At 39.3% G+C, this 69,684-nt stretch overlaps 4 protein-coding genes across 9 annotated transcripts; all 4 read left to right on the forward strand.

Moving 5' to 3' along the window:
• Positions 1-7,059: 7,059 nt before the first annotated feature.
• Positions 7,060-12,076, forward strand: ndufa10 (NADH:ubiquinone oxidoreductase subunit A10). Its single transcript, XM_028436113.1, has 10 exons — positions 7,060-7,200; positions 8,044-8,212; positions 8,273-8,485; positions 10,539-10,625; positions 10,711-10,832; positions 10,910-10,989; positions 11,299-11,353; positions 11,449-11,534; positions 11,676-11,784; positions 11,901-12,076. The coding sequence occupies exons 1-10, from the start codon at positions 7,129-7,131 to the stop codon at positions 11,967-11,969; spliced, it is 1,062 nt and encodes a 353-aa protein (XP_028291914.1). The 5' UTR covers positions 7,060-7,128; the 3' UTR covers positions 11,970-12,076.
• Positions 12,077-17,907: 5,831 nt separating this feature from the next.
• Positions 17,908-23,666, forward strand: tnfaip6 (tumor necrosis factor, alpha-induced protein 6). Its single transcript, XM_028436652.1, has 6 exons — positions 17,908-18,032; positions 20,465-20,602; positions 20,691-20,852; positions 22,259-22,487; positions 23,346-23,386; positions 23,462-23,666. The coding sequence occupies exons 1-6, from the start codon at positions 17,936-17,938 to the stop codon at positions 23,575-23,577; spliced, it is 783 nt and encodes a 260-aa protein (XP_028292453.1). The 5' UTR covers positions 17,908-17,935; the 3' UTR covers positions 23,578-23,666.
• Positions 23,667-24,660: 994 nt separating this feature from the next.
• On the forward strand, positions 24,661-52,832 carry rif1 (replication timing regulatory factor 1). Of its 3 annotated transcripts, none has more exons than XM_028436347.1 (35): positions 24,661-24,844; positions 27,650-27,792; positions 27,885-27,963; positions 28,036-28,132; positions 28,205-28,335; positions 31,257-31,351; positions 31,809-31,998; positions 33,328-33,420; positions 33,496-33,634; positions 33,698-33,849; positions 35,120-35,234; positions 37,408-37,548; positions 38,896-39,006; positions 40,016-40,078; positions 41,584-41,687; positions 42,454-42,540; positions 42,706-42,779; positions 42,848-43,028; positions 43,458-43,565; positions 43,635-43,784; positions 43,853-43,952; positions 44,445-44,716; positions 45,343-45,545; positions 45,616-45,736; positions 47,065-47,178; positions 47,247-47,386; positions 47,467-47,556; positions 47,628-47,688; positions 48,269-50,734; positions 50,865-50,987; positions 51,231-51,317; positions 51,399-51,514; positions 51,586-51,736; positions 52,206-52,314; positions 52,436-52,832. In XM_028436347.1, exons 2-35 carry the CDS (start codon positions 27,677-27,679, stop codon positions 52,723-52,725), a joined length of 6,669 nt encoding a protein of 2,222 aa, XP_028292148.1. In that variant the 5' UTR covers positions 24,661-24,844; positions 27,650-27,676; the 3' UTR covers positions 52,726-52,832. The 3 variants fall into 3 exon arrangements, with proteins under 3 accessions (XP_028292148.1, XP_028292147.1, XP_028292149.1); XM_028436346.1 differs by having other exon boundaries at positions 27,661-27,792; XM_028436348.1 differs by having other exon boundaries at positions 27,661-27,792; positions 45,616-45,709.
• Positions 52,833-54,129: 1,297 nt separating this feature from the next.
• LOC114455348 (collagen alpha-1(X) chain-like) lies at positions 54,130-58,087 on the forward strand. Of its 4 annotated transcripts, none has more exons than XM_028436535.1 (14): positions 54,130-54,515; positions 54,785-54,889; positions 55,887-55,990; positions 56,105-56,260; positions 56,386-56,457; positions 56,617-56,682; positions 56,751-56,777; positions 56,871-56,915; positions 56,984-57,019; positions 57,095-57,175; positions 57,249-57,345; positions 57,422-57,513; positions 57,575-57,694; positions 57,761-58,087. In XM_028436535.1, exons 2-14 carry the CDS (start codon positions 54,817-54,819, stop codon positions 57,773-57,775), a joined length of 984 nt encoding a protein of 327 aa, XP_028292336.1. In that variant the 5' UTR covers positions 54,130-54,515; positions 54,785-54,816; the 3' UTR covers positions 57,776-58,087. The 4 variants fall into 4 exon arrangements, with proteins under 4 accessions (XP_028292336.1, XP_028292338.1, XP_028292335.1 ...); XM_028436537.1 differs by lacking the exon at positions 57,761-58,087 and having other exon boundaries at positions 56,105-56,146; positions 56,234-56,260; positions 57,575-57,740; XM_028436534.1 differs by lacking the exon at positions 57,761-58,087 and having other exon boundaries at positions 57,575-57,740.
• The last annotated feature ends 11,597 nt before the right edge of the window (positions 58,088-69,684 follow it).

Genomic DNA, 69,684 nt, shown 5'->3' on the forward strand with positions numbered 1-69,684 from the left:
ACTAGTGTAACATTATCTAAACTAACTAGTGTAAACATTATCTAAACTAGTGTAACATTATCTAAACTAAACTAGTGTACATTATCTAAACTAGTGTAACATTATCTAAACTAAACCAGTGTACATTATCTAAACTAAAACTAGTGTAACATTATCTAAACTAGTGTAACATTATCTAAACTAGTGTAACATTATCTAAACTAAAACCAGTGTAACATTATCTAACTAGTGTAACATTAATCTAAACTAAACTAGTGGTAACATTATCTAAACTAGTGTAACATTATCTAAACTAGTGGAACATTATCTAAACTAGTGTAACATTATCTAAAACTAGTGTAACATTATCTAAACTAAACCAGTGTAACATTATCTAAACTAAACCAGTGTAACATTATCTGAACTAGTGTAACATTATCTAAACTAAACCAGTGTAACATTATCTAAACTAGTGTAACATTATCTAAACTAAACTAGTGTAACATTATCTAAACTAAACTAGTGTAACATTATCTAAACTAGTGTAACATTATCTAAACTAGTGTAACATTATCTAAACTAAACTAGTGTAACATTATCTAAACTAGTGTAACATTATCTAAACTAGTGTAACATTATCTAAACTAAACTAGTGTAACATTATCTAAACTAAACTAGTGTAACATTATCTAAACTAAACTAGTGTAACATTATCTAAACTAAACTAGTGTAACATTATCTGAACTAGTGTAACATTATCTAAACTAAACCAGTGTAACATTATCTAAACTAGTGTAACATTATCTAAACTAAACCAGTGTAACATTATCTAAACTAGTGTAACATTATCTAAACTAAACCAGTGTAACATTATCTAAACTAGTGTAACATTATCTAAACTAAACCAGTGTAACATTATCTAAACTAGTGTAACATTATCTAAACTAAACTAGTGTAACATTATCTGAACTAGTGTAACATTATCTAAACTAAACTACTGTAACATTATCTAAACTAAACTAGTGTACATTATCTAAACTAGTGTAACATTATCTGAACTAGTGTAACATTATCTAAACTAGTGTAACATTATCTAACTAAACCAGTGTAACATTATCTAAACTAAACCAGTGTAACATTATCTAAACTAGTGTAACATTATCTAAACTAAACTAGTGTAACATTATCTAAACTAGTGTAACATTATCTAAACTAAACCAGTGTAACATTATCTAAACTAAACTAGTGTAACATTATCTAAACTAAACTACTGTAACATTATCTAAACTAAACTACTGTAACATTATCTAAACTAAACCAGTGTAACATTATCTAAACTAAACTAGTGTAACATTATCTAAACTAGTGTAACATTATCTAAACTAAACTAGTGTAACATTATCTAAACTAAACTAGTGTAACATTATCTAAACTAAACTAGTGTAACATTATCTAAACTAGTGTAACATTATCTAAACTAAACCAGTGTAACATTATCTAAACTAGTGTAACATTATCTAAACTAGTGTAACATTATCTAAACTAGTGTAACATTATCTAAACTAGTGTAACATTATCTAAACTAGTGTAACATTATCTAAACTAAACCAGTGTAACATTATCTAAACTAGTGTAACATTATCTAAACTAAACTAGTGTAACATTATCTAAACTAGTGTAACATTATCTAAACTAGTGTAACATTATCTAAACTAGTGTAACATTATCTAAACTAAACTAGTGTAACATTATCTAAACTAGTGTAACATTATCTAAACTAAACTAGTGTAACATTATCTAAACTAGTGTAACATTATCTAAACTAAACCAGTGTAACATTATCTAAACTAAACTAGTGTAACATTATCTAAACTAGTGTAACATTATCTAAACTAGTGTAACATTATCTAAACTAAACCAGTGTAACATTATCTAAACTAGTGTAACATTATCTAAACTAAACTAGTGTAACATTATCTAAACTAGTGTAACATTATCTAAACTAGTGTAACATTATCTAAACTAAACCAGTGTAACATTATCTAAACTAGTGTAACATTATCTAAACTAAACTAGTGTAACATTATCTAAACTAGTGTAACATTATCTAAACTAGTGTAACATTATCTGAACTAGTGTAACATTATCTAAACTAAACTAGTGTAACATTATCTAAACTAGTGTAACATTATCTAAACTAGTGTAACATTATCTAAACTAGTGTAACATTATCTAAACTAAACCAGTGTAACATTATCTAAACTAGTGTAACATTATCTAAACTAAACTAGTGTAACATTATCTAAACTAGTGTAACATTATCTAAACTAGTGTAACATTATCTAAACTAAACCAGTGTAAGGTAAGGAGGAAAAAGAAATTAACTCGGTTCAAAGTAATGTTAAAACTAGAGTCAGACGACATAGAGCTGTATTCAGTCCATTTGAATTAACTATAGAGTTAAAAAGTAAAGTGGGAGATATAGAAATGCTAAGGTTTGTGAGGAATGGGAGTTTACTGATTGTGAGAATGAAGAGTGTGTGTGGAACTAAAGGTGTTGGATAGGTTTGTATTTAGAGAGAACTGAGTATGAAGAGGACTAATATCTGGGGTTGGATATGAGGAGATATGGACACCCTGGAAAAGGAGATGAGGAGTGAAAAGAATAAAGAGGCTGTTCAGAAATGAAGAAGGAATGAGGGTAGAAAGTAGGTCGATATTGATTGATTTTGAAGTAGTGATGCTACCTCAGAAAATAATGATTGCATACATGAGCTTTCCTGTGAGGGTTTATGTAAGTTCATAAACATGAAGTAGTTGTTGTGGGAGGAAGTAAAGGACATGTTGGAGAGGGACAGCAAAACTAGTGGTGGGAAGGTGTAGAGTCTAGTGGGGAGGGATTATTTTATTTGATTTTTTATAGTTAACAAAACACACATCACAGCATAAACACATATACTGTATACATATATACATACATTTTACAAAGAGAAAACATCAGTCAAAAGGTTATGTTCAGTTGTTCAATAATAGAAAGAGTTCTTGCAGCCTTCTTGGTGTTATATATGATAGTGTGTTATATAGTGTCCATGGTAACGGTGCAGTTCATTATTAAAAAAAAATTCTGTCTATTTCATGCAGTGGTTTTGAAATCTTGAATTCTGTATTGAGTGCTTTGATGCCCATAAAATAATTGATTTTAACCTGTTTAGTCAAAATGTGTGTAACCATAGGAAGAGAAATGGACTTAGTGGACATTCTTGTCTGATCCCCTCTTGATGAAAAATCTGGGTGTTTTTTTTATTTTATTATTATTTAATTGAGCTAATGCATCCATTATACAGAGCCCTAACAACTTTTAAAATCTGGGTCTAAAGCCAAACACCTCCAGGGTTCTAAACATAAATTGGTGGCTCACTGTATCACAGGATTTGTAGAAATCTATGAACAGTTTAAGAGTTCTTTATATTCAATCATATCAAGAATTAATTGGACATTATTCATTATATTTCTACCTTGCATAAAGCCTGACTGCTCTTCATCAATGACGCCTTGCAGCCCACTTTTAGGTTTCTTAGCAAAAATTGCTGAAAAAACACTTTGGTATCATTATTTAACAGGCTTATGAATCTCCAGTTTTCAACATTTAATTTGTCTTTATTTGGTTTGGGGATATGTTTAATTAGGCCTTGTTTGAGAGTTGGTGGTAGAGCTTCTGTATCAATGGTCTCTTTAAACACCTTAAGTAAAAAGGCTATGGACTTAAAAGCTTTGTAAAATTCCCCTGTTATACCATCATTGCCAGGTGATTTATTGTCTTTAAAGACATCAATGCATTCCTAGATTTCTAGGAGTTTAATATTATCGTCACAAATTACCTTAAAACTTTCATTAATTCTCATCTTCTCATTGGAGGTTTTCATTAAGTCTATTAATCTATTCATTTCCCCCTCCTCTACACGTACAGTTGACTGTAGAACTCAGCAACATATTTAACTATTTGTTTTGGGTTTTCACAATTTACATCATTCACTGTTATTTACATAAAGAGGAGCCTCCATAGTTCTTTTTTTAAGCTAATAAAGGATTTGGAGCATTTGTCTCCTGTTCTAACCACTTCACTCTTGATCTGATAAAGCTCCTCTGGCTCTCTTCATATAATCGATCAATCTGATTCTGTATTTCTGTTCATTCTATTGTTTCTCCTGATGTCAGAGGTTTTCCCTGAGAGGGTTATTAGTTTATCCAATATCTGACTCTTTTTTCTTTTTCTTTAGATTTACGTTGTGTGAATGACCTTTCCACGAGTCCAACATTATATTTCAGCAATTCCCAGTTTTTACTGTATGCTTTAGTCTCTTGAGCTATCTTTTGGCTCTGTGCTTCTCAAGGTTGATTTTTAGTAATAACTTTATGGTCTGTCAAAATTGCAGCATCTATTTCTACTTTATCCTTAATATCTGCTGATATTAGCCAGAAGTCTAATCTGGAATTCATGGATTTGTCTTTATTGCTCCAGGTATATTCTTTTGTTTGGGTGTTTTGTCCGTCAAATATCCATCAAATTCAACCTTTCAGCAATATAATACAGTTCATTCATTGTTCTTGATTTTGGGGGCCATCTGTTCATATTCTCCTCCATTACAGTATTAACATCTCCTCCTCAAATCATTTTTATATCTGAGAGAGTTGACCGTATCTTTTGTTCCACGATTTTATAAATATTAGAGTTTAACTCGTTGATTATTGGATGCATAGACATTGATTAATGTAATTTATGTGTGGTTATACTCCATTACTAAAATGATCTTCCTGCTCTGTGTATCAGATGTGTTTGATGATCTGTCCTCTGAATTTACCCATGCGTATTGTGACCCCTGCTGACCGATTAGTACCAAAAGAAAACCAAACATCTCAATCCCATTGACTGCATCTTTATTTTGACAAAAAAGAAAAAAGCTCTTTCTTCTGAGCTGCTCTGGAATCCTCCTTACATTTATAGACACAATAGAAAGCGACATCCCCAACCTTGAAAATGATGAAGTTAAGAACAATAAACTAACCTGCCTGCACTGTAATATTTTAATAATAAATGACGTATGTTCATCTAATCCTGTCCCATTGGAGATGATTTCCACATAAGAATCTCAACAACTAATACACAATACCTACACACATTCAGGAGAAGCTATTGGCCAGAACAGCCTCACTTTTCTTTAAAGGTGACTATTTTACCGTCTATGTAGACATAAAGTCCCCCTGAAACCTGCTCTTTCCTTCCTTTCTTGCCGCTTCAACCATCGGCTAAAGTCGTCAGTTCCTCAAACACCTTTATCTTCTTCTCCTGGAGAATGGTGGAACATCTGTTATTCCTCCAAATCCTGTCCTGGACAAAAACTGCACCAAGATACGTCGATTAAACCGTAAACATTCGGTACGCTACGTACATGTATGCCCGTGTCCAGAGCCGTATATAGAGAGGGCAGCGACAACGGAAGTAAAAAATATTTGACCGTCACGTGATTCATGTAAGACTGAATTTGTTCCCGGAAGTTATTGGTGGGCCATCAAATCCATTGATTCCTAGTGACATAACTGGGATTTTTGGTAATTTCTCATCAATAACTGCATTGATTGACAATATATATACAGTACACAGTCATATGTATGTGTATGTACAATATGTTTTATATATATATATATATATATATATATATATATATATATATATATATATATATATATATATATATATATTTATTTATTTTTTCCTAACGTAAATTACGTATTAATAATTAGTGTAAACAGCTTACCTGCTTTTTTGACATAGTTAAAGCCAACATTAATTTGGCAAAAAATAAATGAAAAATTTGTTAATATGTTTTGTATACAGGATGTATTGCTTTGAATTTTCTTTAAAAAAAAAAAAAAAAAAAAAAAAAAAGGATATGTACCAAGATAAATTAATTAAATAAATGTCTAACAAAGTCAGAAACATTAATAACTTGTCGTACAGTTTGCTGTGCTGTATGGGGATGCTCCAATTGTTCTGAAAAAGGAGTGAAAATGTATGGCCACCCAATCGAACCAGAGAGGACAAAGAAATGATTAGCCACAGTCAGCGGGAGAGATCTAAAAAAAATTAATCAGGATTATAAAAATAAAAAAATCTGTGAGGCGATCATAGTCAAACACTTCATTTGCACTTTTTCCAAAAACAACACAATTGAAAAGCTTATTGTTTGATAAAAAAGAAGATATGTATCCTATGTGTGTAGATAACACTGTGTGAAGTAAACGCTGTGTATCTGCTTATGATCCCTTAATTTTCTAATAAGAATTTAAATTTTTTTTTCTCTTTTTTTGAACATGAAAACAACATCTCACAATGAAAATAATTTAATAATAATAGTAATAAAAATGAAAATACAAAAAATGAAAATATAAATGTACTATTTTAGCGGTGGATAATCTACTAACATGCCTTAATGCACACATTAATGGGTTTAGATACGCTGATAATAATAATGATAATAACGTCTTACTGTTCAAAAGTGCATCACAAACCGTCTAATCAACTCTAGCTCCATTGGTTACAATAGTAAACTGCACTATTATCTTATTATTGTTATTATTGTATTCTTATTTTATTTCATTATTATTATTATTATTATTATTATTATTATTACTATTATTATTATCTTGTTATTTTTATTTAGTTTGCACATATTAGTCTAACTACTCTTATATTTATGTTTATACTTCTTTTTTCATTTATTTTTCTTTATTTTCTTTATTGTAGTTGATTGTTATTATTTAATGTTATACTACCTGAGAGAGCACAGGTCACCAGAAGAAATTCCTCGTGTGTATTCATTCACCCCTGGCCAATAAAGTTGATTCTGATTCTGATTCTGATTCTGATTCTGATTCTGATTCTGATTCTGATTCTGATCACTTCCTGGAACTATTGAAGCTCCATGAGCCGCCATTGCTGTAAAAAAAACGAACCATTGGAGTGAACGGAGTTGTCGTTACTCTCTGTATATATGGCTCTGCCCGTGTCCAGGTGGTGTCGCTGTGAGCGGATGTCAGTCTGCCAGTCTGCAGTGACGTATTTCCGGTTGGCCGTGTGGAGGACAATCGGTCATGGCGCTCCGGTGGTTTCGGGTCTTTCTACGGCCCGGAGCGGCTTTGGGAGCGGGCACCGCGGTGCCGAAGGTGAGTCCTGGTCCAGGTCTTACTCATGGTCGGTCCGTGTCGATCCAAACAGGCCGAGCTAACTGTTAGCGCTAGCTTTTACCGACAGACACTGACGCTACAGACCGATGTTAACTGTCAGATTCAGAGAAAGGCAGCTTTTAATTATGTCTGTTAAATTTCATGATCGAGTTTTTGTCTCAAAAACGATTTAAAATAACAAAATAACCTTTAATTATTTTTCTTCTGTGCTGTTATTGACAGCTGACACGGTGAAAGGTCGCCCCCTGTGGTCACTGACACACAAACAAGTTATTACAATGTCTGATTTTCAGAATAAATTATATGAATTCATTAAAAAATTTAGAAGCTCTGTTTTTCATACCATTTCATAAAAACGTTATTAACATGAAACATGTTTGACTGTCACTATAAAAGGACAATAGTTCTCTCACAATATTAAATGCATGTGATTATGTTTCAGATTTGATCAAAGTGATGTTTTTTGTGCTAAATATGACATTGGTGCTAATAATGAACTAAAACAAAACCATAAATTCATTTTTCGTTTGATGTAAAATTGTATTTCTGCTAAGATGAGGAAATAATGTAGATTAGGAAATAGTAGAGTGATAAAGATTAAAGTAAGTTTACAACCAATATTTTTTCCCCTTCATGTGTTTTTTTACCAAATTGTTTGTCATGTGAAAGATTTACTAATATATTTAGTTAATGCTCCAGATAATGTTTAATAAAAGTTAAATTATTAGGTGTAAACTTTGTGTTGATCCTAGCTGCTCACAGACACTGTTAGTAATAATAATAATTATTATTATGAATGTGTGTGTGTGTGTGTGTCTTCAGGCTGGCTTCCACCGCAGCTCGGCGTGCTCTCTGCGTTACGGCTGGTGGGCGTACATGCTGGGCGAGCGCACCACGCCGCGCTTCACGCAGCACAGCCGCATCATCACCGTGGACGGGAACCTGGCGTCAGGGAAAGGAGCGCTGGCTCAGCGACTGGCTGAGAAACTAGGTGAGGTGACAGGAAGTGACACCCACACAGTGACTCTGAGCTGACTCCTCCTCTCCTCAGGGATGCTGTACCTACCTGAGGCCGACTGTTTCTACCTGGACAGGAGGAGCCAGCAGACGCCGCTGTCCTCGGACTTTAACGGCATGTGCAGCCTGGAGCGATTCTACACTGAGCCTAAAGCAGCCGACGGAAACAGTTACAGACTTCAGCTGTGGATGTACAACATGAGGCTGCTGCAGTACGCAGACGCTGTGGAACACCTGCTGTCCACAGGTTGGACACCTTTACACACACATGAACATGTGGAGACAGGACCATCTATAAGGGGGAATAAAGGAGAGATTCTTGGGGTCCATCCATAAAGTCAGTAAAATGATGATCCATTGTTCTATGAATCTGTGATAACCACATTTATTTATTCATCTGAATAATATCCACTGTTATCCAGGAACGTTTATTATTATTATTATAGTCATCTTAAAGATGGAAATCATGGTTTTAATCACTAATAAAATGGTGGAAAAGGAGGTGAAATGGGATTTTAAAAACCACAGAAATTGGTTAAAAGGTGTAAATTAAAGTGGATAAAAACAGACAGAAAAGGTGATAAAAATGGTTCAAAGTGTCAATATTGGAACAATGAGTTTAAACTGGTAAATAATGGACATGATAAATGGTGAATGTGGTTAAATCGGCAAAAAAATAATCATGAAATATGTAGGGCTGTAGTCAACCAAGGAAATGATTGGTCGACCAAGACTATGGCACACGTAGCGATTAGTCGACAAAAAAAAGGTGCTGTGCTGCAGCTGTCAGTGAACTGTCCTCTGATTGGAGCAGAGACAGAATCAAAACTTTTTCTTCACAAGAACATGGATTATCCTAATATTTGATACATAGATTATGTAAATAGATCCATCTCTAGCGCACGCTGCAGACGTGTGTGTGTTTGACGTGCACTTGTTTCCTCGTGCACTGATCTGATGATGACATTAACAGTTGTCTGTTAAGTGTTAATAAAAGCAGGTTTACCAATAAAACAAACATAAATATGTCATTTGTATGAGGAAAATATAGGTTTTAATAGTAGTTTCAGGTCAGGCTCTGATATAAATACCTAATGTCTGTCAGAGCTGTAGGTTTCACTTTGAGTTCAGGTCAAAGCTTGAATAAGGTTCATATCATAAATGGTCTGTGTTTAATCAGTAAAAACCAAAACAAAATATTTGTTTCTCTTTTTATTTCTCCACGTCCTCCATCTGATCATTCATTCTCAGGCTCTGCTGCACAAAACGCCACAATGTGTACGTGGGTCAGATTGGAACCATAAACCATTCACACTGGAGTCTGATACAGGTCATATTTTAAATGGTCATGTGAACAGATGAACAAAAAAATCAGAAATGAGCATTAAGGCGTTTTGGAGAAGATGAGCTCTGTGGGCGTGGATGGTAGGGACGTAGAGGAGTGGCTTCTCAGCCGGAAGGAGTCTGTGGTATCTGCCCTGGTTTAGGTTCACACACCAGTGACCCTGGAGAGTCATATGTGCTTTGGTGTTAAATGTAATCCTTCATTTCATTGAAACTGGATCGTCTTTGCACAGCAGGATGAGTGTGTGTTAGAGTCAGGTTGATGTTGACGTCTGCTATGAATGTGGACTGATCACATGTAGCGTTGTGTCATACACTTAAATGACAGCAGTGAGAGTGAACAGAAAAAAAGCCTGTTAACTTACAAAACATATCAGTAGACGACATTATTAAAATCACACAAATGTCACCCATTGTAATTCATTTTACTGTTTTGCAAATGAACAATTTTTAATGCTGAAGTTTCTGCATATTAAATAAGTCTGGTCGACCGCGACGACATTGACCAATTAGTCGACTAAACAACCTAGAAATCTGGTGAAAAGAGGTTAAAAGTGACAATAATGGTCAACATGTGTGACATTAGGTGTAAAAGTGGTCAAAGGGTTTATAAGTGCTGAACATGTCTGGAAAGTGGAAAAATGTGAAGAAAAGTCATTCAAATGTGATGTAGAAATGGAAAAAATTGGAGAAATGTAGCAAAAATATTTTACAGGGAGCAAAAATATGGTGAGAAAAAGTGATGAAAATATGTTAAAATATAGTGAGTTTGGTGAAGTTGTACAAAAAGGGAAAAAATAAACACAAATGGACTCAAATTGTTAAGAAAAAATTTTTCTTAGTTACTTGAAGGCATCTGGCGACCCCTCCTAGTGTCTCGTGACCCTAAATGGGGTCCTGACTGCCAGGGTTCAGAGGATAAGATGGTATAAAATAAGGTGTTGTGTCTCTTTAAGGTCAGGGAGTGATCCTGGAACGTTCTCCATTCAGTGACATGGTCTTCATGGAGGCCATGTCTAAAGAAGGCTACATTAGGAAGGAGTGTGAGTCTCACACACATGTATACACACACACACAGTGAAGCACAGTGGTGGCAGCATCATGCTGTGTGGGTTCTTTCATGTCCAGGTGTGCAGCACTACAATGAAATCAAAGGAATCAGTATCTGTGAGTTTCTTCCTCCTCACCTGGTCATCTACGTGGACCAGCCAGCAGAGGAGGTGCACAAGAAGCTGAAGCAGAGCACGCTGGTAACACACACACACACACACACACACACACACACACACTAACACAGTGTGCTCATATCTGTGTGTTTTGTCCTCAGTCATGCCTGCAGGCCGTGCCCCTGGCGTACCTGAAGAGCATTGAGGAGAGCTATAAGAAGTCCTTCCTTCCTCAGATCAGGTGAGTCAAAGTGCTGAGCATTGGCCACGCCCCCTCTGACCAGAGCTAGGTATCATGGCCAATTTCCTCAATTTCTTAGATTTCGATTAATAATGATGAATCGATTAATCACAATTGGATTTCGATTCAGTAGTGATTGATCAGTCTTTAAAATTTTACTTGGATATTAAAAGGATGGTTCCAAACCCTAAAACCATTTTTTTTCTGCTGAATCCATATATGATCAGGTATGTAGTAATGTAGTTATTGATCCTAGTCCCACTTTTAGTATTTACATATCAGTGAGATTTTTTTTGTCTCCTCCCTCAGTGAGACGTCAGAACTCCTGGCCTATGACGTGACTCAGGCTCAGGACGTGGAGAGGGTAGGAGGAGTAACTGTTGGCCACGCCTCCTGCCTGTGTCTGTACATACATACTGACTGTGTGTGTGTGTGTGTGTGTGCGTGTGTGTGTGTTAGGTTGCAGAGGACATAGAGTACCTGAAGTTTGACAAAGGGCCGTGGACGGAGCAGGACGACGTCAGTTACCATCACATGAGGATGCTGTGAGTATCTGTCTGTATCTGTGTGTCTGTATCTATGTGTCTGTAACTGTCTGTATCTGTGTGTCTGTATCTATGTGTCTGTAACTGTCTGTATCTGTGTGTCTGTATCTATGTGTCTGTAACTGTCTGTATCTGTGTCAGTGTGGAGGACAAACGTCATGTGGCGTCTCTGACCGTCATCCCTCGGTTCCTTCCTGAGATCACGGTGGGAGCTCATGAGTTTGATGAGAAGTATTTCCAGTTCAGAGCGGTACGTGTTCTCACATATTAGCCCCTCCCACAATCCCCCTCTGCAGGCAGCACGCTAACACCTGCAGGTTCTTTTATTTTGAAGGCGTCTAAATGTGGTGTTTGTGTGTTTTTCAGCTTCCTGGGAGGAAGTACGCACCAGGTTATAACTCAGATGTTGGAGACAAACTTATCTGGCTGAAGTGAATCTGATCTTAATGTATATAAAGAATGATTGTTAGTGACATAATGATTCTGATTGGTCCACAGCTCATCTGTAGCCCAACTAAATAAAGCTTTTTCTTCTGAAACAATATGAGCTGATTTTATTTTATTTTATTTTTTTGTTACATGTAATAAAAAGCAGCTCTTCTGATTGGCTGTAACTAAGCTCCACCCCTCCCATCCTTCAGGCTGTTACTATGTAACAAAGATGATGATAAGGTTGATAAATGGAGAGGATAGAGGGTGGAGTCAATCTGACTATATGCTGCTGCTTTTTCTTACTTTTTTTAAGTACAGACACAAACAAAATGCTTATTTCTCATTAATACAGATTATAAACAAAGGGTTTAATCAGTTTACTTACAATAAAACAACTGATTGGACTATTGAAAAATATCAAGTTTTTTTAATAAATGAAACACGTCTAGAGGCGTTTCTGTCATGAAGGAAAAAGTAAATAATTGACAAAGTTTAAACTCGTTCCTCCAGTGGGTAAAATTAGGCTTAGATTTTTATTTTTGAATATTTTATTTTCATTAGCTATTTTTACATGGAACAAACAAACAAAAATATAACAGGTTCGACATGCATTAATTCATAAATTTGGTCTTTTGGAAAGTGTAAATCAGAAGCTGAGCCACAGAAACATTAATTTATACATCACAACCATCAATATCCATGGCAACCGCAGAAAAAAGATCAGTTCTACAAATAATAAGATAAGACATTGTACAGGACAGAACAAGCACTTGTTCTAGATGTGTGGGAGGTTTCCATGGTTCCCAGTAGCTCTTTAACTTATCACTGGTAATTCTCAGAGAAGGTCAGACGCTCCCCAACGATCTTTCCTTTATAAAATAGACGGGGGTCCTTACTGAGACATTTTCTGGTCATTGCTTTTTTTGCATCGAGCCAATAGAATTTACATGAAGTATCTGTCTTGTTTCTTGATGCCTGTTGGTAAATTCCTTAAATACATAAGTTGATATCTGAGCCGAGAATTGATCTGATTTCTTTTTTCACGTTTTTCCAAATCACTGATGGTTGGATTCACTAAAGGATTATGGGTATTAAAATGAGTGCAAACATCACAAACTCTAAGGAATCAGGACTGTGTGTTTTCTGCGTGTCACAATGTGGCCTCAATCCATTTAGCACGTTTCCCTCTAATGAATATGGGAAGTAGGCGGAGCTCACAAGGGGAGCAAAAAAATGTGAGGAGGACATGCAAATAAATGAATGCAATTCATCAAATCTGGAACTGTTTACGGTGACTGTTTTAGGAGTCACCGTAAAAGCTGTGTGTGTAAAAGCTGCACGCTCATGGCGGTGTGTGTACAGTCTGGTGACGCTGTGGTGGAGAGAGGATGCTGTGCGCTATGGACGCGTCGCTCCAGTGATGCTTTGATCATCAAACTCTGGAAGGAGCATTAAGTGATCAGATGTGTAATTTACACAGTGATGGCACAATGTTCACATATGAGAGTGTGATGACTCAGCGCTACTCAGGAGGTCAGACCTGCTGGATGATGGTCAGTAGATCATCTTCAAATGTTGCTGATCCACTGATTGACAGACTGTGTAGCTGTATTAACTCAGATCAATAGTAGATCAATAGGACGGTTTCTGTCCTAATCTGACTGTTTTTCATGGACTGATCAGAACTAAGTTACAGGACCTGATGGAACACCCACATTAAATTAGGGAGAAAAAATAAAACAAAAATAAGAAAAAACATAATTCTTTGTTTATTTAGTTTTTCTACATTATTAAATGTTTGTGCAGCAGACAGAGACATCTATATGTCTCCAATTTAAAGGGGACATATTATGAAAAATCCACTTTTGCAGTGTTTTTTTTAATTTTTTTATCACATATGAGGTATCGTCCACACAGCACATAAAATGTGAAATAAATCCATCCAGTCATTTTTTTGTGGTCTTTGTAAGTCTGGTCAAGTGCTGACGTCAAGCGAAAAGGTGTAGACATAGACATTATATACATTGACGCCGCATCGACTGTGGAGGGACATGTCAACAGCGCCGCCATCTTGAACCAGTTCTGATGGAGGCAGCGGTGCATAGACATTATGACAGAAAGAGCTATTTCTCAATCTCTAAGTAGAATTACTCATTGAATTTTGAACTGATTTCTGAACTGTTTTTTTTTTTAAAAACGTCGCACATGTAGCTATGATACAAGGTGTTCAGATATATTTAAAATGCTGGTTTTACCACTCAACACTTAATCTCTACACTACCTTAAATATTTCAGTTTTTTGGCTACATTAATTAATGATAATTATATAATAGTAATAGTATTAATAGTATAATAGTAATGGTAATGGTAATAATAATAGCAAAAACATAAGTATAAATATAAGAAGCCACAAACTAAAATACAATAATAAAAACAATATTTATTATTATTATTATTATTATTATTATTAATAATAATAATAATAATAATAATAATAATACAATGAGAATATCACTAACTATAATAATAATATAAAGTATTAATAATAATAAAAATACAATAATATGAGAATATATGATAATCATAAGAATAGCAATAAAAATAATACAGTAGTAGTACAATTATACAATAATAATAATAATAATTGTCAAATGCAATGTATAGTCTTAAACAACGTTTTCTGGGTTCCTTTTGTTTTATTTATATCTATCTGTCTGTCTGTCTGTCTGTCTGTCTATCTATCTATCTGTCTATCTGTCTATCTGTCTATCTGTCTATCTATCTATCTATCTATCTGTCTGTCTGTCTGTCTATCTGTCTATGTCTATGGTTGTAGATATATATCTATAGGTACATATATATCCATGGGTGTAGATATATATCTATGGGTGTAACTACCAAATGTGTCCGGGCTTCCAAATTAGTCCTCAGTCCGGCACGCATGCGCGAAACGCGTCTTAATTCGGTCGGCCTATTTTACGGCAGTTTGTGTACTGTTTAAAAAGGTGAAATACTGCTATTTAAAAATAATTAGAAATTTATATTTTTCAATTAATTCCGATTTTTTTTTGGTTTTTTTTTATTTACTTATTTTCTGTTTGGTTTTTGATCGTTGTAAGGAAGTGACCCTATCCCTATTCCCTACGTCACTTCCTTCGCTCGCAGTTTTTACGATAGAGCTGCTGGAATATGATATATGAATATAAACCGACCATACGACGTTTGTTAAATATTTTAATAGTACACATTTAAATATGTGACTGTTTTGCGGTGTTTTCATTTGTTTATTAAAAAAAACAACAACAAAAACTGAGAAAAACAATACAAAACATTGACAATCAAAAACCAAACAGAAAATAAAAAAAATATTTTTACAGTCTATAGTTTCAACCTTTTAAATATTACACAAACTGCAGTAAAATAAGCCTAGTTGGAGACACAATGAGATTCTACTGGATGTTCAGAAGGAGCTGCAGCTTCACTCATGGAAGATCTCATTGTTCTCTCTGCTCTTCATCTAAACATCTAAAAGAAGAAGACTTAGAAGAAGTGAATGTGTGTGTTCGGATTCACAGATATTGGTGAATAAAACATGGAGGTGACGTGAAGGTGTGACCTTTCATCAGGTCACTGAGGACCTCCTGATGTGTGGACATGGATCATGTTCTGCTCCAGAATCATTGTCTTCTCTGTAACATCTGGAAACAATGATGATGTCATTTCCTTTCACATCTGGAAACAGTTTCTCACTCAGAGTGGGGTCTCTGTGTTAACCTGAGACCGAGGATTTGCGTCAGGGGGCGGAGCTTAGTGTTGATCAGAAACATGACTAATGTCAGGGGGCGGAGCTTACTGTTGATCATAAACATGAAACATGACTAATGTTCTCCCACACAATGTTTCCATTGTTAGTGCTGTAGTTACTGAAAACGAACTATATTCTTCTCTTAAACACTTTATTCACTTCCTGTTACATCACATCCTCACCATTGATTTATTGAATTATTGATTGATTGAAGGTAAAGCTCAATGGAGGGTGGATAGTCATCCCCTCAGTCTCTGGAGCTTTGATGATGATAAACTACATCACAGCCATGAATAAATCATTTCACTGAGGGCCCAACACACCAGATCTAGATAGATAGATCTAGATAGATGTATTGTCATCTATACGTACACACCATACGAGAACCAACCACTAGGATAAACTAGCTTGTAAACAGAGGGTCACAGGTTTGAATCCATAGTGGACCATCACTGTGGGACCATCAGTAAGTCCTTCAACCCTGACATCATCACTGCTGCGGGAAAGAGATTCTTAATCCTAGTAATGAGTCTTTTCTGTGTGTGTGTGTGTGCGCGTGTGTGTGTGTGCGTGTGTGTGTGTGTGTGTGCGTGTGTGTGTGTGTGTGATTACTGCTTTGGTTTCTCGGCACAATGAAGAAATAATGACTAATAGAAATCTTCTGTCACGTCTTAGTGAACAAGTTTAGTCTGTGGAACGTAGCACGTTTCTGAGAATTCAGTGAAATGACTCGGTTCCACTGAGTAAAAAAAGTTCTCAGAGGTTCTAGACATCATCATATGTCCGATTCAACAAGCATTAACGGAGGAGTAGTCATTTGAAAAACGGCCCCCTGGAGCCCCCCTGCCACATACGGAGTAATGTGGCCCATTTATATATTGGTATGTGTCAATGATTCGGTACCACCAACTGTCACAATATTTGACTCTCAAATGAATGAGAAATCAACTTTAGTGGAAATTGCTAAAAAGGGGGGGGGGGGGGGGGCAGACTCCGCTGGCCCCTAATGGAATTGCATGAGGCATAATCGTAATCTACGTTGAATTACTTTTGAAAAGATATATCACATGACTATGTTCCCATAAATTTGAAAATGACTGGAAAGAGAAGGTGGGGCCCCGGGACCATTTCAATAAAAGGAGTGTTCATACCAAACCGAATTCAGATCTAATGAGAACTAATGGAGGAGTAGTCATTGGAAAAACGGGGCCCTCGGGGGCCCAGTGACATGTACGGAGTAATGGGCCTCATTTATATATCGGTACTGTATGTACCAATGATTCAGTCCCACCAACCGTTGTAATATTTGACTCACAAATAAATGAGAAGTGGATTTTCTTTTTTCTTCAATTTAAAATCAAGCTCTGAGCGTCGATGCGTACACATCCATAGATTATAGCTGACCAATTTCAGCCTGATCCATTTACAAATAACAGAGGAGTAGTGATTATTACTAGTGTACACACACACGAAGAAGAAGAAGAAAGTGAGGGTGTTTTGAGTCTAATAGAATGACCTAAACACTTTTAATATCTACTGACTATCATGGAAGTATCCATTATATATTTACATATATATTACATTAGTCAATAGTAATCAAAGTACATAAGTAATCAAAAAACATACACAGTCAATATTCATATTTTTGCCCCATAAAAATATTTATTTCTTTTTTTTTAAATATTCCAGAAATCTTTTTCTCTGTTTGTTCACTTTTAATCTGTTGGTAGTCGAAGAATAAAGATTCAAAAGGAAAAGTGAAGTGGAATCTACAGTTACAGTATATATGCTTAGCATGAGCATTAATCAATGTATTCATAAAAACAATCAATAGACACTTCATCAATGACTAATCCTCATTATTATTATTATTATTATTAATAATAATAATAATAATAATAATAATAATAATAATAATAATAATAATAATAATAATAATGTAATCTTATCCTTTCCACTCCAATGGCTTCATTGTGTTTGTGCTTTGCTCTGTTTGAATAAGTTCAGTGTGTTTGTGTGTGTGTGTGTGTGTGTGTGTGTGTGTGTGTGTGTGTGTGTGTGTGTGTGTGTGTGTGTGTGTGTGTGTGTGTGTGTGTGTGTGTGTGTGGGAGGAGCCTCTACAGACCATCTCTCTACAGACACAGAGCTCCAGACCCTCTCCAGGATGCTGGTGGTTCTCCTCCTTTGTTCTCTGCTCCTGCTGAAGGAGACCCAGCCATGGGGCTTCAAGAATGGAATCTTCCACAACTCCATCTGGCTCGGTGGGTGACTCACACACACACACACACACACACACACACACACACACACACGCACACACACACACACACACACACACACACACACACACACACACAGAGAAATAAGAGTAATGTAGCAAAAATACATTAAAAGGAGCACAAATTTGAAAAGAAAAAGTGATGAAAATAGGTTAAAAGTTACAGGAAAATAGAAAAAATTTGCAAAGATGGGCATAAATTGTGTCTGGAGACCCCCCTCCCAGTGTTTTACAACCCCTGCACTTGTGAACTAGTTGATATTAAGGATACATCAGCTAATAAATACTCACTAATCTTTTCATACACTCCTGACTCAGGATGTCGCCAGTGCTCTCCTCTGATTGGTCGTTGCAGCGGTCACATGACAGCTCTCTATTATCTTGTTCCGTGGGTGTGTTTTTGTCCAAATGTGTTAATGTTTCAAAACAAAAAAAAAAACAACTGCTTTTCAGGAAATTTACTTTGATGTTATCATTATGTGGAAGTCCAGGACACATCAAAGTGATCAGCAGACGCCGCTGAGGAAGACTGGCAGTTAACAGGCAAAACATGTCAATAGATCAAAGTAAACTTCCTGAAAAACATTTGTCTGAATAAATGAAACCTTAACATATGATTAAAAAAGAAGAGAAAAAGAACTTGTGGGGGTGTTTGTCCTGTTCCCTCCATCTTGTCTCCACTCAGGTGTCACTAGTGTTTACAGTGTCTGATGTTCCATAGCTTAAGAACATTTAAAGTGTGTTGAGTTTGTCTGACTTATATTTAATGTGTTCACATGATGATTAGTGGAGCTGAAACCAAGTGTTAATGAAACACCTTCAGCTGCCCTGATCGACCTATAAAAGTGCTGAGTCATCATGTGTTTACCAGCCTGCCTGTGTTACGTTCACCCTTCAGCCCTCAGAGGATTCTCAGGATTCTGCACTCATTCTCACTCTTTCCTCTGATTGGTTCAAAATAAATGAACAATTGTCACATAATGGGAAATACATCAAAGATGACCCGTTAACCCTTTAGAGACTGGAGTTTATCAGGAGACAAACCTTTATATGAAGATTGTCTCACAGTGTTTGAATATTAAGTCAATCATTTCTTCATGAATTCACTGTTTTACATCATCAGTTTTATGTTAAAAACGAGGTGAAATTCTTCTCAGAAGCAGTATTTAGTGCTGTGTTTCTCAACCTTGGGGTTGTGACTCCATGTGGGGTCACCCAGAAATGAAAAAGTTTTGTCTGAAATGCCTAGTAATTGATAATAATTATTTTTTTTTCTTTTTCAAATGAAAACCCCATTACACATGTATTCTATACTTTCACTGGTAATGCTGTCATTAGCATTAACGCTAACGCTAACCCCACTGCATCATTTAGTGAATGACCCTTAACGACACCTTAATAATGCTAATGACAGCGTAATGTAAAAAACGTAAAAGTAAAGTCTTTCCCTTTCACTTCCTCAATATAAATCTAGTTTAAAATAAATACAGTATAAAAATATGTGAACAGGTGCATCTTGTCACTATATTTCAAACATGATCAAAAAGATATTGAAAAAAAAACAAACTCTGGGGTCACCAGAAATTTGTGACATCAAAATGGGGTCACAACCCAAAAAAGGTTTGGAACCAGTGCTTTAGTGTGTGTATCAGTTCATTCAGCAAAGCCGTCGTCATAGAGACGTTACATGTGAACACACGGCAAAGGTTCTCACGCTGACACTGAAGGTGTTAGCATCCACTCTGTTAGCCGCTAAGTCTGACTCATTACAGCTGAGGTTAAGTTAACTTCATCTTAACATCAGATATTATTCATTAATTTTGGTAAATATCGGTCGTTTCAAACTTCATCATTTAAGGAAATCAGTGAATTATCTGAGTTGTGTTAAACAGAGGCCAACAGTGTGAACACATGAACCATAACAGCCTGTCAGATGATCTGGTTAGATGATCTGGTTAGATGATCTGGTTAGATGATCTGGTTAGATGATCTGGTTAGATGATCTGGTTAGATGATCTGTGAAGATCAGCAGGTCTGGTCCTGGTCAGTAGATGATGGAGACCACTGAGAGTTCCAGGGGTCACAGTGGGGGACAGTCAGTGCTGTGGTATCTGTCATTGTGTCCTTGGGCAAGGCACTTCACCCACATTGTCTAGTATGAATGTAGTGTGTGAGTGAGTGTCGGTGGTGGTGGGAGGGGCCTATGGTTCACTATGGCAGCCTCGCTTCTGTCAGTCTGCCCCAAGGCATCTGTGGCTACAATAGTAGCTTACCACCACTAAGTGTGGAGTGAAAGAATAATGTCTTAATTCTGTAAAATGACTTTAAGTGTCTATGATAATATATAAAATGTATGTATTATTATTATTATTATAAATGTTCTACGCTAATAAATGATCAATGTGTTTGTAACAGAACAAGCAGCTGGTGTGTACCACCGTGAGTCCCGTAGAGGGAGGTACCAGCTGACCTACAGGGAGGCCAGAGCAGTGTGTGGGTATGAGGGGGGGGCACTGGCCTCGTACCAGCAACTGGAGGCTGCACGACTAATAGGTAACACACACACACACACACACACACACACAAAGTGGCAGTAATTGTATGGAGTGTGTGTGTGTGTATGTGTGTGTGTGTGTTTCAGGGTTCCATGTGTGTGCTGCTGGCTGGTTGGACAGAGGTCGTGTTGGTTATCCAATCGTTAAAGCCGGTGTAAACTGTGGTTTTGGTAAAGTTGGAATCATCGACTACGGATATCGTTTGAATAAGAGTGAGACATGGGACGCTTACTGCTACAACCCTCACTGTGAGTACATCCAACTCATCCAACACATGATAAACCAACGCTTACTGCTACAACCCTCACTGTGAGTACATCCAACTCATCCAACACATGATAAACCAACGCTTACTGCTACAACCCTCACTGTGAGTACATCCAACTCATCCAACACATGATAAACCAACGCTTACTGCTACAACCCTCACTGTGAGTACATCCAACTCATCCAACACACCTAAAACATCCAATAATAAACCAACACACTGTTAAACTATGTGTTTACCTCAGTGTGTAACTTTTGACACAATATAAACATTGTATTTATATGTTTTACATGTTCTGTTAATGAACAGAGGGAAAGTTTTTAATCAGTTATGGAACATTATTTTCTCTGGGAAACTTTTGTGTTTTCAAGTTTTCAACGATAAATGTGTTTCACTCCTCAGTGGAGCTGATGATACAATAATACTACACTACTAATACTACATACATGTACATAATATTAATATTATATATTACATTTATGACACAAATTTCATCAATCAAATTTAGTGGCAATATATAAATTAATAAAAATATTTGATTATGTTTATTATGTAATAATACATTTTATACCATTATATACATATTATATATTCTTGCTGTCCTACGTAAAATTGTTGCTCTTCTTCCTTATATTAACAATATATGATTTAAAAAGCTTTTTAAACTGGTTTATGTTGGTGCTTTGTTTTATTTCATCCTTTAGTCAGTTTCATAATTTAACCCCTGATATTGTTATACTGTTACACTATCTTATTCACTGTTGTTGTAGCATTTTGCATCTTGAAATGTAGTTTTCCTCTTCAATGATATTCCTCTTCTCTCTCTAATAATCTTTTCTGCAACCCTTTTGGAAGTGAATCTTTACTTGTTTTATAAATCTGACTCTGATGAATCATTGTGTAAATTATAAACTATTTCAGTTAAAAAAAACTCAAAATGTTTCCAAAATTCTGCCATTTTTCTCAAATGTTTCTACAAAATCTCCCCAAATTAGATAAAATGTGGTAAAAAAAAATAAACAAGTCAATGGACATTTATGTATATGTCACTTATTGCTTAGATATTGTTGATTTCTTCCATATTTTATTACTTTATGTCTAATTCATAACTGGAAGTGCAAACTTGGGCACATTAATGTTAAAATTGTTCATTTTTCTGCCTAAAACCTGTGGCCCACCTGTGATCAAACTGGTCTGTATTTGGCCCCTGAACTAAAATTAGTTTGACACCCCTGAAGTAGAACATCAACATGCCTTTCACAATAAAAGCTCACATCCTTCACTCATTTAAACCACATTCAGTCGCTGGCAAACCAGCTGATGGTGTGTGTGTGTGTGTGTGTGTGTGTGGGGGTGTGTGTGTGTGTGTGTGTGTGTGCGTACCAGCTAAAGAGTGTGGTGGCGTGCTCACAGACCAGCAGAGGCTGATCCAGTCCCCTGGTTTCCCTGAGGAGTACCAGGACCAGCAGATCTGCTACTGGCACATACGTGTGCGTCTCAACCAGAGGATCCTGATCCACTTCCTGTACTTTGATGTGGAGGACGACACCGATTGTCTGTCAGACTACCTGGAGGTGTACGACAGCTACGACGACGTCTCGGGCTTCACCGGAAGGTCCATGATTCAAATATGGTTTAACCCTCCTTTTATCCTCTGGGTTTTCTGAATTTTATGGGTGCAATTAATTAAGAATAAAATAATCATGACGATATTTTTTAAAGTGTTAAACACGTATAACACACATTGGTGTTCCTCTGGGGTCAATTTGACCCCAGATGTTTCAGCTGTGTGAAACTTGTCTGTCTGTCTGTGTATTAAAATCTGCTCTCTCTCTCTCTCTCTCTCTCTAGGTAAAGTTTTACTATTAATGAGGTTTAGGAACAGCTCTTTCACAGTGAAAGTGACGTAGAGGGGAATGTGTCTGAGACACAGGACTTTTTAATCATGAATTACCCCAAATAAGTTGCAAAAAAGAGTTAAAAATAAGTACATCATTTTATGAGAGAAAGGGGGGGGGGTGGGGGGGGGGTCACTGTCATCAGTTAATATGGTTCATTGTGTGAGAGCCATGAATGTTCACCCCAAATTAGAATAGATAAATTAACTGTAAAACTGAAAGTTTGACCTGATGGTGGCGCTGCAGTAAAGGTCAAAGGTCAACCAATAGGGTTCATACTCTAGTTCTCATTAATGTTGTCGGTGAATTTAGGAAGATTTGGATAAAAACTATTCAAGATAAATTAATTCTAATGTAAACACTTGTCCTACGGGTGGCGCTAGAGAACAGGTCAATGTGTCGTTATTAAGGGATTGTTTATGAATTATTAAGTATCTGACACTAAAACCTGGTCTGGAGGCAAATATCTCTGGGGTCACATTGACCCCAAGGGTTAAATGTGTTAGTGATATTAATATGGTTCATGAGTTACTTCTGCATCATGCGCTGTGTGTGTGTGTGTGTGTGTGTTTCAGGTTGTGTGGTGATTCTTTACCTGATGACATCATCAGCACAGGTCAGCCCCTCCCACTGGTAACTGCTCTGGTTCCAGCTGAGCTCTGATAACCAGTGTGTGATGGTTTCTCTGTAGGGAACGTGATGACCTTAAAGTTTCTGACGGACGCTTCAGTCACAGCTGGAGGTTTCCAGCTCCACTACTCAGCTCTGAACTCTACTCTGAGCTCCTCCAAACACACACTGCTCTGACTGTGTGTGTGTGTGTGTTCCTTCATATAAACACGCTAAAGCTTTTGTTCTTTTTTATGTTCCTGCTAAATAAACATTCCCACATGTGAGTCCATGCACTTTATTTTTAATTCAAACCAGTCTGAGGAGGATTAGCACATTAATAATAAATCTGATTTAACCCTTAAGGTGTGGAAGTTTATTCAGTATTATGTTAACATACAGTATATATAGTGTGTATTATGTACATGGTATAAACCAACATCATCACAGCCCATTACATCCTGATCATAGTACCATGGAACACATTTATATCCCATTAATAATCATACAGTAGGTCACAATGTATGGACACATATATTCCCTTTTAGAACATTTTTATGAAATGCACAATCTGGATCAAATCTAGACTAAACTCTGTGAAATCATTAATGAATGATTTAACAAAGATCTGTCAATTATGAACCGAGATAAGAATGTATTAAATTTGGCCAATGATTTTAAACTTTTAAAAGTGATCCAGAATCAGATCAGTGTATTGATCCAGATTCCCTCCATATAAATATAAATGTCAATATTAATATGAATATAAATATGAAATAAAAATGTAAATAGAAATGAACATGAACGTGAATACATGTAAATGTAAATAAATATAAATATAGAATGATATTAATATATGAATAATTAGGTTATGTTGTGCTTGTTCAGACTTCCTCCTTCTCCTTTTGAATTGTTTTATTAATCTACTTATTTTGTGTTTTTGACTTTGTTTTGGAAATGAACTCGTTTTGTGACATTTCTTTTATTTCATATGTAAGTAAAATTGATTTGTATAGCGCTTCTCACAGACAATAGTCACAAAGTGCCTCACTGTAGTAAAATAAATCAAGTACTAATGTAATCAGGTAAATAAAGTATATAATAAAACACAACGCTCGGTCAGGTTGCTGAAACAAGTATAGTAAAGTAAATAAATCAAATCAATTCATATTTATGTTTGTTTTGTACATTTTGAAAACCTTTAATCATTAAAATACTACCAAAGTTATTTTGTCCATTCACTATAAAAAAGAAAGTGGGCGGAGTCGGATGTGACGCCAGGAGGTCAAAGTTGACTCTTTCCTTTGGCGCCTTTGGTTTCGCGGGAGCAGAAAAAGCAGAAAAACCGAGGCGTTTTTTGTTCTTTTAGCGGAGTTTACAGGTTCTCTACGGGTACCGACTGCTTGAGGTTTGCTCCCCGGGTTTAATGCGCTGTGTCCGGGCAGAGTGAGCAGCTGTGACCGCGGTGAGCAGTCAACGTCTTTGTCACTCACTGGGTCTCTGTTTGTGTTTTTATTGTGTGTGTTTGTTTGCTATGTGTGTGTTTAGCTTCAGTTACACTGCTGTAGTGTTAGCTCAGACTAGTACTGCTGCTGCTAACCCGGTGAAGCTAGCTAACGTTAGCTTGACTGCTTCACGCACCGTGGTGCGTTCAGGTGCACCAACATCCCATAAACAAGTCTATTCTTGTGTTAGTCATTATTTAACCACTGTTAACTCATGACAAACTACTTCATCAGATTGATTTATGAAGGTTAATCAATGAAGGGGTCAGGGTTTAAAGGTATGATATGAATAATAAATGTTAGTAATAATTGTACAGTCTCCCTAAAGTTATGATGAATGTAGATCAGTGGTTCTCGACCTTTTTAACACAATATCTAGGGTGTGACAATATCTCGATACGGCAGTGTATCGCGATATTTTCCTCATTGACCAATTATCGATATGCTCGCGCTAAATATCGATATTTTAATTTTATTATATTTTTTAACTCTTTTTTCCAGAATTTTTTCTGCTTTTTCGCTAAAACGTGCATGTAGCCAGGTATTCACTGTTTATTGAAGGAACCATTATATTGTTTATGGTGTCACTGGTAAGAAAGACCTTATTTATTGTTTATATAAAGCACTATTAGAGATACTTATTAATTTACATTGGTATGTTGACACTTATTTACAGACATGTTGCACTGAAATAGTGTCACTATTCATAGGACACTTTTTATATTTATCGTCTTTCAGAGATATAAAATAAATATTTTAAATTTTTCACTTAATCTTTTTTTATTCTTATGTCATAAATTATTGTAAATTGATTTCTGACCAATATATCAGTAATCGCAGTATCGTCATATTGTGAGATAATCGTTATTGTGAGCTTTGTATCGTATATCTTGAGGTACCCAGATGTTCCCACCCCTAATAATATCCACTGTTATCAGGAAGTTTATTATTATTATAGTCATCTTAAAGATGGAAATCCTTGTTTTAATCAGGAATAAAATGTCTTCAAAGTGACCAAAAATGGTGAAAAGGTGGTGAAATGGGATTTTAAAACCACAGATATTGGTTAAAGGTAATAAATTAGAGTGGATAAAACAGACACAAAAAGTGGTACAAAGGGTTCAAAGTGTCAATATTGGAACAATTAGTTTAAACGTAAATAATGGGCATGACAAATCTGCAATTTGGCAAAAGTAATCATGAAATATGATGAAAAGAGGTTAAAAGTGACATTTATGGGTCAACATATGTGACATTAGGTGTAAAAGTGGTAGAAAGGGTTTATAAGTGCTGAACATGTCTGAAAAGTGGAAAAAAAAATTGCAGAAAAGTCAATGTCATGTAGAAGTGTCAGAAATGGGAGAAATGTAACAAAAATACATTAAAAGAAGCAAAAATATGTGGATAAAAATTGATTAAAATATGGTGAGTTTGGTGGTGGTGCAGAAAAAGACAAAAAATAAGCAAAAATGGGCTCTAAATGTTTAGAAAATATACTTAGTTTCTTGAAGAAATCTGGTGACCCCCCCCCCTCCCAGTGTCTTGTGAGCCCAAATGGGGTCCAGAGGGGTATTCCATAAAATAGGTTATGTTCAAACTCTGAGTATCTCATTCCTAAATGTGAGGTAAGTTCTTCTGAGTATGTTACCATGGCAACATTGTCCGTGAACTAAACCTGGTCGCTGGCAGGTTTTATCAAAGAAACCCTGGGTTTCTTCCTGGCTCCGCCCACCTGAACACCGTTTCTGAACACTTTAATGAACCTTAACACTTTTCTCTGAAACACATTAGTGACATCACACACCACAGACGTGTTCACATCATTACTAATGTTGTGTTGATTTATGTTTTTTTTTTTTTTGTGATAACTGTAGTCTTCTTTAACATTGTAGATCATTAAGTGAAAGTCACTGAGAGATTGATCTACATTAAAACATCTACTGACGTCTGTAGTAAAGTTCTCTGAATACAAACGATGGAAGCGATGGGTCACGGGTTCGCGTCCCGCTTCAGTGTATTTTTGACATTTTTTATGACGTAGAGATGAATCTGGTGATAATATTACATTAAAAATCAATATAAATGATTAGATATGAAGCATCAGTCACTGTGTTTATATCCAGTGTAACAGGAGGACTCTCTATGTAGACATCCTATGATGCTGACACGTCTCCTCAGACACATTTTATTCATATTATTCACCGCTCGTCACGTCACTGAAGAGATAAAGTGATGAAGTGACCAAAAAGTGTGACTAATTACGGGTGATTTAAGCCACTATAGTCACTGAAGACTGAACACACCTTTAGAACAGGATCATATTCATCAAACACCTGATTATTTCACCATCAGGGTGAATAAATCATTCTCTTCCGGGTGGTTGCCATGGCAGCTCGAGTAAATCTCTGATCCATTGATGATGGCTTTTTATCGCGCGTGCACGTCAGTAACCCAAGGTTTACATACTCAGGGTTGATTAACCCACTTCATACCAGCTGTAATGGAATCAGGTACATAGAGTTTACCATGGGGGGTATGTTGACCTAGAGTTTATGGATAGACTCAGTTTGTTAACCCTCCTTTATGGAACACACCTCTGATCCCAAGATTGAGAACCCCTAGACTAGATGATGCAGCTGGCCAATCACAGCTCAGAGTACTTGTAAATGAAAAGGATGTTTACAGCAGCTGATCAATCATTAATCATTAACAGTTGTACTTGTCATGCCGCCTACTGACCTTTAACTCCACACTGACCTGTGCAGTCCTCCTTCAGGTCCTCAGCAGTCACCATGATGGCGTCCTCATGTCCTCAGAGCGGCTCCAGCCTGCTCCCCCTTTTGGACACCCTGGAGGACGCCACCGCCACCCAATCAGAGCAGACGGACGCCTACCTCACCATCGCCAAGTCAGTTTGTGTCCGTTAGCCGTCGCTAGCTCGCTCTACTGCCATGTGAGTCTAACCTGTGTGTATGTGTGTGTGTGTGTGTGTGTCCTCAGTCGGCTCAGCGGGGACGAGGGGCGCCACTTCTTGCCAGTGGTGGAGAAACACTTCCCTCGTCTAGGAAAGTCCATCCTGGTGAGTGAGGGGGAACCATGAACCTCAGCGACCATTTTGGATTGTTTCTATTTTGTGCGTGTGTGTGTGTAGGGTCACGTTAGCAGTGTGAGCTCAGAGCTGAGTCAGGCGGCGCTGCAGGCATTGGGTTTCTGTGTGTTTCACTCTCATGTGGCGACGGCGCTCTCCGGTGAGTTGGCTCCTCCCCCTCCTACGTTGCCTACCATGTGACCTCTGACCTTTTGGGTTTTTTCTCCCCCAGATGACTTTGCAGCTGAAATCCTGTCGGTGCTTTGCTCGTTGGTGGTGAAGTCGTCTGATAAGAACACTTGCACCAGAGCATTATGGGTAATCTCCAAACAGAGCTTCAGCGCAGACGTGGTCGCTTTGAAGGTGTGTGTGTGTTAGGATGGGCGATAAAGATGAAAACATTTATCCCGATTTTTCTGGTATTTATTACAGTAACAATGAAAATTACGATAAATAAAAAACAATAAATAACTAAAGTGTAAACAGGTTCTTTACAGACACAAATTAAATATAATCCATTAACACTAGAATGTGTTTCAGTAATAACATTTAAACCCTATATTGGTGCATGTGAGTCACTCTATTAGTGTTATTTTATGAAATTAATATATTTCCTCATTTATAACATCTAAAAAAAAAACAAAATCACATGAAAAGCAAAACTAACTCCAATAGTGTTTTTACTGTTTATTATAAACCACTGTTTATTTTATATTTGATGAGTTACATAAAGGTATGGTTGATAAATATTTCTGTGATTACCTAATTAAACTAGATCAGACTTGATTATTAATTACTGAGAGCAGAGCTACCGGCATATTTAGGTGTAATAATCACAATATTTAAATGTTTTACTTTGTCTGTGAACATGTGAAATATAATTAAAAAATGTTGTTTCAGGGGTTGGGAAGAGGAATAGTGATGTTAGCTTAATGCTAACGTTCATTTAACACAACATGTGACATGTTAGCTTTTGTCCTTCTGTACGAGTGTTAAATCTGACCATTAGGAAATCAGTGTCTCTTTGTGGTTTGATCCCAGTAAGACCTGGACTTTTCACTGGTTTCTTCCTTTTATGAAGGAAACAACGAAACGACAACAGAAGTTCAAAATACAGTCAGATAGTTCCCAGAAGTTATTGGTTGGCAATTCAAATCTATTGATTCTGAGTGACATAACTGGGATTTTTGGTAATTTGTCATCGATAACTGCATTGATTTACAATATTTATACAGTACACTGCCATATGCAATAATGTATTAATGAATTCATAATTAGTTAATAATGCACACATTAATGGGTTTAGATGCGCTGATAATAGAGGGTTTTTATGACACGTCATTAGCTCAGAAGTCGCCATAAGCAGCAGCAGCAAAACAAACGCTTGCACACAAGCAAATCAGTCAAATTTCAAGAGGAAGTTGTGAAATATTGCGATAAATAAACCACAGAAAAGCTCCTCAAAATGCGTCCTAGATGCAACGGCATACAGGGAAGGACTTGGTCACGATATTATGAAAACTTACGATTTATTGGTGGTGCAGATCCATACGAGCCGCTCCCTCGTCTTGGATCAATGTCTTCCGTTTATTATGTATCCTGATATCGTCAACTACCTGGATTTAACCCACACAGTGGAAGACCTTAAATCTTATCAAAGTTTGGAGGCCTATAACCAGATGTTGTGTGGATCAAGTCATCTACGACAGATGTGTCGGGAATAGGGTTGGGCACCGAGAACGCTTCCGGACATCCGGCTCTGGAACATGTGCGCGTGCGTGTGTGCCACTGAGCGGAAGTGAGATATGAGCTAATCACCAGTAAACCTCTGTAAAACAATCCCCAGGAATAAATATTAGCTCCTTGGTAAAGACAGTAGCTCTAACAACAGGTAATGATATTACAGTCTGTGCATACAGTACTCCACCTCCAGGTCCTAGTGCCTGCCCTGTGGTGAAGCCTGTTCCACTTACTGAGGTCTGTGTGTGTTTAATAAGTCTGTGTGAAAGTCTGCATGTTTATGCATCTATCCATCCACTCTTTCATTATATCCATGTCTTTTAAGGCTCTTATAAAATAGTGTCGGCTGTAGTCCGGGCAGCCGCCATCTTGGATTATGTCATCACCAGCGCATCATCAACGCAAGTCACGCAAGCGCGAAACGATCCAAATTAACTTAATATTTCTCAAAAAGAACTGTTGATTGATTTGTCACATGACTGTCCCAGGGTTTTAGTTTGTTTTATTTAGTTTCACATCTACCTGTAGCTCTATGTTTTTTTTTTTTTTTTTTACACTGCTGACAACTTGTTTGTAGTTTGATTTTAGAAAGTTTTACAGTTGGGGACCTTTGTTAATTGAATATCCTAGTTACATTACAGCAACCACATTAAACTGTATCAACTAAGTGAATTAATAAAAATAACCTGTGTAAAGGCTTTTTCAAATAAAAAAAATTCTCCTGTGAAATCTGACCTGTTGACCTGCACAACTCAAAGAATCAGAATTGAGAATCGTTTAGAACAGGAATCAAAATTGAGAATCGGAATCGTTAAAATCCAAACGTAGCCCAACCCTAGCGTTGAAGGCCAAAGTAAGTAATGCAATAACACTAAAAAATTCAGACCTGGAATACAATGAGAAATACAGCTCTACATTTTAGCTCTATATTTTAACAACTGTGTAGCTACTGTAGTAGGCTATTAAATGTGATTTTCTTAAGTCAATAATGAATTATATTATCATCACACTAGAAAATGAGTTAAGAGCCACTGTTATCAACAATTCACTAACCTGATAAGAAATAGGATGAACAAATAGATCCTGGTTTAGCTTCGCTAACCACTAGCGTCTCCTTTCCTCTGATAACTGTTGACATTGTTCTGTCTGATTTGTTCTAACTTTTGTCAGTCTATAAAACTCCAAATGCTTTTCACGGTCTGACTGATTAGTACAGCCAAAAACACAATAATTAACCATTTCCTCTTGAAATTCAGGATTTGCTTCTGTGCGTGTGGTTTGTTTTGCTGCTGCATATCGCCAATATGATGACTTCCAGGCTGACGATGCGCCGTGAAAACCCTCTATAATAATAATAATATCCAATATGGTTATTTTAAAAAAAAAACTGTCCGTTGTCATAACTCTCTCTCTAAACGTCTCTGGGCTGGTCTAATGTTTCTAATGTGGGATGACCTAATTTATTTGATGATACATCAAACGATAACATATCGCACATTCTTAGTACACGTGTGTGTTTGTGTCACCTTCTGTGTGTTCCTCAGGTCTCGTCCATACTGGGAACTCTGGAGTCTGTGTGGAGCAGAGATGATGTCCAGTCTGTGGTGATGGAGCATGAAGCTGTTAATGTGGTCATCAGGTGTGTGTGTGTGTAACAGGGTCATGAAATAATTTAACTATTTTGGAATTACTGGCTATTTTATTTCAATGTTTAAAATCCAACCTTCACTATTGCTATGGGACGTTAAGTTAGTCCTTTAACCCAAACACATTGTGTTATAAATGGCTTTGGATAATAATGTCTGCTAATTTAAATTGTAATTTTATAATTAAACATGGTAGCACGTAGTTAGTTGTTGTTTAATGTTCCATTTAATAGCTGATTTATCGTCATGGACACAACGTGTATTCCCTGCCACACACACACTGTTACTCCAGTACACTGGGAACGCACGCTCGTTTTTGGTAGAATGGTTCTTAGTGGTTCAGAACTAAGTCATGGAAGTTTGGAATAGTTTTGAACAATCATTGTGAAAAAAAGTGTGGTGTTACTGTGTGTGTGTACTGACTGTGTGTGTGTGTGTGTTTGTGTTGAGGCTGCTGGAGCAGGTCCCAGCTCAGATGGAGCATGGTGCTGGTCTGTGGTCCAGGTTACTGGTCCCTCTGGTGGTCCACAGTGCGTCTAAGGTGCGTCTGCGAGCAGCAGCTGCTCTGGAGCTAGGATTAGCTCAGCTGCTACGCAGACAGGCTGAGGTAGCCGCCGTCATAGAACCCATGATGTCTACGGTGAGCATGTCTCCACACCTCATTTCTTCATCATCAGGAGCATAGAAAACAAAAGTGTGATTATAACACAGAAGCTTAATGATGAGCACTGCTGGATGATGTTTATCAGCCTGAAAGAACCAACTCTGACACTGTCATCACTAATGTCAGGTATAAACCTGTATACCCATGGTAAAATGGTAAATGGACATGATTTATATAGAGCTTTATCACCACTGAAACAGTCTCAAAGCTCTTTACATTTCAGCTCATTCACCCAATCACTCTCACATTCACACACCAGTGGGACAGGACTGACATGCAAGGCACTAGTCGACCACTGGGAGCAACTTAGGGTTCAGTGTCTTGCCCAAGGACACTTCGACACATAGTCAGGTACTGGGATCGAACCCCCAACCTCTCGATCAGAAGACGACCCTCTACCACCTGAGCCACGGTCGCCCCAGTATAAACCTGTATAACCAGTGCACAGACTGGGGGGGGGGGTTAACTGATAACAAGCCAACACTGAGACTCAGTCATCAGTTAACATGATCACCAGCTGCTGTAGAACACCAGCAGTGAGTCCAGCTACTACTGACTAGTCTGTACTCAGCATCTCTAGCTGGATTTCTATTACACATTTTAACAAAATAAAAGCAATGTTTCTAAATGTCGACAAAGTATAATTGCACTTTGAACGTGTTTCCTCCTGTGAGACCTCATTCTGTGAGACTTTGCTGCAGAAAGACGGACACTCAGAACCTCCTTAGAACACTTGTTGTTTCACATCTAATGGCTCAAACATACTCGGCTGAGATCTGCAAAACGGAGTTCACGAGGACTACGCCAGGCCAGTTAAAAGCAAAGCTCACATTTTACGACTGCTCGGCATTTTATCAACCATCATTAAATGTAACACCGACCCCAGGAGAACAAGGACTACGGAGAAGAGCTAAGAATCATGGGACATGTAGGATTTTAATGGAAACTACTACTCGGTGGTGCGCCCAACTGTTTTACGTCTAATGTGGCACTAATATTTTTATTTTATATTCATATATAATATTTTTTAAGTATTACGCTAACAAACGTCTGGGTCTGTCTCGTCTTGTGACGTGTATTTGCAGAAAGTGTTTCCATGGCGACACATTTCAATATCAAAATGTCTGAAATTTTTCCTTATGAAAGCGTCAAAACCTTTTAGTGATATTTGAGTTTTTATGAAACTCAGGTGTTTTTATTACCAGTTTTTATGGAACTATTTAGATTTGACGCATTTCCAAGAGTTATGGAAACACAGCTTATGATTCTGGATTTGAGGAAGTTTTGTGTGTGTGTGTGTGACAGAAGCTGATCCCAGAGCTCCAGAAACTCTTTGTCTCTAAGAATGAGAGCAACGTGCTGAAGCTGTGGCCTCTGCTGGTGAAGCTGCTGGGAAAGGTCAGTGTTTCTCCCAGTGTTCCCAGTATCAGGTGTGTGTGTGTGTGTGTGTGTCAGCTTCTCCTCTTCCTCCAGCTGCTCCACAGAGGAGGTCCTTTCATCAACTCTCTGCTTCACTTGGAGGAGCTCGGCTTCCGATCCTCTTCTCCGTCCATCAAGAAGATCGCCTTCCTGGCCTGGAAGAGCCTCATCGATAACTTTGCCCTCAACCCTGGTCAGTGTCTCACGCTCTGTCACCTGACCTCTGATTGTCCATGACCATCTCCTCCATCCTCAGACATCCTGTGCAGCCCTAAACGTATGAAGCTCCTCCTCCAGCCTCTCGTCTCCATCCATGTGCGTACTGAGGCTCTGCTGCTGACTAAGGTGGAGGTGTGGTGGTATCTGGTGGTCACACTGGGACCAAACCTGCCCTCACACTTTGACCAGGTTAGTCCAAGAGTCTGTTCTAAACTCTCACTGTGCTCTGTAGGCCTGATTTTGCTGAACAATATATTGTCCCACAAATTATTGCCGATAAACAATATTATTGTTTTTTTTTTTTTTTTTTAGACCAAATTAACTACTAATGTAATAACATCATAATAATGCAATCACACCCTTTCAAATGCAATCAACTTGTATTTCTCATTAGTATTTTTTACCATTGGAATATCAAGAACTTTTAAATATTTTAAACACATAAAACCACTCAGTCTCTGTTAGCAAAAAATGCACTTTAATAAATATCAAAAACAATAAAATAAACACTCTCTGTTAAGAAATAAAAACACCTCAAATATAAAACCACACACAACCAAAGCAATAAATGAAATAGTTTATTACGTCTCTCTCAAAAAACTAAATTGTACTTGTAATAAATAATAAACATTGAGACATAGAGGTATATAATATAGTTGTACATTCCTTAACAGCACTCAACCTCAACAACACTTCTAATCCATTTAGGACCTTTGTAAACAACAATGCTAGTGGCCCCGCCCCCTCCTCCTGTTTCATTCTGTTCTGTTTTCATTCAGTCTTAAACCAAACAGAATGAACCAAATAGTTTCTAGTTTACTCTGTTTATTCTGCTATAGAACAAACACGCAGGTGCTGAGGGTGAACCTTCTTATCATCCAGCCTGTTTGGAGGCTAAAGACGAGGAATACTTAGACTTAGCTTGGTTGCTAGCTCGGCATCCCCGCTTCTGCCTCTGATCGCACCGCTTACGTCTCCTCCGCTGGCGAACACCATGGGTACGAGGCTCCGCTGCCTCACAGGCCGCTGGGTGTAGCTGGCGTAGCAATCTGAAGCTACGTAGTAGAGTTACCGCATCTACCGGACTATAACGGTTTGATTTACCTAAATCTAAGATTACCTGCTGGTGGAATACTATTTTAGAGTAATTACGCTGCAGGTTCACTGATAAATTATCAGAACTGACTGAGTTATCTGCTGTTTAATATCTGTTGCTAACACTAGCCTCTGCAGCCGACAGGTACGCCGCCAAATACGTGTGAATATGGAAATATACCGAGGCCGGCAAACTTCCTGATTTCATTTTATTTACCGTCTGGTTAATTGATTTATCGATTATCGGCCCAGGCCTAGCGCTGCGTTCACTGTTCATTACAATGTGGGAACTCTCATACACCAGTTTATCAGCTGACAGAAAAAGATGGGATTAGGATCCACTAATCACTGTGTGTGTCCTCAGGTGTGTGTCCCCCTGCTACAGAACACCATCTGCTATGACCCAGTTACTGCAACCACTCCATCACGATCCAACAACTCAGTGAATGGAGGAGCCACGCCCACCACGCCTAGGACAGGTGAGTCCTGGGCTGCGTCTGAATAGTCACTCCTATCTCCTTTCCTATCCACCGTGACCTCATCCATGGGGTTAAGGAAAGGTAATAGGAGACTTTCTAAAGGAGTTAGGGAAAGGACATCATGTTGTTAAGACAATCGGATGCACTTCCACTAGGTGATGTAATAATAAAGTCTTTCTCCTCTTCCTCTAACACGGATATTATGTCAAAATCACAGGTTTGAATGTACAGTAGATCAAATGAAAAGAGGTTACCAGGATACGAGGAACAAAAGTGAAACTCAAAGAATGTCACATTAAGAATGGTTGATTACACTCACTAATATGAATTAATCCAAAATAAGTCAGATTTTATGAAAATGTTCCATTTATGCCAAATATACATAAATGCAAGGTTGTCGTCATAGGCTGTTTACAGCTTCTACACATATCTACCATACACAAACAGATGTTTGTGTATGGTAGAAAATTGGAGTTTGGAAAAAATAAAATGTATTTTATACTGCCCTATGTAAGACATGTATACAGATCAAACTAGGTTCTTTTTTTATTATTATAATTTATTAGAGAACATCATTTCAAAATAACGTGCATGAGAACAAGACATGGTGTGGCTAACCTGGATAAATAAAATATAATAAATGTCACTTCTATGAAGTGTTTGTCAATAATCCAATGTGTCCGAGCATCACCTCTGAAAACAAGAAATGTGTACAGTATGTCATATAAAGTCTATAAAACATTCTAGGTGGAATGAGCCGAAGGAGGAGAAAATGATACTGATGCCCCAGGATGACGTGTGCCTACAAATACAGTTTTATATTAATAATAATAATTGTAATTAAAATCACATGATCATTGCGAAAAACTGCTGATAAATTAGCTACAACACCTGTAGCTGTTATAAAAAGAAACGCACACACAATGCATAAAGATACACAGTGGCTTATCAGGCACTGCTGGAGGACGAGGTGTACGGGAGACCGGAGTCGTCACCAGTTTAGGGTTAGCTTCAGGGGCCACAGAAACGCTCCGCTCTGAGTCGCACGCAACCTAATGCTCTATAAACACAGCCACAAAAACAAAGTTAGCTTGCTAAGCTAACATAGCTCTGACCAAGTGGTCGCTACAGCATCAGCAGGCTCTGCTCCTCCTGACCACAGACGTAGGTTTAAAATCCAGCTTTTTACATTTCTCACCTGTGTGAATGACAATCTTCGGTTCTCTATAAAATCTATTTTCCTTTTCTCGGTTAGAACGATTGAAGCATCTATAAACTACACAAAATATGGACATTTAGATGATTTCAGATGTCAGATTCTCAAGTTTCCTGTTCTCCATCTGAATTTAGCGCTCTAGCTTTGTCGCGATGCAGCAATGTGAGTGACATCACGTGAATCATCAGAGCAGGCCAAAGACATATACACATTCTATTGGCTGATCCTAACAGCTCGAGGGTACGTTCAATAGCACAAGTACTGTTACTTTTTTTTTTACTGTTGTAAAATTACAGATTATAGAAAGTACTCAAAAAAGTAGAAGTACACAAAAAAGCTACTTAATTACAGTAACAAGAGTAAATGTAATTTGTTACTTTCCACCCCTGATTTTCGGTCATCACAAGTTTCCGTGAACGCTCGGGCGTGCGTGTCCCTATAAATGTTGTCGTTGCAATGAATTGTGGGTCATCATTATGTGGTCTTTTTTGTCCTTTGGGAAATGATGCATCAGTGTTTCATAATAATAATTCATTTTATTTAAAAGCACCTTTCAGGTCACCCAAGGACACTGTACAATAGGTTGTGGATGGCCCTGAAAGTGTAGAGGAGGATTTTGAAATGGATTCTGAATGTGATGGGGGGCAGTGGAGCTGCTAGAGGAGGGATTTATGAGGGACACCAAAAAGGAGTGTGGGGGGGGGGTCATGAGTGATAAGTGCTGGTGGATAATATTCACTTTATCAGTGAAGAAATGGAGGAGGGAGTTACAGGTATCAGAGGAGTAGAAGTGGGAGGGAAAGGTGTCAGGAGGGTTGGTTCCTTATCATGGCCGCCACTTAAACACTCCCAGGGGTTAAAGAAAAGTGGATAGGAAAGGAGATAAAAAAAAAAAGGGGGGGGCTATTTGTACGCAACCCTCCTGTCTCTCTGATTGGTCCCCCCATATCTCTGCAGGCTTCAGTCCATCCAGCTCCTCAGGTGTGACTCCATCCTTCAGCTCCATCCAGCTGCTGGGGCTGGAGATGCTGCTGCACTTCCTGTTGGGTCCAGAGGTGGTTTCCTCTGCAGCCAAGAACCAATTAGAGCTCAGTCTGGGTGAGTCCCTCCCCCAACTGCTACAGGTAATGTTGTCTTTATGGAGGTGGTGATGTAGCCCATCTCGAAGCAGTGGCCTGGGTTAACTGGAACCCTTAACTAGCCTACAGTAAAATAATTACAGCAGTAAAGTGCATTAAAATCATAAAATCAAACATGCCATTGATACAAGAAAATGTGGCTGACCCTCAATCACTCACTAAATACAATGATGTGATTAGAATCTGGTAGGATGACCTTTAACACTGAAATGCTGTGATCATTCCTACGAGGCTGGACAATATAGACCAAAACTCATATCTCAATATTTATTCTCAAAATTTCAAATTAAATCTGAGCAGAAAGACAATTCTGGGCTAAATTTGCTGATGCAAAATGCCCCACAGACACATTTATTAACTAACAGCTGATCAATATGTGACACTTTATGCTTTTTCTCCTGTAAGAGACAGCACGTGTGAGTGAGTTCTGTAGTGTGGCTTGTTATGGGTTAGAACGCACTCATTAATCATTTAACTGTGCTTTACATGTTGTACAGAGAAGTAAAAGCAGTGACTCCTAAAACAAGTATTTTTATACAAAATACAATATATATATATGCAATATTGTAGTTTTTTGTAATGTAGAAAACTCGATACATCTTGAATCTTGATATAGCGCCCAGCCCTAATTCCTAAATTATAAAACAGCCTAAATAAAAACATAAATGTGTATATGAAGCACATGTGTTTATTTAATATACTTACAGTTTATATACAAGTCAACACATATATTTACTGTTCATTTCCCATTGTCTTTAAGTTAGACATTAACATTTCATTTTATTACATATTTTCTTATAATTTCTCATACTCACTCATGTAGTTCTCTGGTATTCACTAATGACTTATTAGACACATTTATTACAGACTTTACATTATTTAACACTTTATAAAACAGTGTATATTTGTGGAGCTTGTGATTGGCTGATTTTTCATGGTTCCATCCGCTGTGGTAGACGTTATAATCTCAGTTATTAATTCACTCAGTGCCCCCGACGAGATATCTCATCATTTCAAATCCAAACGCTCAGCACCATTGACGAGAAACTCGTCATTTGCGTTTTTCACGGGGATTACTAGAAAACACCCTGGCGGAGGTCTCTACATTAAAATATGGGATATTTATTTGTGTTAATTTTCAAGATTTGGACAATTTCCAATTGTCAGCTCAAAATTCAACACACTCCTCCTGGAGCTACACAGCTCTTCAAGGTCTTTTTAGGAAATGAGATAAAAGGGGGGGGTGTGTGCGTGCGTGCACACACACCCCCTTTGTCATCATGTGATGTGTTTTTTCTCTCCTCAGAACCTTTAAATCATCTTCTGGTTTCTGGAGCTCCATCCTTCACTAAACACGCCTCCGTCCTCGTGTCTCACATCAGGGACGGCTTCATCAACGTGGGCCGAGCAGCTCCAGGTACACACACACACACTTGGGTTAGCTTAGCATGTAGTGTCTGTTGGATGAGGAAGATTTAAAAACAAATGTCTCATCGTCCAATCCTTTAAAGGGGGTGTTGAACTCATTTTAGTTCAAGTTTGACCTTAAGGGCGCCGCCCCAAAAGAATCCATGTTTTTGTGAAAGAAAAAGCACAAATTAAAACAAAATCCTGCATGTTGAGCAATTGTTGAAATATTCTCATTGAACGACTTCATTATTTTAAAGGTCGACTTTGTGTGTATACTAGTCAGCGTCAACTAGTTTATGACGTCACCAAGAGCCGAGCCGGGCGCCGGTGTGTGACCGCAAATCTGTGACGCTAAAAAATCTGTGACCGCAGGTGGCGACAGTTCCAACCCCTGCAGCTTCTTGGTGGCATTTACTCCCCCTTGAACATGTTTGTAGTTCTTCTCCAGTCTGCATTTACTTCACCCACTGGAGCGTCATGTTTAAGAGGGAGTAAATAGCTCCTTAATAGCTACCAAGAGGTTTAGCACTCTTCTTCTCTAACGCCGAGAAACTGCAACAGTCAGTTTTTTTTTTTCGGGTCACAGACACGAGACATGCTATAGAAGCTAAGTAAACCCAGGAACACTGCTGCTTTGGGTTAGGGTTAAGCCCTGAGGCTTCCTCAGAGCCGGGTGTTTACGCTTTGTTTGGTCTGTTTTTAAGGTAGCTTCGGCTTCCTTCACCGATGACAGAGCTGCTTAATACACAGACATGTTAACCCTACAGCTAACGTTAGCATGTATTTTAGCCGTAGTATCTGCCTACCAGCTGCAGCACAAACAAGGAAGGAGCCTTGCCGTTTAGGGGTACTAGACCCTCGTTTACTGTGTTGCGCCGCCATCTTGGGCAAATATCAGGTATTGCGACTAGTCAACGTCACGTAGACAGTCAGGAGACAACACTAAAGTCGACTAGTCTGTTCAACCCCTAGTACATACACACACAGTATAGCTAACTGTCCTCATATTTTCTCAGAGTCTCTCCTGGGCCTCATCTGGACCAGTTTGGTCCGATCGGTTCACCTCACTGTGGAGTCTGGTAAGGTGTGTGTGTGCGTGCGTGTGTGTTTGTGTTTCTTTTTTTTTTAACTTTATTTGTCAATTTCACCATAATTATAAACAGTACTGTATTTTTTACATTATGTAATACACTATTCCATTCCCCCTCCCCAGGCTCTCAAAGAAAAAGGGTAAAAAAGGACAGAATTTTTTTAAATGACAATGTTTATAAAAAAACAGTAGATAGTCAATTACACATCAAAAGAAAAGAGTTCTATAGTTGTGATGGTGATAGTTTATATCTACGCATTTCCAAAGGTAGAAAAGAAAGCACCTCCTTCAACCACTGAGAAAATGATGAGGCTCTGCTTGATTTCCTATTAAATAATATTAGTTCAATGTAAAGTGGAGAATGCTACAGTATTTGCCTGAAATCATTTTACCTGTGATGTTGTTATTCCATAAATAACTGTTCTAAAATCAGGGGTTAGATCTTTACCACAAATATGAGACAATACCTGAAACGTATTTCTCCAGTAATTGTCCAAACAAGGACAGGACCAAAGCATATGACCTTCAGAGGTCAGGCTATGACCTCATCAGGCTGGATCTACTCCTGGGAAAATTATTGCCAATCTTTCTTTTGTATAACGAAGGTGATTAAAGTGAATGAAACCATGGTGGATGCAGAGAGAGGAGGTATATATGTGGGTCAAACAGGACTTAGTTTTCTCCCACAGTATAGGTTTTGTTTGTTCAGTTTATACAGTACAAATATACGCTTCCTGTCAAAAGAGTCCAACTCCAGAATTTCATCAACTTAATTCTTAGATGTTAAATAAGGAAAAGAAGAAAACATGGTCCTTGTGAAGCTGCGTATTTGCAAGTATCTGAACATATGTGACCCCAGAATATCATGATCTATAATTAAAGCATCAAATGATCTAAACCCATCGTTTGAAAACAGCTGAAGAACAAACTTCAAGCCTTTGTTTTTCCAAATCTGAAATACTTTATCAGAAATTGATGGTAAAAAAAATGGGTTGCAAGATATTTTGAAAATCCTACTCAGTTCTCAGAGGGAGAAATGTTTTATAAACTGTAACCATATCCTAAGAAAGGTCTGTGCAACTGGATTGGTTATTTATATTTTTATGATTATGAATAAATGTTGCTTTTAAACTATTTGTTTGTGTTTCTTTGTGTGTGTGGAGGTCTCTGATAACGGTCGGCTCCTAAAGCTGTGGTTTTCGGCCTTGAGGCTCCACGTACATCACTTATGTTGGGTCCGGGCTCTTGTTGCTGTGGGGGCGGGGCCAGTAGATCCCAACACCACCCCCCTACCCCCGACCCACACACTTACATCAGTTTAAGTCTGAGCTCTGCTGTGACGTTCACCTCAGACTGAGGGGGAAACCCCCATGATGCACCTTACCTTTCACACACTGACTGTGTTACCAGGAGAGAAGGACTGTGTTCACCCTGTGTGTCTGTGTCTGTGTGTGTGTGTGTCTGTGTGTGTGTGTGTGTGTGTGTGTCTGTCAGGGGGCAATAAGAAGGAACGTCAGGGCTGTGAGGTTCTTTCTCTGATGCTTCAGACTCTACAGAACATCGTCTCCTCTGAAGCTCTACCTGCTCACAGAACACTGGTCAGAACACACACACACACACACACTAATGTGAGACTGGGATGGGGTCAATTACATTTTTAAACTACAATTACATCTTCAATTATCCATGTTCCATTGCAACTTAATTATGATTATGGTGACCAAAGTTTTTTCCAATTAAAATTATATATTTTTTCCTCCTCAATCATTAAAGTTTAATTACAATTAATCACAATTACTGAGCCTTTAATAATCAACCCTTATTAAACCAAACCTTCCTCTTCTGTTAGCTTTCTGTTAGCATCTCTAATACTAACAGCTCAGTTTGACCCATGTGTTTAATACACTAATAATTATGATCAATCATCTAATGAGTTTCTCAACTATTGGTTATGTTGTTAGGTTTCCTAATCAATTAATATATTGGTTTTAATATTTTTGCTGTGGGCATTTGAGCCTTTTTTATATCACTGTACCCATAGATTTATATATTTTATTTAAATGGTAAAATTATCCTAAAGAGAAGTGACAGGTAAACTTACTGTCAACATATTTTAATAATCATTAACTATTTATCTGTGAGACATAGAACTGTAACATGGTTCATCAGGTTTGTGTTTAATTACATTGTAAATGAATGAATGTTTTTATAGAATTATCTGAAATCAAATGCAATTATTTATACAACAGTAACAGATTTTTTTCAAATACAATTGTCATCATTGTAATTATTTACCAATTACGTGATTATAATAAAAATTGACCCTAGCCCTGATGTTAAACTCTACTTCCTGTTCTTTATCAGCTCATCTGTGAGATCACCGTGAAGGGAATTCCTCCCAGAATCCTCGGCTCCGCCTCCTACCAAGTGGGGAAGATGGACATGTTTAATGTGAGCCCGTCACACACACACACACACACACACACACACACACACACACACCTGTTGTTTCTGATCTATTTATTCAAAAGGAGTTTGTGTATGTGTTTTAAAACATTTATTGTTTTTACATGTTTTATATATTCTGTGATTAAATAAATGTGCCTATTTGTCCAGGGGACGCCGGCTCTCTTCCTCCTCCTCCTCCTCTTCAACAGCAGCATGCTGCCTGTGTACATGGAGGACGAGCGGTGAGTGACTGATGGCGTTAGAGCTCCCTCTGTCCTGTTCTCTGATTGGTCCACTTTTTGCTCCACAGATTCTTCTTCTGCCTTCAGACTCTGATTGGCTGTGGCCTGTCAGGACCCGCCTCCCCGCTGGCCTTCGCTGAGGCCGTGCTCAGCGCCTTGGGCCGCAGAGCGAGCTCTTTGCCCAATAAGGAGCTGGTGTGGAGGACGTGGAGCGCCGTGGTCGACCCGCTGACTGACACCATCACCCAGGTCAGACCGCCGCCTCTGATTGGACGAGCAACTCAACAGGAAGTCGGTGACCATGATCACTGACACACACTCAAATAAGCCTGAATCTTTCCTCAGAGAAAACAATGAGCACGTTTCTGTTCCACTTTAACCCGTCCTCTACCCATCATGCTTTGCAGCAATACAAGATGGCCGCCCTGACTCTTTTACTGTAAATAAGGCTCGACTTAAATAAGACTTTGGCTGTGTTGTAAATGTCACACTAACGTACTAGACACGACAAACTCTGAGTATATATTTGTTCATTTCATGTCATTTCATCTAATGTTCAGGAAATCCCATGCACTTTAGTTTAAAAACAATGTAGACCCAAATGTTGAATTATTTCACCATTAGGCTCTGTGTCTTATAATTATTTATTAATTGTGTGTGTGTGTGTGTGTGTGTCAGTCTAATGAGGTGAACCAGGGTGATGCTCTGGAGCATAACTTCAGCTGTGTTCTGATGGCGTTGATACTTCCTGTTTCTCACCTTCTGACGGAGGACGCGCTCTCTCTGGTAAACCAATCACTGAAGGTGTGTGTGTTGGTCTAAAGGTGAGTCTAAAGCTGCTGTGTTTGTGTGTAGGCTTCTCAAAGGTCCATGCTGTCCTCATGGTCAAAGCTGTACCGTGTGTTTGCTCGCTGCTCGTCTCTGGTTCCCACGGCTGAGGAGAACGCCTGCTGTGAGCAGCTCAGCGCTAAGATGTTGGTGTTAGTGGACCAGCAGGCTCTGAGGGTGAGTGACCTCTGACCTCACCCTGTGAACCATTCAGTGGCTCACTGTGTGCGTGTGTGTGTGTGTAGCTTCCTGTGGCGGCACTGGGCATCTCCAACATGCTGCAGGTGATGGTGGAGTGTGTGGACTTTTCTCCTTTCACTCCTCACTTCCAACACAAACTCAAATGTAAGAACTTCCTGTTCTCATCGTTAGCTAATGGTTAGCTGTTTCAGGGCCCAATCCTTTCAGATCCTTTCAACCCATACACGTAGACTACGTCACTTCCTTCACTCAGCATCATTACGACAGAGCTGCTGGGACGTGATATTTGAATATAAACTGACCATACGGCGTTTGTTAAATGTGTTAATAGTACACATTTAAATATGTGACTGTTTAACTGTGGTTTTAAATGTTAATAAAAAAAAGAAAATGGATAAAAACACAATACACAACATTGACAATCAAAAACCAAACGGAAAATAAGATTAAAAAAAAAACAAAATAAAAGAAGTTGGAATTCACTCAAAGCATAAATTGTTTTTAAATAGCAGGGTTTCAACCTTTTAAATAGTTCACATACTGCTATTTGCACATGCGTTGGAAGGATCTGAAAGGATTGAGCACTGACGGGCTGGTTGTTAGCTCATCGTCACCCTTGTCCCACCCCTCCTGCAGCTCCTCACACTCCCAGTCACTGGACCCGCAGGAGGAACCGGGCCCTGGGGAACCTGACCTCCTTCCAGCTGCTGCTTCTCCAGAGTCTGGAGGTCCACCTCCACCACCCCCACGTAGCGTCAGAGGCCACTGCCTCCGCCCTCATCTCCGTTCTTTCCACCCTTTTCTCCAACCTGGTCCTGGCCGACGCCGTCCGCGAGGCGCTGAGCGCTCTGGTCCAGCCGCTGGTGCTCCTCTATGGGCAGGAGGTTGCCCCCCAGGGCCACAGCAAGGTACCAACTGTCAGTCACCACTTAGAAACCCACTGGTAATCGGTCTAACACCGGCAGAAACACTCATCAGTGAGCTGCAGCTAACTAGTTAAACTATTTACATTTGTCTTTATGGGTTAAACCTGGTTATTACAATCTAATGTTTCTATTGGCTGAGAATAAGATTCTGTGATGTCAGTCATTGGACCATTGTGCGTCACTGTTCGCCCCGCCCCTCCTATAAAAATCGTCACCTGTGGACTCTACAATCTGTGTGAGTAGTTTGGACTAAGAATAATGAATATAGAGAGATCGTGAGTATTGAGTAGCTAGTTAGCGTAGCATAATCAAAGCGTTTTCTTTTTTTTTTTTTTTTTTTAATTTCCAGCCTAGAGGCCTGTCAGACAAACCTCAGGGTTTAGTTATTTTGTAAATGTCTGTTTGTTGCAGTTTTATGTTTTTATTGTTTTTGTGTAATTTAGTTTACTTTTGTTTTTGTTTTTTATGTTGTTTTTTTTGTCTCTCTTGGTATTTTTTGTGTAGTAATTTCATGGTTTTGTATTTTTTTTTGTGCCACTCTGTAACGTGTGTGTTTTCTGAAAGGAAGCTAACGCTCTGGTGTACGTGTTGTGTATCTCTGTGTGTAGCTGGAGAAGCTTCTGTGTGACCTGCTGGGCTGTCTCCAAACTCGTACGTCTCTAGCGTTTGATGGTGACCTGCTGGCTCTGCTCTGCCCCCTGCTGTGTGTTCTGTTTCCTCACAAACACAAACCATTCAGAACGACCGTTGCGAGCTTCTGGAACGCCTCCTTTGCCAACACGCTGACCCTGACCTACCCAGAGGAGCTCAGGTAGAGACAATCAACGCTAACGCACAGTGTCACACGTGCACACGTCTGACCTCCTCCTCTCTGTGCCCAGGCCTGTGCTGAGTCAGGTCAAACAGGCCACGCCCATCATCCTCCCTGGGTTCGAGGCGCTCGAGGTTTCTGAGGACATCCAAGGACACGCCTCAGTGAGTGATATATCTACTCATGTACACGTAAGTCATACATAAAATAAAAAAGTAGCTCAATTAAATAGTACCCTATCTAAAAGTTACTACTGTAATTTCAGAACTATAAGCCACTACTTTTTTAACCCTGCGGCTTAAACAATGACTCAGCTAAATTGTGGATTTTTCTTGGTTTTATAAGCTTCATGCCTCAACAAAATTGAGCTCCGTCACATTAGATCAGGTGGAACAATGAAATTATTAACATTAAATCATTGTTGCTCGCACAGAATCATTCTGATAACTCATTTTGTTATGATTCACACTGTCGTCATAGCAATGATGCAGAAAAATGTTGTCAGAGTGCTGCAGCATGCATGCAGAAAAAAATCAGTCAGTTTGTAATATAAATATAAACAGCATAAAGTTGTTAAATTACAGCGTTAGGTTTGTTGAGGATAACCTGTGCTCTGGACTCTGAGGCTGATGGAGACGCTTCCATAAGGAGGACGAACAGACGGAGCAGTCTCCTGTATACAGGATGTTCTGATCTCTGATCCGCCTCCAGTAAAAGTCAGTTTGTAATAGTTATGGCATCAGAACAATATCATAATGAATGAACTCTTGCAGGGTTTTTCATGAATGCACATGCTTTGTTTCACAGTTGTATTTCAGATTCACAAATGCACACGATCTATTTCGCAAATGTATATTTTATGCAAACTTGTAATATAAATTTTGAAATGCACACGCTCTACCACAAATAATAATTTGAGGCACACTAGTTTATTGTTGGTAATAAATCTTGGTACGGGTCCCTTACATACAGTAAACATCTGATGTAGAAACTTAAAAAAGAAGAGACCAAATCTACCACAATTGTAACTTAATTTATTTTCCACAAAGGCATCTGTAGAAAAGAAAAGGTTTGTCAAAATGTACAATTATTTTTTAAATAAAATAACACCAATGAATTCATCAAAATAAAATAAATTCTCAGGTTCTAAGTATAGATACATTTATGAACTCTAAAACAGAAAATAACCTCTATTCAATGATGTTTTGGTGACGTGCATTACGTTTAATCTGATTGGTCGGCTATGATGTCATGCATTTGAGTGTTGTCTGGTCATTTAAGTGTCTCAATGTCTATTGATCATTTTTAAACAAAAAATAATAATTTACTCAGTAACGGGTGGGTGTAGAAATGTAATAAATTACTTTACTTCTTTTAAAACATACTTAAGGAACAAGTCCCTATAAAAGCAACTCAATTATGGTAGCGTGAGTCCTGGTAATCTATTACTTTCACCTCTGGTTCAGTGATTGTTTGCTGAGCTGTGCACGTGCTCACACTTTGTCGTGTTTGTGTGCAGAGTGAGAGCTCTCAGATGGAAACCAGGATCAGTGGGATCTCTATCTGCTCCAAGAACCGTGGCGTTAGCCTCCTCAGCAGTGTTACCAGCGTTAGCAACACGCCAAAAGTCTCGGTAATTCCTCCCTCCTCCTCGTGAACCCTCAGCAGACCCTAAACCAGCTCTGTGTGCTGTGCTCTCAGATGAAGCTGGACTTTGGTTCTCCTAAAGCTCCTCGTAATGATCTGGATGACGAGGCCACCGTGGACTTCGTCTTCATTCCTCCTGAGAACAAAGAACGAGTCCTGACGGAGCATCAGAAGGAGATGAAGAGGACCAAGAGGTCCAATAGACCCAGGACATGCATCAGTACCAGCACCATAACCACCAGCTCATTGTGTGTGTGTCTGTTGTGTGTGACAGGGTGGACATCCCCGTCATGTACAACAACCTGGATGCGTCTCTGGACTCCTCAGTGTTCACTGGGTTCACTCAGAGTCAGGAGGACTCAGGGTAAGACCTGCTCACATCCCCCTCACCTTAAATGTAACATCATCTGATCTAATCCAACCTTTGACCCACAGAGACACACACCCAGAAGAACCAGAAAAACACACAGAGGAACCAGACTGTGCTCCTGCTCAGGTAACCATTCCAAATTCAAATGTTTTCAATATTTCACTTTTGACCTTAAAGTTATCTTTTACTGTTTTTACAAATCTGGTCTAGAATCTTCTAAATGTCCTTATTAGTAGATCTATGTCTAATAAAACACATCATATTCATTTCTGTGCCTTTTATAAATAGGACTACTTTACAGTTTTAGAGCCTGTGTTCCTCCATCTTGAAATCATGTGATTGATGATGTCACACGGCCCCACTGCCTGTAAACATCCATTGTTTTCTATTGGAGTGAAACATTCAGCCTGATTTTTACATAATTTAGTAACTTTTTTGGTCACTTTGAATCATTGTGCTGCTTTTGGTTGCTCTAAAAAAACTAGGAAAAGTTTTTAAAAAACCCTGATCAATTTTTTTTTAGTTCATTATTTTTTTTTAATTAATTGCAATTATCGCGGTAAAGTCTCAGCCCTAATATAGACAAATGCAAAAAGCAAATTCAGGGATTTTGGGAGGTGCGTTTAGGTTTCGGTGTAGGGCAGAGCTACATGACGCAGTAGCATGATTGAGGCTTTACTGGTGTGATCTTTGTCTCTTCCTTCAGGTTCCTCCTGCAGAGTCCGAAGTCGTCACCAAAGAAGCTCCAGACGATGAAAATCCATCAGAACAGAATGAAAGCCACGAACCAGAGGAGGTCATTCCACAGTCTGCAGATGTTTCAGTAGAAGAAGAAACCAAGAGCGAGGACCAAACTCAAGATGTGGACATGGAGTCCAAAGAAGATTCTAGTGCCAACATGTCCACCTCCTCAGATCTGGTCTCTGGTACTCCACAGAAACCCAACAGTCGTCGACAGTCCTTCATCACCCTGGAGAAGTACAGTGAGGGCCAGTCTCACAGTCCTGCTGATGGGTCCTCCTTCACCGGTCCCCTTGTCAAGACGTCTTCTTCCAATCAACACTCGGTTAATGACGTGTTACCTGCTTCTCAGATCCAATCCAGTCCAGACTCCCAGTCCACACCAAACCCCCTCCCAGAGTCCATGCCAAACACCTCTGAACTGAATGTCCTCCCAGAGTCCCCAAGACGGCCTAAGGAATCCAGAACCCAAACAGAGCCCGTGAAACTGACGGAGAGACTTTCCAGTGACACAACCGAGGAGGAAGACGTGATACCAGATACTCAAACCGAAGGAGAATCCAGGATGAGCTCAGGAACAACACCCATGTTGGAGGTGGTCCAGTTCTCCAGCCAGGAAGATGACTCTGATGCAGGGCTTGATAATTCCCAGTCCTCCCAGAGCCAAACGTCTCCGGATGAGCCTCGGAGATCTGGACGAAGCCGAATCAGACCTCAAATCCCTGGAGAGGACCCACAGGAACGGGAATCCAAATACAACCTGCTCAAAAAGAGACGTTCCCGTGAACTGGTTTTGACTGAGGCTTCCTCGCCCACTTCAGCGAGTAGCAGACCCAACACCAGGAGCAAGCAGGCGGCAGAGAAAAGCTACAACCGCTTAAAAACCAGATCCCAGCACGGCACCATTGACCCCAGACCAAACAACTCTCGGGGAAGACCAGGAAGGAAGCCCAAACTGTTCAGTCAATCAGAAGATTTCCTCACCAAGACAGAACGTAAAAGGAAGAGCATCAGTGATCAGGACACGGATAGTCAACCAGAGACTGACAACAAACGCAAATCATGGAAGAAAAGGGAGACGTATGAAGTCAGAGACCAGAGTGAGAAAGAATCAGACTATGAAGGAGTTCCCACACATTCTAAAAACCACAACAAAGACTCTAAGAAGTCCACAGAAAGAACATCTCCATCGAGGAAGGAGCCACAGGACACAAGGACCCCAGCAGACCAGGTCGTGAACAGTCCACTGGAAACCACAAAGACCGACCTCAACCAGGACACCCAGGAGGTCACACACGTCTCTGCTGACGCTCAGTCGCTACGACGGTACAGAAAGAGCAAGACGACAGACTCTGAGAACACGACCAAGACCGTGGATCCAACAGGACGACTGAGTCACACCAACTCTCCAGCATCTCCACTACCAGGAAGGACCAGGAGGAGTAAAATTCTCGAGGAGACAACCACATCCACGCCTGGGGACTCTCAGGCTTTGGACATGTTTGGATCAGAGTCGTCCCAGGGCAAGACCAGATACTCCAAACAAAGGTCCACCCAGGAACACGTCCCAAGCCTTGAGTCCTCTGGATCCCAGTCCTCTCAGACCAAAGAAGGTGTTGTTGGCAAAAAAAGAGGAAGGAAGCCTCGAGCATCTCTACAAAGTCCTCTGACCTTTGAGTCCACGGAGCAGAAGAAAAATCAGACTGTAGCAAATGATCAGAAAGAAGAAACACAAATCATTAAAGAAACATGTGGAACTGTTCCAGAGGATGAGTCTCAAAGCCAAGATCTGCAAAGCCCGGAATCGGTCCAGGTTTCAGAAGATCCTCCCAAGGAAGATTTAGAAGTTCCTACAGAGAGTGAAGAAAGGATGGAAACGGATATTCAAACAAACAGTGACGGTGCTTTATTAGAAGAAAGAGAAGCTTCAGCTGTGGAAGAGTCCACGTCTGAGACCAATGAGGAGCGTATCCAGGAGGAGGTTCTGGGTGACTCATGTCCTCCTGCTGAGAAACCGGAGGTCCTAGCATCAGTCGTCCTTGAAGAAGATCCAAAGCAAAGTGAGATGGAGAACTATGCTCCTCCTCCAGTGGAGACCTCCTCCAGTGAGGGGCTGGTACCTCTGCAGGGGACCAACCAAGACCTGGAACTTTCAGATAACCAGGGTGAACCCAGAGGTCCTAAGGGGGAAGAGGTGGAAGCTGCTCAGCATGAAGGTCTCTGTGAGGCTACGCCCTCACACATCATCCCTCTGGACTCTCCCATGAAGCAGAAGGACCTGGAGGCGGTCCTGGCCACAGATGTTGGGCTGAGCCCCGGGGGGAGCCGAACCAGGGGGGCGTGGTCTCCCTCTGCCTCACCCTCCACCAGCATTCTGAAGAAAGGCCAGAAGAGGGTGTCAGAGGCCGAGACCCCATCGCCTCTCGTTAAAGTTAGTGACCGCACATCAAAGTCATCGAACGTAGATCTATATATATATATATATATATATATATATATATATGTATATATATATGATCTATGATCTATGGGTGGTTTCTGACTCATTGTTTCCTCTCCAGTCCAGGAGGGTTTCCTTTGCCAACCCCATTCAACACCAGGAAGTGGCCGACAACATCGACCGTCGCAGCCCAGCTGTGAGGACCGCCTCCCCCCGCCGCTCCAAAGGAACCGTGCAGCAGAAGGTAGGAGGAGCCTGGAGTGACCTTTGACCCTGGGGACACACAATGACAAACACAACAACAAAGTCTAGAATACAAATAAAGTTACACACAAAATAACCCAGAACAACACAAGTAGCATCTGAAGTAATAAAAGAATAATAATACATAAAATAAAAACTATAGATCTCTTCCTAAATGAACAGATCTATAGTTTGTATGTCTATGATCTATAGTTCCTATCGCTAACATGTTGTTGTTTTGCAGCTCGTCACTACTCCCATTAAGGGGGTCTTGGGTCTCAGTCCTAGAACGCTGAACAGTCCAGGATTTAAGAGCTCCAAGAAATGTCTGGTAGGAACATCTACTTTCATCTTCTTTCTCCTCTTCCTCACAGAGCTGCTCTAACTGAATCGTGCTCTTTGTCCTCCTCAGATCTCTGAGATGATTCGTGAAACTCGTCCCGTGTCCTCGGACTGTATCTACCCTGCCCTGTTGGGATGCTCTGCCCCCGTGGAGGCGGTGCTTCCTCAGATCTCCTCCACCATGTGGTGAGTAGAGGACGTTACATCATCATGTTTTTACCTATGGTACAAATAGTGACTGAGGTGCTGCTCCTCAGGTGTAGGGGCGTTGGTCAGCTGATCAGAGCTAAGAACATCAGGACGGTGGGTGATCTGAGCGCGCTCACACCGTCTGACATCAGAACTCTGCCCATTCGCTCCCCAAAGCTGTCCAACGTCAGGAAGGCTCTGAGGACCTATGAGCAGCAGGTGATTCACCGCTAACATTAAGCTCCGCCTTCACACACCCAACCTGGCAACACAGAAAAACAGGCGGGAAAATGAAATTTAATTTCTAAACTGGAACATCACATTTTTTTAAAAATCACACCACACATTTACACTGTTCTTCACCTGGAACCATGTGACTGTTATGGATCAACTAGTGATCATGTTATCCTGTGACTATAACTGAATGCAGATCTTCATCTGTGGTGTTTTTATTCTGACTGCATTTAAAAGTGACAAAGACAGGTTCATCTGATGGTGTATTGGCTGAACTGGTGATTAGTTTACCTGGTGACACGTCTCCAGTCACACGCTGCAGAGTTTAGTTCAAAATGTGAGGGTGATTAAAGGTTTCATTAATAACTATGATCATATCACATATTTATATGGGAGTGTTCCTGTTCAACCTGCTAAGGGTTAGTTGGTGATGTGTGTGCGTGTGTGTGTGCAGCGTAAAGGACGAGGAGTAGGAGACGAGCTGAGGAGTCTGGACGAGATGGAGAGGATGACGTCAGAGTTGGAGGAAAGGAACGCTCCTCAACCTGTGGGAGAGGCCCTGGGTGAGACGTTGCCCTGTGAACAGCACTGTTAACATGTTTTAGCTTGTGTGTTAGCATGCGTTTGTGTGATAGCAACAGGAAGAGGAAGTCCCATTAATAACTCTAACCTTCCTGTTTGCAGCCTCAGCTCTGGAGGATGAGAACATCTCTGACAATCACACTACCAATGCTGATGGAGAGCGACCTGTGGAGGAGGGGGCACGGTCTGTGGAGGGGGCTGAGCCCGTGGAGGAGGGGGCGCTGTCTGTGGGAGTCCTGCCTGAGCTGGAGGCTCTGAGCTACAGGCTGACATCCAATCAGCTCTCTCTTTGCTCACCACTGCAGCTGGTGGATGTACACGACCAGCTGGGGACGCTGATGAGGAGGGTGGTGGTAGAACTGCAGAGTCGCCTCCCCAACGCCACCCTCTGATGACTCAGCATGTTTTTAGACTTTCATCCTGTACATACGTCTGCTCAGTCAATGTTTTTAAAATGTAAATTTTTTCTGATTTTACTCATTAAATGACTTCGGTTTTAGCTGCTCTGAGTGTGTGATGTTTAACAAGACCAGGTAACCTTTGATGTTTTACACCAAGTAACCTTTGATGGTTTACGCCAGGTAACCTTTGATGGTTTACACCAAGTAACCTTTGATGGTTTACGCCAAGTAACCTTTGATGTTTTACACCAAGTAGCCTTTGATGGTTTACACCAGGTAACCTTTGATGTTTTGCACCAAGTAACCTTTGATGTTTTGCACCAAGTAGCCTTTGATGGTTTACACCAAGTAACCTTTGATGTTTTGCACTAAGTAACCTTTGATGTTTTGCACCAAGTAACCTTTGATGTTTTGCACCAAGTAACCTTTGATGGTTTGCACCAAGTAACCTTTGATGGTTTGCACCAAGTAACCTTTGATGGTTTACACCAAGTAACCTTTGATGGTTTACACCAAGTAACCTTTGATGGTTTACACCAAGTAACCTTTGATGGTTTACACCAGGTAACCTTTGATGTTTTACACCAGGTAACCTTTGATGGTTTACACCAGGTAACCTTTGATGGTTTACACCAGGTAACCTTTGATGGTTTACACCAGGTAACCTTTGATGTTTTACACCAGACACCAAGTGACCTTTAATGTTTACACTAGGTAACCTCATACTGAGAGGCTCCTCTAAATCACGGGTTCTCAACCTTGGAGTCAGGACCCAATTTGGGGTCATGATACACTGGAAGAGGGTCTTCAAGAAACTAAGAATATTTTCTGAACAATTTGAACCCATTTTTGCTTATTTTTTTACCCATTCTTCTGCAACGTCACCAAACTCACTATATCTTAACCCATTTTCATAATTTTTTTCTTGCCACATTTTGCTCCTTTTAATGTATTTTTGATACGTTATTCCAATTTCTGTGTTCTTTGCACGTTTTTTCCACTTTCCAGACATGTTCAGCACTTAAAAACCCTTTCCACCACTTTTACACCTAATATCACATATGTTGACCTATTATTGTCACTTTTAACCTTTTTCACCATATTTCATGATTATTTTTTCTATTTTAGCAACAGTCACCATTTATCATGTCCATTGTTTATTAGTTTAAACTAATTGTTCCAATATTGACACTTTAAACCATTTTTACCACTTTTTCTGTCTGTTTTTATCCACTCTGATTTACAACTTTTAACTTATTTCTGTGGTTTTTAAAATCCCATTTCACCACATTTTCACCATTTTTGGTCACTTTGAACCATTTTATTAGTGATTAAAACCAGGATTTCCATCTTTTAGATGACTATAATAATAAACGTTAGTGGATAACTGATAAAATAAATAAATGTAGTAAACCCTTTAAAACATGAATCAGGGCGTGACTCAGTTACGGTTGAATTGGTGATCATGTATATGTTGTGGCTGATCCTTAGATGATAGTGTTACTGGTAATGGTCATGTGACCAGCTGGAGATCTTTCTGTGTCCATCTTAACATGATTGTAATGATTTCCACAGATGAAGATTTGGTATTTATGGTACACACACACACACACACACAGCTGTGCTGACCTGCTCTGATCTCTCTCTCTTCCACTTTAGACTAATTATCTGATGGTTTCTGATGAAGCTGCAGATGCAGCATTTGGAGCTCTGACCATCATCATCATCAATATCAGGAGGAGCAGAGCAGCAGCAGCAGGAGGAGGATTCCACGCTCACAGGTAGGACCGCTGAATGTTGGTGGAACATAGTGTTACACACAGACTGGACATCGTGTTAGAGTGTGTGTGTGTGTGTGTGTGTGTGTGTGTGTGTGTGTGTGTGTGTGTGTGTGTGTGTGTGTGTGTGTGTGTGTGTGTGTGTGTGTGTGTGTGTGTGTGTGTGTGTGTGTGTGTGTGTGTGTGTGTGTGTGTGTGTGTGTGTGTGTGTGTGTGTGTGTGTGTGTGTGTGTGTGTGTGTGTGTGTGTGTGTGTGTGTGTGTGTGTGTCAGGTGTTACACAGACTATTTCAGGAGGAGGAAAGATGCTGACTCTGCTGATTCTCGGATGGATTACCTCACGTTCCCTTCAGCCTGTCACCTCATCACTCACACACAGTGAGAACACACACACACACACGGCAGTGACGTGGGAGGCGGAGCCTCAGCTGTCATCATAGCATGTAAAATACTAATAATTATCAGATAAAGTTAATCTGTCACTAACTGCTCTATTCTTGTATTTTCTGTAGATTTAAACATTTTTATGGTCAAAATGGTTGAAATAATGCATTTCCTGTGTAAATCCATGTAAACAGAGTGGGAGGAGTTATAGAGCACCTTCAGTCACACCCACCAATGGATTAGCCAATCAGAGCAGCCTGTTGTTTTCTCTTAGTAAATGACTAATCAACATGATTGATTAGTCATTTACTGACACAGTGTGTCTGATAGATTGAATATATTTATAATTATTGATCTATAACTGATCAGTACTGTCACTCACAGACACTCCCTATTATAATAAACCACACCCTTAACCCACTAACTTAGAGAGAAGTTCAATCATTATTTTTTTATCTAGTTAAAGCTAGATAGCACCCCCCCCACCCCCCCAAAAAAAGTAAATTTTAAAAACTACAGGGCCTACATTTTTGCATTTCATTGAAAATATTTTTTTATATAATAAGCCTGGTGAATTAACTTTATAAACCAGGCACCAGACAGAAGATTACATTGAAGCACAAGCATTTATTTTCCCTCTGAGGCGATGGTTGATAGGGTTGAATTTATCAGGACAAAATTAAAGCAGTTAACTTCTTAAATAAGTCTAAATTCTGCATTAACGCATCCTTTTAGTAACTGCGTAAGATGATCATTTATACCATAAAAGACACACACACACACACACACACACACACACGAGTGATGAAGTGATAAGTGACCAAAAAGCACCACTGTGTTTAAGCGACTCATCACAGGCGACTGTAGCAACTACAGTCGCCTGTGATGAGTCGCGACTGTGGCATAAACCTTTACAAGTGTTTACGTATCGTGAGCTACGGTTTCAGCCAATTATTGAAGCGTGTGTGCGTGCGCGTGTGTGTGTTCACAGTGTTGCCGTGCGGTGACTTTTGCCCTCAGAGCTGTGTGATCTTCATTCCTCCTCCTCTTCCTCCTCCTCTGTTCCCACCCCTCAAACTGAAGGCGGAGCTGATGGTGACCCCGCCCCTTTAATACATTAGCATGCATGTGACCCTGTGCATCTGCATGTGACTGCAGCTCCGCCCCCTATCATTGAGCGCTGACTAGTTTTACTGTGTTTCTCCTCAGGTCGACATCAGTGAGCTCATCGCAGGAGGACAAGGAGAACCTGTGTGTGTGTGTGTGTGTGTGTGTGTGTGTGTGTGTGTGTGTGTGTGTGTCTGTGTGTGTAGTTTAACTGGTGCTGTGTGTTTTCAGGGCTGCAGAGGAGTCCGAGGACCTCCGGTAAGTTTTAGGGGCGGGGCCCAAAGCTGCTGCTGATATCATCAAAACAAACTGTGATTGGTTAAGAACGAGCTGCTATTGACATATTGATAAGATCTCACTGAAAGCTCTGATGTGTGGTCCAGGGTCCACCGGGTGTGCAGGGGCCAAAGGGAGAACCAGGACCACAAGGAGCTATTGGAGAGCTGGGTTCAAAGGTCTGAGATGATGATGCTTTACATGATATTGTCCCATGAAGCCCCGCCCACATCACACAGCAGGTTCAAACCTGGGACCAGTTCCATAAACACTCACACTGATGGTTCTGATGTTTTTAGTTCAGAATAAACACATGTGCGTGCGTGCGTGAGTTACAGGGGGAGAAGGGCCACAGAGGCTGGAGGGGTCTCTATGGAGATATCGGGACCCCAGGGATGATAAAGGTAAGTTTGTATAAATACTGACCTCTGACCTCTGCTGACTGATGCCGTGTGTGTGCGTGTGTGCGCAGGGCAGTGCAGGACAGAGAGGATTGAAGGTACTGTTGGCCAATCAGTGTTCCTGTTAGCATCAAGTAGCTAATCAGGCTAATCAAGCTACTGATAAGTCTGTGATTTGTCTGTCACGGCAGGGACATCCTGGAGTGACTGGACCCCAAGGATTGGATGGAGGAAAGGTATGGATGGATGGATTTCTACTGATCAATAACTGATTGATTGCTGACTGATCACTGACACTCTGCAGGGTGAACGAGGCGTCCCTGGAGCTCCAGGTGTGAAGGTGAGGGATCAGAGCGTGACTCCGCCCTGTGCTCTGAGGGTGGGGCTACCGTTAGGAGTGTTGTGGTGTTTTTAGGGCGATCCAGGCCTGAGGGGCGATCAGGGTTACCGAGGAGAGCAGGGACCCAGAGGAGAGCCCGGTGCACGAGGAGCCATGGTGGGCGTGGCGTTTCTATGGTGATGATTCTGGTTGGTGAAACACTGACAAAGTCGAAGTGTTTCTGCTGCAGGGCGTGAAGGGAAGTCCAGCTCCATCAGGGCTCAGGGGTTTTCCTGGTCTACCAGGAGTCCCGGGTCTGCCTGGAGAACCTGGTCTACCAGGACAAGGTGTGTAACGGTCATTAAATGTGAGGCCTGTCTCTGTTGAAGGTGTAATTATCATCATCATCATCTGTTCTCGTAGTCTTCGTCCTCTCAGGTCTGCAGGGGGGCAGAGGAAGTCCTGGATCCAAAGCTTCCTGTTCCTGTTCAGCGCCACGGACCGCCGTGCATACGGTTAGTGTCACTGTAGGTGTGTGTGCGTGGCTGCGCGTCTCATTGCGTCTCGTCTCTGTAGATCTACGTAGCAGACGGTGAGAAGGAGATGCAGAGCCTGAGGGAGGAGAACGTGATGGTTCTACGGACTGACATGAAGGTTCTCCTCCTCTACGCTCAGTCACAGTGGATCAACGTGCTGGTACACACGCACGCACACACGCCCACACACACACACACAGCCTGACGTGTGTTTGTGTTCCTGTAGAACCCAGAACGCTGAGGAGGATGAGGAGGAGACCATCATATGCTGCTTTTTAATTTGTGGAGCAGTGGACTCCCCTGAACCCCTAAATGTGTCTCCAACATTGGTTCCTAAGGTTTAATCTACAAATTTAAAATGAGTAGAACTTTAATTACTTCAATTATAAATAAAGTGTAGCTAATTATTGTCTCTTTTTTATTCCTCTACGCTTCTGATCAAAATATTATGACCAGTTGCAAAAGTTGTACTCGATAGAGCTTCAAAATGAAAAAAGAAGAAATAGGAATGAGACAAAAATATATTGAGTAAGAAATTTATTGTAAACAATTAAACTGAAATAGGATGTTCATCGGATGAACATTTTAATTGAAAAAAATGCTGAGTTGTTTTATGAACATGTGAATGTTATGTTGCATAATGAAGTAATTAAAATGTGAATGAATAAAAACTTCCCAAAAATGCGGTGTTGTTTTTCTAAAATAAAAGTTGTAGTGTGTGTGTGTTTGTGATTCCCAAAAAACTGTGAATGGAAATGTTATTGAATATTGATTAAAAAAATTAAAACGCCCTGAAACGGGTGAAAATTTTACAAACGCCCCAAAACGAAGGTAAGGCATAAAAACGGGCAAAAATATTTCAAACGGCCGAAAAAAATTCAAACGTCCCGAAACGAAGGTACGGCTATAGTAAAGCATAAAAACGGGTGAAAAAATTTCAAACGCCCCGAAACGGGTGAAAATTTTCAAATGCCCCAAATCGAAGGCAAGCCTAATGTAGGGCATAAAAACGGGTGAAAAAATTTCAAACGCCCCGAAACGAAGGTAAAGCTATTGTGAGGCATAAAAACGGGTGAAAAAATTTCAAACGCCCCGAAACGAAGGTTACAGTAAGGCATAAAAACAAGTAAAGCTATTGTGATGCATAAAAACGGACGAAAAATTTTCAAACGCCCCGAAACGATGGTTACAGTAAGGCATAAAAATGGGCGAAAAAATTTCAAACGCCTCGAAACGAAGGTATGGCTATAGAAAGGAATAAAAACAGGCGAAAAAATTAAAAACGCCCCGAAACGGGTGAATATTTTTCAAACGCCTCGAAACGAAGGTACGGCTATAGTAAGGCATAAAAATGGGCGAAAAAAATTAAAACGCCCCGAAACCAAGGTAAAGCTATTGTAAGGCATAAAAACGGACTAAAAAATTTCAAACGCCCCGAAACAAAGATAATGTTATAGTAAGGCATAAAAACGGACAAAAAAATTTCAAACGCCCCGAAACGAAGGTAATGTTATAGGAGGGCATAAAAACGGGTGAAAAAATTTCAAACGCCCCGAAACGAAAGTAAAGCTATTGTAAGTCATAAAAACGAGCTAAAAATTTTCAAACGCCCCGAAACGAAGGTAATGTTATAGTAGGGCATAAAAATGGGCGAAAAAATTTCAAACGCCTCGAAACGAAGGTATGGCTATAGAAAGGAATAAAAACAGGCGAAAAAATTTAAAACGCCCCGAAACGGGTGAATATTTTTCAAACGCCTCGAAACGAAGGTACGGCTATAGTAAGGCATAAAAACGAGCTAAAAATTTTCAAACGCCCTGAAACGAAGGTTATGTTATAGTAAGGCAAAAAAACGGGCGAAAAAATTTAAAACGCCCCGAAACGGGTGAAAATTGTTCAAACGCCCCAAATCGAAGGCAAGCCTATTGTAAGGCATAAAAACGGGCGAAAAAAATTAAAACGCCCCGAAACGAAGGTAAAGCTATTGTAAGGCATAAAAACGAGCTAAAAATTTTCAAACTCCCCGAAACCAAGGTAATGTTATAGTAAGGCATACAAACGAGCGAAAAAATTTAAAATGCCCCGAAACGGGTGAAAAATTTTCAAACGCCCCAAATCGAAGGTAAGCCTATTGTAAGGCATAAAAACGAGCTAAAAATTTTCAAATGCCCCGAAACAAAGGTAATGTTATAGTAGGGCATAAAAACGGGTGAAAAAATTTCAAACGCCCCGAAACGGAGGTAAAGCTATTGTGAGGCATAAAAACGGGTGAAAAAATTTCAAACGCCCCGAAACGAAGGTTACAGTAAGGCATAAAAACAAGTAAAGCTATTGTGATGCATAAAAACGGACGAAAAATTTTCAAACGCCCCGAAACGATGGTTACAGTAAGGCATAAAAACAGGCGAAAAAATTTCAAACGCCCCGAAACAAAGGTTACAGTAAGGCATAAAAATGGGCGAAAAATTTCAAACGCCTCGAAACGAAGGTATGGCTATAGAAAGGAATAAAAACAGGCGAAAAAATTTAAAACGCCCCGAAACGGGTGAATATTTTTCAAACGCCTCGAAACGAAGGTACGGCTATAGTAAGGCATAAAAACGGGCGAAAAAAATTAAAACGCCCCGAAACGAAGGTAAAGCTATTGTAAGGCATAAAAACGAGCTAAAAATTTTCAAACTCCCCGAAACCAAGGTAAAGCTATTGTAAGGCATAAAAACGAGCTAAAAATTTTCAAATGCCCCGAAACAAAGGTAATGTTATAGTAGGGCATAAAAACGGGTGAAAAAATTTCAAACGCCCCGAAACGATGGTAAGGCTATAGTAGGGCATAAAAACGGACAAAAAAATTTCAAACGCCCCGAAACGAAGGTAATGTTATAGGAGGGCATAAAAACGGGTGAAAAAATTTCAAACGCCCCGAAACGAAAGTAAAGCTATTGTAAGTCATAAAAACGAGCTAAAAATTTTCAAACGCCCCGAAACGAAGGTAATGTTATAGTAGGGCATAAAAATGGGCGAAAAAATTTCAAACGCCTCGAAACGAAGGTATGGCTATAGAAAGGAATAAAAACAGGCGAAAAAATTTAAAACGCCCCGAAACGGGTGAATATTTTTCAAACGCCTCGAAACGAAGGTACGGCTATAGTAAGGCATAAAAACGGGCTAAAATTTTCAAACGCCCTGAAACGAAGGTTATGTTATAGTAAGGCATAAAAACGGGCGAAAAAATTTAAAACGCCCCGAAACGGGTGAAAATTGTTCAAACGCCCCAAATCGAAGGCAAGCCTATTGTAAGGCATAAAACGGGCGAAAAAAATTAAAACGCCCCGAAACGAAGGTAAAGCTATTGTAAGGCATAAAAACGAGCTAAAAATTTTCAAACTCCCCGAAACCAAGGTAATGTTATAGTAAGGCATACAAACGAGCGAAAAAATTTAAAATGCCCCGAAACGGGTGAAAAATTTTCAAACGCCCCAAATCGAAGGTAAGGCTATTGTAAGGCATAAAAACGGGTGAAAAATTTACAAACACCCCAAATCGGGCGAAAAATTTTCAAACGCCCCAAATCGAAGGTAAGCCTATTGTAAGGCATAAAAACGGACGAAAAAAATTCAAACGCCCGAAACGAAGGTAAAGCTATTGTAAGGCATAAAAACGGGTGAAACATTTTCAAACGCCCCGAAACGAAGGTAAGGCTATTGTAAGGCATAAAAATGGGTGAAACATTTTCAAACGCCCCGAAACGAAGGTAATGTTATAGTAAGGCATAAAAACGGACTAAAAAATTTCAAACGCCCCAAAACGAAGTTAAGCCTATTGTAAGGCATAAAAACAAGTAAGGCTATTGTAAGGCATAAAAACGAGCTAAAAATTTTCAAACGCCCCGAAACGATGGTAAGGCTATAGTAGGGCATAAAAACGGACAAAAAAATTTCAAACGCCCCGAAACGAAGGTAAGGCTAAAGTAGGGCATAAAAACGGACAAAAAAATTTCAAACGCCCCGAAACGAAGGTAATGTTATAGTAGGGCATAAAAACGGGTGAAAAAATTTCAAACGCCCCGAAACGATGGTAAGGCTATATTAGGGCATAAAAACGGACAAAAAAATTTCAAACGCCCCGAAACGAAGGTAATGTTATAGTAAGGCATAAAAACGGACTAAAAAATTTCAAACGCCCCAAAACGAAGTTAAGCCTATTGTAAGGCATAAAAACAAGTAAGGCTATTGTAAGGCATAAAAACGAGCTAAAAATTTTCAAATGCCCCGAAACCAAGGTAATGTTATAGTAAGGCATACAAACGAGCGAAAAAATTTAAAATGCCCCGAAACGGGTGAAAAATTTTCAAACGCCCCAAATCGAAGGTAAGGCTATTGTAAGGCATAAAAACGGGTGAAAAATTTACAAACACCCCAAATCGGGCGAAAAATTTTCAAACGCCCCAAATCGAAGGTAAGCCTATTGTAAGGCATAAAAACGGACGAAAAAAATTCAAACGCCCGAAACGAAGGTAAAGCTATTGTAAGGCATAAAAACGGGTGAAACATTTTCAAACGCCCCGAAACGAAGGTAAGGCTATTGTAAGGCATAAAAATGGGTGAAACATTTTCAAACGCCCCGAAACGAAGGTAATGTTATAGTAAGGCATAAAAACGGACTAAAAAATTTCAAACGCCCCAAAACGAAGTTAAGCCTATTGTAAGGCATAAAAACAAGTAAGGCTATTGTAAGGCATAAAAACGAGCTAAAAATTTTCAAACGCCCCGAAACGATGGTAAGGCTATAGTAGGGCATAAAAACGGACAAAAAAATTTCAAACGCCCCGAAACGAAGGTAAGGCTAAAGTAGGGCATAAAAACGGACAAAAAAATTTCAAACGCCCCGAAACGAAGGTAATGTTATAGTAGGGCATAAAAACGGGTGAAAAAATTTCAAACGCCCCGAAACGATGGTAAGGCTATATTAGGGCATAAAAACGGACAAAAAAATTTCAAACGCCCCGAAACGAAGGTAATGTTATAGTAAGGCATAAAAACGGACTAAAAAATTTTCAAACGCCCCAAAACGAAGTTAAGCCTATTGTAAGGCATAAAAACAAGTAAGGCTATTGTAAGGCATAAAAACGAGCTAAAAATTTTCAAATGCCCCGAAACGAAGGTAATGTTATAGTAGGGCATAAAAATGGGCGAAAAAATTTCAAACGCCTCGAAACGAAGGTATGGCTATAGAAAGGAATAAAAACAGGCGAAAAAATTTAAAACGCCCCGAAACGGGTGAATATTTTTCAAACGCCTCGAAACGAAGGTACGGCTATAGTAAGGCATAAAAACGAGCTAAAAATTTTCAAACGCCCTGAAACGAAGGTTATGTTATAGTAAGGCAAAAAAACGGGCGAAAAAATTTAAAACGCCCCGAAACGGGTGAAAATTGTTCAAACGCCCCAAATCGAAGGCAAGCCTATTGTAAGGCATAAAAACGGGCGAAAAAAATTAAAACGCCCCGAAACGAAGGTAAAGCTATTGTAAGGCATAAAAACGAGCTAAAAATTTTCAAACTCCCCGAAACCAAGGTAATGTTATAGTAAGGCATACAAACGAGCGAAAAAATTTAAAATGCCCCGAAACGGGTGAAAAATTTTCAAACGCCCCAAATCGAAGGTAAGGCTATTGTAAGGCATAAAAACGGGTGAAAAATTTACAAACACCCCAAATCGGGCGAAAAATTTTCAAACGCCCCAAATCGAAGGTAAGCCTATTGTAAGGCATAAAAACGGACGAAAAAAATTCAAACGCCCGAAACGAAGGTAAAGCTATTGTAAGGCATAAAAACGGGTGAAACATTTTCAAACGCCCCGAAACGAAGGTAAGGCTATTGTAAGGCATAAAAATGGGTGAAACATTTTCAAACGCCCCGAAACGAAGGTAATGTTATAGTAAGGCATAAAAACGGACTAAAAAATTTCAAACGCCCCAAAACGAAGTTAAGCCTATTGTAAGGCATAAAAACAAGTAAGGCTATTGTAAGGCATAAAAACGAGCTAAAAATTTTCAAACGCCCCGAAACGATGGTAAGGCTATAGTAGGGCATAAAAACGGACAAAAAAATTTCAAACGCCCCGAAACGAAGGTAATGTTATAGTAGGGCATAAAAACGGGTGAAAAAATTTCAAACGCCCCGAAACGATGGTAAGGCTATAGTAGGGCATAAAAACGGACAAAAAAATTTCAAACGCCCCGAAACGAAGGTAATGTTATAGTAGGGCATAAAAACGGGTGAAAAAATTTCAAACGCCCCGAAACGATGGTAAGGCTATATTAGGGCATAAAAACGGACAAAAAAATTTCAAACGCCCCGAAACGAAGGTAATGTTATAGTAAGGCATAAAAACGGACTAAAAAATTTCAAACGCCCCAAAACGAAGTTAAGCCTATTGTAAGGCATAAAAACAAGTAAGGCTATTGTAAGGCATAAAAACGAGCTAAAAATTTTCAAATGCCCCGAAACAAAGGTAATGTTATAGTAGGGCATAAAAACGGGTGAAAAAATTTCAAACGCCCCGAAACGAAGGTAAAGCTATTGTGAGGCATAAAAACGGGTGAAAAAATTTCAAACGCCCCGAAACGAAGGTTACAGTAAGGCATAAAAACAAGTAAAGCTATTGTGATGCATAAAAACGGACGAAAAATTTTCAAACGCCCCGAAACGATGGTTACAGTAAGGCATAAAAACAGGCGAAAAAATTTCAAACGCCCCGAAACAAAGGTTACAGTAAGGCATAAAAATGGGCGAAAAAATTTCAAACGCCTCGAAACGAAGGTATGGCTATAGAAAGGAATAAAAACAGGCGAAAAAATTTAAAACGCCCCGAAACGGGTGAATATTTTTCAAACGCCTCGAAACGAAAGTACGGCTATAGTAAGGCATAAAAACGAGCTAAAAAATTTCAAACGCCTCGAAACGAAGGTATGGCTATAGAAAGGAATAAAAACAGGCGAAAAAATTAAAAACGCCCCGAAACGGGTGAATATTTTTCAAACGCCTCGAAACGAAGGTACGGCTATAGTAAGGCATAAAAACGGGCGAAAAAAATTAAAACGCCCCGAAACGAAGGTAAAGCTATTGTAAGGCATAAAAACGAGCTAAAAATTTTCAAACTCCCCGAAACCAAGGTAAAGCTATTGTAAGGCATAAAAACGGACTAAAAAATTTCAAACGCCCCGAAACGAAGATAATGTTATAGTAAGGCATAAAAACGAGCTAAAAATTTTCAAATGCCCCGAAACAAAGGTAATGTTATAGTAGGGCATAAAAACGGGTGAAAAAATTTCAAACGCCCCGAAACGATGGTAAGGCTATAGTAGGGCATAAAAACGGACAAAAAAATTTCAAACGCCCCGAAACGAAGGTAATGTTATAGGAGGGCATAAAAACGGGTGAAAAAATTTCAAACGCCCCGAAACGAAAGTAAAGCTATTGTAAGTCATAAAAACGAGCTAAAAATTTTCAAACGCCCCGAAACGAAGGTAATGTTATAGTAGGGCATAAAAATGGGCGAAAAAAATTCAAACGCCTCGAAACGAAGGTATGGCTATAGAAAGGAATAAAAACAGGCGAAAAAATTTAAAACGCCCCGAAACGGGTGAATATTTTTCAAACGCCTCGAAACGAAGGTACGGCTATAGTAAGGCATAAAAACGAGCTAAAAATTTTCAAACGCCCTGAAACGAAGGTTATGTTATAGTAAGGCAAAAAAACGGGCGAAAAAATTTAAAACGCCCCGAAACGGGTGAAAATTGTTCAAACGCCCCAAATCGAAGGCAAGCCTATTGTAAGGCATAAAAACGGGCGAAAAAAATTAATACGCCCCGAAAACGAAGGTAAAGCTATTGTAAGGCATAAAAACGAGCTAAAAATTTTCAAACTCCCCGAAACCAAGGTAATGTTATAGTAAGGCATACAAACGAGCGAAAAAATTTAAAATGCCCCGAAACGGGTGAAAAATTTTCAAACGCCCCAAATCGAAGGTAAGGCTATTGTAAGGCATAAAAACGGGTGAAAAATTTACAAACACCCCAAATCGGGCGAAAAATTTTCAAACGCCCCAAATCGAAGGTAAGCCTATTGTAAGGCATAAAAACGGACGAAAAAAATTCAAACGCCCGAAACGAAGGTAAAGCTATTGTAAGGCATAAAAACGGGTGAAACATTTTCAAACGCCCCGAAACGAAGGTAAGGCTATTGTAAGGCATAAAAATGGGTGAAACATTTTCAAACGCCCCGAAACGAAGGTAATGTTATAGTAAGGCATAAAAACGGACTAAAAAATTTCAAACGCCCCAAAACGAAGTTAAGCCTATTGTAAGGCATAAAAACAAGTAAGGCTATTGTAAGGCATAAAAACGAGCTAAAAATTTTCAAATGCCCCGAAACAAAGGTAATGTTATAGTAGGGCATAAAAACGGGTGAAAAAATTTCAAACGCCCCGAAACGAAGGTAAAGCTATTGTGAGGCATAAAAACGGGTGAAAAAATTTCAAACGCCCCGAAACGAAGGTTACAGTAAGGCATAAAAACAAGTAAAGCTATTGTGATGCATAAAAACGGACGAAAAATTTTCAAACGCCCCGAAACGATGGTTACAGTAAGGCATAAAAACAGGCGAAAAAATTTCAAACGCCCCGAAACAAAGGTTACAGTAAGGCATAAAAATGGGCGAAAAAATTTCAAACGCCTCGAAACGAAGGTATGGCTATAGAAAGGAATAAAAACAGGCGAAAAAATTTAAAACGCCCCGAAACGGGTGAATATTTTTCAAACGCCTCGAAACGAAGGTACGGCTATAGTAAGGCATAAAAACGGGCGAAAAAAATTAAAACGCCCCGAAACGAAGGTAAAGCTATTGTAAGGCATAAAAACGAGCTAAAAATTTTCAAACTCCCCGAAACCAAGGTAAAGCTATTGTAAGGCATAAAAACGGACTAAAAAATTTCAAACGCCCCGAAACGAAGATAATGTTATAGTAAGGCATAAAAACGAGCTAAAAATTTTCAAATGCCCCGAAACAAAGGTAATGTTATAGTAGGGCATAAAAACGGGTGAAAAAATTTCAAACGCCCCGAAACGATGGTAAGGCTATAGTAGGGCATAAAAACGGACAAAAAAATTTCAAACGCCCCGAAACGAAGGTAATGTTATAGGAGGGCATAAAAACGGGTGAAAAAATTTCAAACGCCCCGAAACGAAAGTAAAGCTATTGTAAGTCATAAAAACGAGCTAAAAATTTTCAAACGCCCCTAAACGAAGGTAATGTTATAGTAGGGCATAAAAATGGGCGAAAAAATTTCAAACGCCTCGAAACGAAGGTATGGCTATAGAAAGGAATAAAAACAGGCGAAAAAATTTAAAACGCCCCGAAACGGGTGAATATTTTTCAAACGCCTCGAAACGAAGGTACGGCTATAGTAAGGCATAAAAACGAGCTAAAAATTTTCAAACGCCCTGAAACGAAGGTTATGTTATAGTAAGGCAAAAAAAACGGGCGAAAAAATTTAAAACGCCCCGAAACGGGTGAAAATTGTTCAAACGCCCCAAATCGAAGGCAAGCCTATTGTAAGGCATAAAAACGGGCGAAAAAAATTAAAACGCCCCAAATCGAAGGTAAGGCTATTGTAAGGCATAAAAACGGGTGAAAAATTTACAAACACCCCAAATCGGGCGAAAAATTTTCAAACGCCCCAAATCGAAGGTAAGCCTATTGTAAGGCATAAAAACGGACGAAAAAAATTCAAACGCCCGAAACGAAGGTAAAGCTATTGTAAGGCATAAAAACGGGTGAAACATTTTCAAACGCCCCGAAACGAAGGTAAGGCTATTGTAAGGCATAAAAATGGGTGAAACATTTTCAAACGCCCCGAAACGAAGGTAATGTTATAGTAAGGCATAAAAACGGACTAAAAAATTTCAAACGCCCCAAAACGAAGTTAAGCCTATTGTAAGGCATAAAAACAAGTAAGGCTATTGTAAGGCATAAAAACGAGCTAAAAATTTTCAAACGCCCCGAAACGATGGTAAGGCTATAGTAGGGCATAAAAACGGACAAAAAAATTTCAAACGCCCCGAAACGAAGGTAATGTTATAGTAGGGCATAAAAACGGGTGAAAAAATTTCAAACGCCCCGAAACGATGGTAAGGCTATATTAGGGCATAAAAACGGACAAAAAAATTTCAAACGCCCCGAAACGAAGGTAATGTTATAGTAGGGCATAAAAACGGGCGAAAAAATTTAAAACGCCCCGAAACAAAGGTAAGGCTATAGTAAGGCATAAAAACGGACGAAAAAAATTCAAACGCCCCGAAACGAAGATAAAGCTATTGTAAGGCAAAAAAACGAGCGAAAAATTTTCAAACGCCCTGAAACCAAGTTAATGTTATAGTAAGGTATAAAAATGGGCGAAACATTTTCAAACGCCCCGAAACGAAGGTAAGGCTATTGTAAGGCATGAAATCCGGCGAAAATTTTTCAAATGCCCCAAAACGAAGGTAAGGCTATAGTAAGGCATAAAAACGGGTAAAAAAATTTCAAACGCCCCGAAACGGGTGAAAATTTTCAAATGCCCCAAATCGAAGGCAAGCCTAATGTAAGGCATAAAAACGAGCTAAAAATTTTCAAACGCCCCGAAACGAAGGTAAGGCTATTGTAAGGCATAAAAACAGGCGAAAAAATTTCAAACGCCCCGAAACTAAGGTAAAGCTATAGTAAGGCATAAAAACGAGCAAAAAATTTTCAAACGCCCCGAAACAAAGGTGACAGTAAGGCATAAAAATGGGCGAGAAAATTTCAAACGCCTCGAAACGAAGGTATGGCTATAGAAAGGAATAAAAAGAGGCGAAAAAATTTAAAACGCCCCGAAACGGGTGAATATTTTTCAAACGCCTCGAAACGAAGGTACGGCTATAGTAAGGCATAAAAACGAGCTAAAAATTTTCAAACGCCCTGAAACGAAGGTTATGTTATAGTAAGGCAAAAAAACGGGCTAAAAAATTTAAAACGCCCCGAAACGGGTGAAAATTGTTCAAACGCCCCAAATCGAAGGCAAGCCTATTGTAAGGCATAAAAACGGGCGAAAAAAATTAAAACGCCCCGAAACGAAGGTAAAGCTATTGTAAGGCATAAAAACGAGCTAAAAATTTTCAAACTCCCCGAAACCAAGGTAATGTTATAGTAAGGCATACAAACGAGCGAAAAAATTTAAAATGCCTCGAAACGGGTGAAAAATTTTCAAACGCCCCAAATCGAAGGTAAGGCTATTGTAAGGCATAAAAACGGGCGAGAAAATTTACAAACGCCCCAAAACGAAGGTAAGGCTATTGTAAGGCATGAAATCCGGCGAAAAATTTTCAAATGCCCTGAAACCAAGTTAATGTTATAGTAAGGTATAAAAATGGGCGAAACATTTTCAAACGCCCCGAAACGAAGGTAAGGCTATTGTAAGGCATGAAATCCGGCGAAAAATTTTCAAACGCCCTGAAACCAAGTTAATGTTATAGTAAGGTATAAAAATGGGCGAAACATTTTCAAACGCCCCGAAACGAAGATAATGTTATAGTAAGGCATAAAAACGGGTGAAAAAATTTCAAACACCCCAAATCGGGCGAAAAATTTTCAAATGCCCCGAAACAAAGGTAAGGCTATAGTAAGGTATAAAAACGGACCAAAAAAATTCAAACGCCCCGAAACGAAGGTAAAGCTATTGTAAGGCAAAAAAACGAGCGAAAAATTTTCAAACGCCCTGAAACCAAGTTAATGTTATAGTAAGGTATAAAAATGGGCGAAACATTTTCAAACGCCCCGAAACGAAGGTAAGGCTATTGTAAGGCATGAAAACCGGCGAAAAATTTTCAAATGCCCCGAAACGAAGGTAAGGCTATTGTAAGGCATGAAAACCGGCGAAAAATTTTCAAATGCCCCGAAACGAAGGTAAGGCTATATAGTAAGGCATAAAAACGGGTGAAAAAATTTCAAACGCCCCGAAACGGGTGAAAATTTTCAAATGCCCCAAAACGAAGGTAATGTTATAGTAAGGCATAAAAACGGACTAAAAAATTTCAAACGCCCCAAAACGAAGTTAAGCCTATTGTAAGGCATAAA

The sequence above is a fragment of the Gouania willdenowi genome, chromosome 21 (assembly GCF_900634775.1).
Source record: "Gouania willdenowi chromosome 21, fGouWil2.1, whole genome shotgun sequence".
In the NCBI taxonomy this organism is placed as follows: Eukaryota; Metazoa; Chordata; class Actinopteri; order Blenniiformes; family Gobiesocidae; genus Gouania; species Gouania willdenowi.

Bases quoted from the DNA above. Each gene is read 5' to 3' on its own strand.
- ndufa10 (XM_028436113.1), top strand. From the start codon at position 7,129: ATGGCGCTCCGGTGGTTTCGGGTCTTTCTACGGCCCGGAGCGGCTTTG. The intron at 8,213-8,272 runs GTGAGGTGACAG...TCCTCTCCTCAG, and splicing joins GCGACTGGCTGAGAAACTAG to GGATGCTGTACCTACCTGAG. The intron at 8,486-10,538 runs GTTGGACACCTT...TGTCTCTTTAAG, and splicing joins GGAACACCTGCTGTCCACAG to GTCAGGGAGTGATCCTGGAA.
- tnfaip6 (XM_028436652.1), top strand. From the start codon at position 17,936: ATGCTGGTGGTTCTCCTCCTTTGTTCTCTGCTCCTGCTGAAGGAGACC. The intron at 18,033-20,464 runs GTGGGTGACTCA...TGTTTGTAACAG, and splicing joins CCACAACTCCATCTGGCTCG to AACAAGCAGCTGGTGTGTAC. The intron at 22,488-23,345 runs GTCCATGATTCA...TGTGTGTTTCAG, and splicing joins GTCTCGGGCTTCACCGGAAG to GTTGTGTGGTGATTCTTTAC.
- rif1 (XM_028436347.1), top strand. From the start codon at position 27,677: ATGATGGCGTCCTCATGTCCTCAGAGCGGCTCCAGCCTGCTCCCCCTT. The intron at 27,964-28,035 runs GTGAGTGAGGGG...GTGTGTGTGTAG, and splicing joins GTCTAGGAAAGTCCATCCTG to GGTCACGTTAGCAGTGTGAG. The intron at 52,315-52,435 runs GTGAGACGTTGC...TCCTGTTTGCAG, and splicing joins ACCTGTGGGAGAGGCCCTGG to CCTCAGCTCTGGAGGATGAG.
- LOC114455348 (XM_028436534.1), top strand. From the start codon at position 54,817: ATGCTGACTCTGCTGATTCTCGGATGGATTACCTCACGTTCCCTTCAG. The intron at 54,890-55,886 runs GTGAGAACACAC...GTGTGTTCACAG, and splicing joins CACCTCATCACTCACACACA to TGTTGCCGTGCGGTGACTTT. The intron at 56,261-56,385 runs GTAAGTTTTAGG...TGTGTGGTCCAG, and splicing joins GAGGAGTCCGAGGACCTCCG to GGTCCACCGGGTGTGCAGGG.